Here is a 69182-nt window from a genome sequence, read left to right as displayed (position 1 = left end):
TCCTAAAGGAGATCAGTCCTGGGTGTTCATTGGAAGGACTGATGTTGAAGCTGAAACTCCAATACTTTGGCCACCTCATGCGAAGAGTTGACTCATTGGAAAAGTCCCTGATGCTGGGAAGGATGAGGGGCAGGAGGAGAAGGGGACGACAGAGGATGAGATGGCTGGATGGCATCAGCGACTCGATGGACATGTGTTTGGGTAGACTCCAGGAGTTGGTGATGGACAGGGAGGCCTGGTGTGCTGCGATTCATGGGGTCACAAAGAGTCAGACACGACTGAGCGACTGAACTGAACTGATGCTTAGATGTAGGTCTTTTGACAGTCTTCCTGTAAATTGCAGGAAGTAATTCCTGTGAGCTGTAGAGGACCTGTAACTAGGTTTTCTCGACATAAGATCACATGTATTTAAATCCTAAGAAAATGCCTTGAATTATTGCCTTGCCTCGGGGATTCTCTCCTTCCTTCGTATTCTGCTTTCATTCTGTAACTCACATTAAGCAGACAGTGAACTTGCATATCTGTCTCTTAACACTTCATTCATAGTTCTCATCTATTTCTTCTTTTGCACTGCATTCTGGGAGAATTCCTTGGCTTGATCTTCTGGTTTACTAACTCTTCAATCCATTCTGGTCTTCAACCTGTCTGTTGAGATGTTTACTTTTTAAAAAGTTATTATTTTTTTTAAAAAAATGAAATATTTTCATTTACAAAACTTTGGGGAGCTTTTAAAAAATTTAATGTGCTAGGCTTTTTCATGTGACCAAGATATTCGTGACACTTACTCTACAGCCTGGTTCTATGTGATCTCTTAACCCAGTTTTATCATTTATTAAACAAGAATAATAATACCTACCACTCGGTTTCATTGTGATGATTAGAGTTAATATAACGTGATGCCTGGCACGTAGTGAGCTAAATACCTGTTGGATGACTACACAGAGCAGAATAATAAATGTAAAATACCTGACACATATATAGTAGGCGCTCTTTAAATGGGAGCATATTATCATTATTATTATTACCGCTATTATTAGTATTCGCTGAGACAGTGACATTCAAGGATTTTACATTCTTGGTTGTTCTCAAGCAAGTGAGAACACCACCACCCCTCCCAGCCCCAGATCCACCACAGGGACAGCTTCATCCCTTTGCCGAGGCACGAACTTGAACTACAAATTGGCAGGCTGGTGAGTGGAAAGTGGGAATCTGTCCAGCATCTGTCTCCCAAAATGGCTTTATGTTTTTATTTAATATATGAAGCCAATTAATCCTCATCACCACCCAAAAGGCAGATGTCATTATCCCCATTTTATAGGATGAGAAACTCCAAGAAATTACAAGCTCTAGTTGCCAGGCAGAAGTTTAGGCATCTCGGGTCAGCAGTCAGACAGATGGAGTTCGTTCTGACTCAAGAAGTGGGTGCTCTGAACCTCAGTTTCTTCTTCTATAACACGGGCCTTACAGGGCCTGTGTCTAAGCTGTTGGAATACCACCCATCCCTCATCCTTCAACGCGAATGCAAAGGCACAGTGGCCACTTCCAGGGATCTGAACCGTTCAGCTGAACTCTCACCACCTCCCACTTCCTCTGTTCCTTCGTTCACCGGAGGCATCACCCTTTGCTGGGAATCAGCTAATTTGTGTGTTTGCATCTGTGCCCACCACTGGAGAGGGGGCAACCGAGAGAAATCTGAGGGCATCTTCGAAATAGGCTGCCCTCTGATAAGGAAGTGATAAGACAAGCCAAAACACGGGCTAGAGACATGCAGAACGTCCTCTGTTCAGCTATCAAGCTATTGCCTCTCAGCTCCAGACCCACCTTTCCATGCTCTGCTTGGTGATGCTGGCGCTGGGATTCTGGAAACGCTCTGCGGCCTTGCCAGCAGCCCCCTTCTAGTCTCTGCTAAGTGGGGAGGGTGTCCTGGCGGGAGCTGCAAGTCTGGAGGGGAAAAAGAACTGCTCTGCCCATGCTCTTTCGTGTGATTCCTGAGAGCATCAGCCCAGCATCCCAGGTTCACCTTGGCCGTGGCCGTTTCTTCCTCTCATCACATGGGGCTTTCCAGGTGGCTCTGGTGGTAAAAAAAAAAAAAAAAAAAATCTGCCCACCATTGCAGGAGACTCAAAAGACAGGGGTTCAATCCCTGGGTTGGGAAGATCATCTGGAGAAGGAAATGGCAACCCACTCCAGTATTCTTGCCTGGAAAATCCCATGGGTAGAGGAGCCTGGCCAGTTACAGCCCATGGGGTCCCAAAGAGTCAGACTAAGCACAGCACACACACCTACATTTCTTCCTGTAACACCAGTTGAATCCAGTTTGCAAGGTTTTTTTAACACTTGCAGAAACCTTTTTTTAAAAAACATATTTTTAGTTAGCGTTAGTCGCTCAGTCGTGTCCAACTCTTTGCGACCCCATGGACTGTAGCCCACCAGGCTCCTCTGTCCCTGGAATTCTCCAGGCAAGAAAACTGGAAAAGGTAGCCATTCCCTTCTCCAGGGGCTCTTCCCAACCCAGGGATGGAACCCGGGTCTCCTGCATTGCAGGTGGATTCTTTACTGTCTAGGCCACCCGGGAAGCCTAATATTATTGTTTTTGCTGTGCTGGGTCTTAGTTGCAACATTCAGGCTCTTTAGTTGCGGCATACCGGATCTAGCTCCCTGACCAGGGTACCTAGGCCCCCTGCATTGGAAGCACGAATCTTAACCACTGAACCACAAGGGAAGTCCAGCCACTGGGGAGTGGCTCCGCCTCAAAGGTCAGTGTCCCACCCTCAAGGTCCCTCTTTTGAGCTCAGACACCAGCACAAGCTGGCCAGGGACCCGTCCTCTGGCTTCTGAAACCACCTCTAGGTTTTAATAATGTCAGTGTCTTTCCTTTGTTCCTTGAGCCTTAGGGGTAATAGACATTTCCTGCTGTCACTGCCTCCCTGAGAACTTAAGAGTTCTTTTGATCCTTTTTTAGATGCCTACTTAACAACTTGATACCTCGTTAACGATTCTTTGTATCAATATATCTCTCTTAAATAACTGGTGTGGTTTCCGACTCCTGATTAGATCATGACCCACACCTCCCCTGGAAGTGGGGGGAGCATCCCCCGGGGTCAAAAGGTGACTGCCAAAATGAAGGCCTAAAACCTCCAAAGGGAGAGCTGCTGCTGCTAAGTCGCTTCAGTCGTGTCCGACTCTGTGCGACCCCATAGACGGCAGCCCACCAGGCTCCCCCGTCCCTGGGATCTCCAGGCAAGAACACTGGAGTGCGTTGCCATTTCCTTCTCCAATGCGTGAAAGTGAAGTCGCTCAGTCGTGTCCGACTCTTAGCGACCCCATGGACTGCAGCCTACCAGGCCCCTCCGTCCATGGGATTTTCCAGGCAAGAGTGCTGGAGAGGGTGAACTTCAAAAGAGGATTAGTCAGCCACTGAAGCCTGGACCAGCGAAAGCCAGCAGCACAAACCCAGCAGGACAGTCTCAGCAGTCACAAGAGGACACACCATTGTCATCTGTAGCCCGGATGACTGTAAAGACCTCCGATGGAGGATCAGACTACCACTCCGTATTGCAACCAGCTGAACTTATTGCTTCCTTGCATGTAGGAGCACTTGGTTGCTCAGCATAGTCTCATGAGCAAAGCAAACAGTTAATCCTACTTAGGTTTTGGGAAAAGTTTGCTTTGGGATTGCGTTGGTTCCAAAAGTGGGAGTAGGGTGATGCCAGCCTTAGAAGCTTGTTCATTTCAGTGAAGCTGCGGCAGGTTGGCTGGTTTTCAAAGCACAGACTGTCACTGGTTGGCTGATTTCAAAGGCAGAATCAGTGAGGTGAGTTGCCCTTGACCTGTTAGACAGGTTGAAGACCAGTTCTGGTGATTATTTATTCCTAGGGCTATAAGAAAAATCAGTCTTTTCCTAGGAGTCTGCAGGCTTTTAATATTCACATCACATTTAGTCCTCCTGCTTCCATCTTTGAACCCTACCAGCCATTCTCAACACAATCTGATCACAGCACCCAAGAGATCTTTTTGCAAAATTCAAATCAGATCTTGTCATTCCCCTGCTTCCAACCCTCTCGTGGATTTCCACTGCACATAGAACAAAACTGAAACTATTTACATCAGAGCTGACAAGACCTGCCCATCTCTTCTTTTTGTTTTATAGTCTAATGACCCAGTTCAAGTTGGGATCTCTCCTGCCTCCAGGACTTCCCACATTGCTGGCCCTTCTGCTAGGAACCCTCTCCCCTTCACCGGGAAAACTCCTATTCACTCATCAAGTCTCAGTATAATCATCACCTCCTCAGAGAGGACCTCCAAGACTGTGCAGTCCTCCTCTTTTCGTTGCTAAAATGTGGGGAAATGAGTGATCAATGCAAAGAAATAGAGGAAAACAATAGAATGGGAAAGACTAGAGATCTCTTCAAGAAAATTAGAGATACCAAGGGAACATTTCATGCAAAGATGGGCACAATGAAGAACAGAAATGGTATGGACCTAACAGAAGCAGAAGATATTAAGAAGAGGTGGTAAGAATACACAGAAGAACAGTACAAAAAAGATCTTCATGACCCAGATAACCATGATGGTGTGATCACTCACCTAGAGCCAGACATCCTGGAATGCGAAGTCAAGTGGACCTTACGAAGTATCACTACGAACAAAGCTAGTGGAGGTGACGGAATTCCAGTTGAACTATTTCAAATCCTAAAAGATAAAGCTGTTAAAGTGCTGCACTCAATGTCAGCAAATTTGGAAAATTCAAGAGTGGCCATAGGACTGGAAAAGGTCAGTTTTCATTCCAATCCCAAAGAAAGGCAATGCCAAAGAATGCTCAAACTACCATACAATTGCACTCATCTCACATGCTAGCAAAGTAATGCTCAAAATTCTCCAAGCCAGGTTTCAACAGTACATGAACTGTGAACTTCCAGATGTTCAAGCTGGATTTAGAAAAGCAGAGGAACAAGAGATCAAATTGCCAACATCCACTGGATCATCGCAAAAGCAAGAGTTCCAGAAAAACATTTACTTCTGCTTTATCGACTATGCCAAAGCCTTTGACTCTGTGGATCACAGCAAACTGGAAAATTCTTCAAGAGTTGGGAATACCAGACCACCTGACCTGCCTCCTGAGAAATCTGTATGCAGGTCAAGAAGCAACACGTTAGAACTGGACATGGAACAATAGACTGGTTCCAAATAGGAAAAGGAGTACATCAGGCTATATATTGTCACCCTGCTTATTTAACTTATATGCAGAGTACATCATGAGAAACGCTGGGCTGGAGGAAACACAAGCTGGAATCAAGATTGCTGGGAGAAATATCAATAACCTCAGATACGCAGATGACACCACCGTTATGGCAGAAAGCGAAGAAGAATAAAGAGCCTCTTGATGAAAGTAAAAGAGGAGAGTGAAAAAGTTGGCTTAAAGCTCACCATTCAGAAAAATAAGATCATGGCATCTGGTTCCATCACTTCATGGCAAATAGATGGGGAAACAGTGGAGACAGTGTCAGAGTTTATTTTCTTTGGCTCCAAAATCAGTGCAGATAGTGACTGCAGCCATGAAATTGAAAGACGCTTGCTCCTTGGAAGAAAAGCTATGATCAACCTAGACAGCATATTAAAAAGCAGAGACATTACTTTGCCAACAAAGGTCTGTTTAGTCAAGGCTATGGTTTTTCCAGTAGTCATGTATGGATGTGAGAGTTGGACTATAAGGAAAGCTGAGCACCAAAGAATTGATGCTTTCAAACTGTGGTGTTGGAGAAGACTCTTGAGAGTCCCTTGGACTGCAAGGAGATCCAACCAGTCTATCCTTAAGGAAATCAGTCCTGAATATTCATTTGAAGGATTGATGTTGAAGCTGAAAAACTCCAATACTTTGGCCACCTGATGCGAAGAACTGACTCATTGGAAAAGATCCTGGTGCTGGGAAAGATAGAAGGCAGGAGGAGAAGGGGATGGCAGAAGATGAGATAGTTGGATGACATCACCAACTCAATGGACATGAGTTTGAGCAAGCTCCGGGAGTTGGTGATGGACAGGGAAGCCTGGCGTCCTGCAGTCCATGGGGTTGCAAAGAGTCAGACATGACTCTTTGAGCAACTGAACTGAACCTAATCATTCTCCTAGAACATTTATCCCTGTTTATAATGTTTTTTAATTAATTAATTAATTTAGTTAGTTGCTTGTTTGTTTGCTATCTCCACCGCAGGACTGTGAATGCTCTGAGGGCAGGGACCACGTTAGTCTTGCTCACTCTATATAACCCGTGAACGGCATATACTGAGCACTTGACAAACATTTGTGTAAGGAACAGATAAACTCTACAATAAACAGGAGCCCCTCCAGCTGGGCTCCCCTAGGCAAACCCCTAAGGCCAGGTTCTCTGGCAAGGGTGGATTTTGCTTTGTTTTTTAAGTTTGTTGGCCATGCCAGGAGGCATACAGGCTACTGGATGCTGTAGCTCCCCAACCAGGGATCAGAGATTGAACCCATGACCCTTGCAGTAGAAGCACAGTCTTAACCACTGGATCGCCAGGGAAGTCGTGAGAATGGGTCTTCACTTCTATCATGGCCACTCCAGCTTCTCAACAACCAAGGAGCTGCTCCAGACAAACCAAGCCAGTTCAGGAACACTCATGGAGGTGTTTCCAGGAGCAAAAGAAGCATCAGCCAATAAAGGAACCCATGCCACACACCCAAGCTCTGATCTCCTGGGCTGGGCTCACACTTAAAGTGATGAAGGCAAGGGATGGTGAGACAAAGGGGCCCTGGGTCAACAAGGCTACCTCCCTCTCCTCGCACACCTAACAGACACACACACACACAACATCTGTCTAGCCATGAATAACAACCCTCATCGACTGAATGCCTACTCAGAGCTACAAGCAGGACCTTTACTTGGTTTCACCTCATATAACTCCCTCATCAGCCCCATGAGTCAATTTCCACTCTTATCCCTATTTTAGAGATGAGGATAATACATTTCAGAGAGGTCGAGCAACCAGCCTGAGGACTCACAGTAAAGATGGCATCACTCAGCCTGGGTAGCCATAGCAACCATTAAAGTAGTAAAATTCCCCCACATTAGTTGATAAATAGTAGATGCCTCAAACCCCTCAGCGTTTCCTCTACAGCCCAGCCTCCCTGTCTCACTCCACCTCTGACCCCTCCACTTCTGACCCCTCCACCTCCCACAGTCCAGTAACTAAAGGGTTTAAAGCAGCGTTGGCCATATGGGAAGGGGGGAGGGACAGAGCTCCTAGGAATCTTCTCCAGGAGCTGTCGGTTCTGGTCTGTCAGTCTTCATGCCTCACTGGTTGTTAAATATTTCACATTATTATTTAGGATTCTCTGCTTCTCTTGTAACTAAAATCTTCCTGGAGGAGAAGTGGATCCACCGGGCCAAGCTTAGCCCTGGCCAGGGGCTTATCTCCGGTTCAGAGGGATGCAGTGGGTTGTAAGACCAGTCCTCAGGAGAAACCTGCAACCTCCCCCGCCCCCGCTCGGGTCCAGAAAGCAGCAAATCCTAGCAGGCTCACCATCTTCCAAGAAATTGTTGAGCCATTACTGTGTGTCTGCCCTCAGTGAAGCTGTTTACAGGGGACTTGCCAGGGGGTGCTCGGGGCACAAAGAATGGCCACGTAGTGGTTTCCAGAACAGGGACACCAAGGCTGAGAGTCCGCTTGTTCAAGCCCCAGATTCGCCACTTAATAGCTATACAGCAAATGACTTAACCTCTCTGTGCTTCAGTTTCCTCTTGTGAAAAGTGGGGACAATAATAATCAGAATTCTGACTTCAGCAGGTTGGGGTGGAGGTTCAGTTAGATACAGTATGTAAAAGTCCCTAGGAGTAAATAAAATTAATGTAGCTTCCCTGGTGGCTCAGGCAGTAAAGAATCCGCCTGCAATGTGGGAGATCTGGGTTCCATCCGTGGGTCGGGAAGATCCCCTGGAGGAGGGCATGGCAACCCACTCCAGTATTCTTGCCTGGAGAATCCTGTGGGCAGAGGAACCTGTCGGGCTACAGTCCATGGGGTTGCAAAGAGTCGGAACGACAGCACAGCCCCAAATCTTTAAAACAGTGCCTATCCCTACCCTAATGTCACCCTGGTAAGTGGTAACTATCATTTTTATCTACTAGATGTGCTGGTCATTTTGCAAATCTCACTGAACATGTTCCCCTGATGCCCTCCTGCCCCCCCCACCCCCCCACACCCCCACACCCCCCCCCACACCCCCACACCCCCCCCACACACACACCCCCACACCCCCCCCACACACACACCCACACACACACACCCAGAGAGGTAGATGTTGGTAGATGATTTCCTGGGCCAGCAGAGGGCGCCAGTCTCACACAAGCGGCTGGAGTCGGTCCCTGCCGGGGCTGACAGCTGACGGCTCACCAGGGTCTTCACCTCCCACCCCTGGCTCCGCTTCCACTCACACAAATACAAGATAAGCCCCAGTTCCTGGAAGAGCGATCTTCGCAAATGAAGTTATCGTGAGTTATGTGAACCCCCAACCTTCAAGAGCTGAGGCTAGACTGGCTGTCTGCCTCCTGCCCTTTGCTTCCCACTTAAAAACCAAGTCATCATGAATTTTCTTAATGATGCTTTATTCGCCTGTTTTAGTCATTTTTCTCCTCTTTCTGAGGCAGAGAGTTGTCTTAAGGGAGATGGTACAATATTGCAGAAGAGATCCAGGCCTTGAAATTCGACTTGTATTTGAATACTGGCTTCACCACTCCACCAATTAACCCCAGACAAATGTCTAAACCTCTCTGTGCCTCAGTTTCTTCATTTATCTAATAAAGGTAATGAGTCTGTACCTCATGGGAATGTGAGGATCAAGTGAGATAAATCATGTAAAGACCTTGGCATGAAGTCTCTTTTCCATCCAGGCATAACAAGTGTTTGACAAAGAGTGAAATGCCCAGGTGTTTTCAGTGGTGAGAATAAAGGGAAGGTCATGTACTTTGAAGTCAGACTGACTTGGGTACCAAACAAGCTGTGCGGCAAGTTTCTTTGCATCTCTAAACCTCAGTCTTCCTCATCTGTAAAATGGGCACCCTAGTGCTTCATAGAAAGTTGGCCATTTTAAATGAGATCATGTGCATAACAGCCCCCAACATAAGCCTTGGCACATAGTAGACCCATAATAAATATGAATTCTATTTCTTTTAGCAGATACATGTTGGTTTTGATTATGAGCCGCCATGTGAGAAACCCTTCTGATATGGTGTCAGGAATCATATTTCAACAATGATTGTTGTGAGAAGGAACATGCTTAACTTCTGAGTGTTTAAGAAGATTCAAACATAGCATGAGTCAAGTTCATAGAGACCAGTTAACCATGATTTGTTTTTGTTTATTCGATGATGCAATACGTAAGATATTGACCGTGTATTATGTACTAGACATGTTCTAGGTGGGCTTCCCAGGTGGCGCTAGTGATAAAGAACTCATCTGCCAATGTAGGAGACATAAGAGATGTGGGTTCGATCCCTGGGTTGGGAAGATTCCCTGGAGAAAGGCACAGCAACCCACTCCAATATTCTTGCCTGGAGAATCCCGTGGACAGAAGAGGCTGGCCAGCTACAGACCATAGGGTCGACTGAGCGACTTAGCATCCACACACATGCTCTAGGTCCTGGGGAGACAGCCAGGAACGAGATTGTCAGTATCCCTGCTATCATGGAGTCTACAACCAAACTGAAAGTCATAAAACAAAACAGCAATATGACATCAAGTGCTATAAAAGAGATTGGAGCAGGATAAGGAAATATAGTGGGGTTGGAGGAGCTGGATTACAGATGATAGTGTGGTCAAGGAAGATTTGCCTGAGGAGGTATTAGAGTATGACCTCAATAAAGTAAAAAAGTAAGCCATGTGATGATGGGGGAAGAGCATTCCAGGAGAGGGAACAGCAAGTGCAAAGGCAGAGAGGTAGGAAAAAACTATGATCAAGGAATGGGAAATTTAGACCTGTGAGACTCAAGTAGAGTGAGCTAGGAGGAGAGTGGAAAGAAATCAAATGCCAGATCATCTGAGGTCTTGAAGATGATGGTGAAGATTTTGTCTAAACACCCCCAGCACTCTAGAGGTGGACCACAGTATGGCATAGGTGGATGCTGATGGGAATAACCAAAGCGTTGGTCTGCAAGGGAGAGGAGAGAACTACAGAAGTAACATTTCTGAGTCGGTGAGAGGAGATGAAACACACCCGCACCTCCAGGGTCGCCCTTACGGAGGATCCGAGAAGGATGCAGAGCATGCAGGCTCTGATGCAGGTGGGTGGATGGATTTTCAGGGAGAGATGAGGTTGTTTTCTTGTTGTTGTTTCTTTTCCTTTCTTTTTCTCTTGTGTCAGAGAGATAAGGTCATCAGTTAAGAATAAGGAACTGTCTCCTCTGGAGGGCTGATGTGAGGGTCTGTGTCTTTCTCTGGCCCCAGTCCATTGTTGGGCACAGGTGTGACATATGGTGATTTAGGTTGAAGGCAAACACAAGGGCATGATTATAGTGAAGACCAGGGGTAAGGCTGTGAGCTGGGTAAGGAGGAAAGTGAGGCCCCAAAGGGGATGACAGACTACACAAATGTGGGCAAAGGATTAGAGAACTGGGAGAAGTATTTCCAGATGCTCCAGTTTCAGATGTGACTTTAGAGGAACTAAAAGAATACAGTGAATACTTACTGAGGGCTTACTATAATTTTGAAGACTACATACAACTTAATGAGCACTTATTATGTGCCTGCTGTTGCTGGCACTCAGTCGTGTCTGACTCTTTGCAACCCCATGGACTCTATGTAGCCCGCCACGTTCCTCTGCCCACTGGATTCTCCAGGCAAGAATACTGGAGTGGGTTACCATTTCCTTCTTCATATTATGTGCCTGGCACCCTGCTAAGTGTTGGACATTTACTGTATTTCATTGAATTCTCATGACAATCCACCGAGATCAATACTGTTATTATCCCCATTGTACAGATGAGGAGACTGAGCCTCAGAAAGATCTAGTAACGTACCCAAGAACAGACAGCTTGGCCTCTATGGTTAGGCCATTCAAGATGGCTGCTCTCTTGCTCTCTGTACATCCCCCGCTCAACCTGGCCCGCTTCACTCATATGAATATTCAATTCTCTTAATTATAGGGCTTAATTAGACCCTAGTAACTAATGCTCCCACCTAGCACCAATTCCCCCTATAAACGGTTGCCTCCTCCTCCACCTAAGTAGTGAAGACTGCTACCATGCCCACCATCTGCCACACACAATAAGGTGTCGCTCCAGGACCGTTTGTGTAAAAGTTGTTGTTGTTTAGTTGCTAAGTCATGTCTGACTCTTTTGAGACCTCATGGACCATAGCCTGCCAGGCTCCTCTTGTCCCAGGCAAGAATACTGGAGTGGGTTGCCGTTTCCTTCTCCAGGAGATCTTTCAGGCCCAGGGATCAAACCCAAGTCTCCTGCTTGGCAGGTGGATTCTTTACCACTGAGCCACCAGGGAAGCCCTTGTGTAAGAGACAATAAACCATTGATGTCTCTGTCTCTGGGCTCTTTCTTTGGTCTTACAGGTCTGTGAGGTGCAGGCCAGCAGTTACAAAGGGCTCTTGTATAATTACAAGGCCCAGGGATCATAACTATCCTGCCGTATTTGCTGCCAGACATTGTGTTGGGTTCGTATAATGATGACATTCAGCTCCAGGTACTTCTCCTAGTTGACTTCAGCCTGAAAACAGGGCACCTGGTCTGAAATGCCGGGGTCTCAGCTGGGAGTGGAGGGGGAGGGATCTGGAGAATTCTTGCCTTGTGTAGTAGCCGTGGTGGAGCAGTCAATCAGGGTGCCTGCCTTCCTCAGCTCAGGGATGTTTCCTTAGCTGGGCATGTAACCTGAGCCCAGCCAGCTAGACTCTTGCTCCAGGGACCTTGACTCTGATCAAAGAAAGATCTGATCAAGAAAGGGGAGATGAGGGTGGAATGAATTCATTTTGGCTACCTAAATACCCAAAGCATCTCCAAGCTCTGTCTTTTTCTAAGCCTAGTCCTCCGGCTTCCTGTCACCTCTGTGAATTGCCGCTAGCCTGCCAAGAAACTCCTTTTCTGCTAAAGTTAGCCAGAGTTGGTTCCTGAGACTTGCAATTAAAGAACCTGTGCTCGGGGGTGGGAGGGTGAGGAGACGAAGTATTGTAAAGCTAAAGGGAATGACTCATTCCTTGGCTAAAAGTATACTGAACAGGGCTAAGACTAGGTTGAGGCAAGTGAGATACCCGGGGCACAAAATTTAAGGAAGCTTTCACTCTCAGGGTTGTGTGAGTACAGGGCTGTTTCTAGCAAACAGATACGTACCCTCCCACCTCAAAAACGTCAATGGCTTAAAGAACGAAGATTAATTCTCTTTCACATAAGAACATAAGGTGACCTAGAATTATTCCAGGTCTGCACGTAACTTTGTCTCCATGTGATCTATTCAAGGACCCCAGAACTTTCTATGTGGTGGTCCTTTCATCCCCCAGCATGTTATAATCATCACAAGGTCAAGACTGGACCCAGCTAGACAGAGAAGAAAGAGCAGGGAGGAGCCAGGCCCATTGACTACAGGCCTTCCCTGAAGTTTCATACATCACTTCCACCGGTAAAAACTTAGTTCCCCAGTCTTTTTTTGTTTTGTTTTTTAAAATTTATTTGGCCGCACCCGGTCATAGTTGAGTGGCATGTGGGATCTAGTTCCCTGACCAGAGATTAACCCTGGGCCCCCTGCATTGGAAGCAGGGAGTCTTAACCACTGGGCCACCTGGGAAGTCCCTACTCAGTCATTCTTAACTGTAAGTGAGGCTGGGAAGGGAGGCTTAGCTAGGTAGCCCTGTTACTGTGAAAGGCTAAGAGAAGGGGTTTTGGCAGACAACCAGCTAGCTGCTGCTGCTGCTGCTGCTAAGTCGCTTCAGTCGTGTCCGACTCTGTGCGACCCCATAGACGGCAGCCCACCAGGCTCCCCTGTCCCTGGGATTCTCCAGGCAAGAATACTGGAGTGGGTTGCCATTTCCTTCTCCAATGCATGAAAGGGAAAAGTGAAAGTGAAGTCGCTCAGTCGTGTCCGACTCTTAGCGACCCCATGGACTGTAGCCTACCAGGCTCCTCCATCCATGGGATTTTCCAGGCAAGAGTACTGGAGTGGGGTGCCATTGCCTTCTCCGCAACCAGCTAGCAGACTCCACCAAAGTCATTGCCCACATGGAGTCTATTTCTCAGCAGAGTCTATTCTCAGTAACAAAGGCTACTAGGGAAACAGACTTACAGACTTAGGGAACAAACTTACGGTTACCAGGGGGGGAGAGTGAGAGGGGGTGGTTAGGGAGTTTGGGATGGACATGTCCACACTGATATATTTAAATTTCATAACCAACAAGGACCTAAGGTATAGCACAGGGAACTCTGCTCAATGTTATGTAACAATCTAAATGGGAAAATAATTTGAAAAAGAATAGACATCGATACTCATTTGTATAACTGATCACTTTGATGTACACCTGAAACTAACATGACATTTTTAATTATCTATATTCCAATATAAAATTAAAAGTTTTTAAAAAGTGATAAAAATAAAAAACTGCTTGGTGTGAGCCCCTTCGGGGCTCAAGGAGGGAGAGGTGTTTCTGGGCTACAGTAAATGAATAAGGCAGGAAGAGGTGGGAGAATGTTCCTGAAGAAGGGAACTGCAGGAGTTATTACCGCTGGAGGCTGGGGAGGGAAAGTGAACTTGGCCTGTCAGCTTGCAATGGGGCAGGAAAAAGGTCTGCTAGACCAAAGAGATCCAACCAGTCAGTCCTAAAGGAAATCAGCCCTGAATAGTCATTGGAAGGACTGATGCTGAAGCTCCAATGCTTTGGCCACCTGATGCGAAGAACTGACTCACTGGGAAAAACCCTGATGCTGGGAAAGATTGAAGGCGGGAGGAGAAGGGGACCACGGAGGATAAGACGGCTGGATGGCATCACCGACTCAATGGACATGAGTTTGAGCAAACTCTGGGAGTTGGTGATGGACAGGGAAGCTGGTGTGCTGCAGTCAATGGGGTCGCAAAGAGTCAGACACGACTGAGTGACTGAACTGAACTGAGACCAAGGTGAAATTCTCATGTATTCCTCCAACCAGTTCTGTAGACAGAAGATGAAATTGGGAATGAGGAAGGCTGGACTTGAGTTCTAGTTCCTGAGTTGACCTCAGATATAATCCTTAACTTTGCTAAACCTTCGGTTTCTCTTATGTAAAATGAGGATGATGATAACGTCGTCAACAATAATTCATTAATAATTAAAAAGAACAACCTGAAAAATAAGTCTTCTGTGAAGATCCCACAAAACAATGGTCTACTAAAGGCTTTGGTAGGCAAGGGGTGGGCAAAGTACAGCCATAGATCAACACGTCTATTTGGTAAATAAAGTTGCATTGGAACACAGCCACCCTCACTGGTTTACATATTGTCTGTGGCTGCTTTCACAGTACAGTAGCACAGTTGAATAGTTTTGACAGAGGCTGTATAGCCAAAAGCATTTACTATCTGGATATTTATGGAAAGTTTGCTGATGACTTCTGCAAGGGGTGTAGCGACATTAGCTATTACTAAGCCACAACCTTCATGAGCATCATTGTATTCACCAGTAAAAGCAGACTAATAAAAGTCATCTTCAATTCCAAGATGTTTTGAGGATCAAATCAAACAACATATGTAAAACTGCTTTTCAGATGCTTTGCAGACTGTAAAGTGCTATATAAATGGGAGTCCTTATTTAGTCTCTTTGCTGAGTATCAGTTTTATTATTTTGCCTCTTCCTTGAGCACCTGTAAAAGGGACAACAAAATACCCACCCCTCAGGGGGTTGTAAGGATCTGTGAGACAAAACGGTTAAAGCATTGACTTTAGAATTAATCAGGCACAGGCCGGAGTCTTGCTCTGCCCATCACTAGCTGCATGGTCAGGGGACCCATTTAATACCCACATCGGAGTTGCTGTGCGTGTAAGAGGGAGGCGGCACGAGTGAGGCCCTGGCGCAGGGCCCGGCTCAGATCTGCAGGTGCAGTGACAAATACCACATCCCACGGGTCCTTACCAGCAGTACGGCTGAGCTGTACCCCTCTGCCTCTGCTCCGCGCCCACGGTCAGCCCTGGGTGCGGGTATAATTAGCTCCAGCTCGGTGGTGAGCAGCCGCGGCTGCTCATAGCCTCTGACACGACTGTCACCTCCCACTCAGTTCTCCAAACCACAGTTATCCCACTGCTGAGTGCGTTCCATGCCTGCTGGGCACCCGGCCGAGTGCCATCAGAGGACATCTGAGCCCTCAAAACCTCTGATTTATTACCAGGCACCCAGGCTGTGCCAAAAGAAAAGTTTCGGGGAGCAGGGGAATGTGGAGAGGAAATGCTGCCTCTTGCATTTGCGGGGTGGGGGGGACGGAATCCCATTTCTCCAAAATACATAGCCCGAGGCTGGAGAGACAGCCTGCGCCTTTAAGAGGCCTCCGCCAGCCGGGCGGGGACCTGCGGCTCCCTCTTCCCCGCCCCGGCAGTTAGGCCCGCCCTGTTTTGAGTGACAGGCAACCTGCCCAATTGAAGAAAGAGAGTTCAGCATGACGGCGAAACGGAGCAATAGGAGCCCGGGTCGGCGTGCGCGGGGCGGGGTCCCGAGAGGGCTGGGCAGGCGGGAGGCTAGCGGAGCGGCGGCTGGGGGACCTCGGCGCGGGAGCTGGGCCTCGGTCGGCGCCGTGGTGAGTGTGGGGCGCTCCTGGGGCCCAGGAGCATCGGGCAGCGGAGCGGGGCCTGGCCCGAGAGCCGGAGGGCAGAGGGGCCGGGCCGGGGAGCAGGCGGAGGGCTGCGGCCTGCTTCTGCCCAGGGGCCTGAGGGCTGGAGAGGGCGGGCCTGGGCCGCCCCTTGCTGGCTCGACGAGCCCCGAAAGGGTCAGCAGGCCCCAGATGGGCCCGGAGGGCACCGGGTCCGCAAGCCGGAAGGGCCGGCTGGTGGGGAAGAGGGCGGACCAGGCCTTGAGGAGCGACAGCTAGGCCGGGTAGGGGACGCGGGGCCGGGAAGGAGGAGGGTGGGAGGATGGAACTCGGGGACGAGAAGAGATGCTGGGGGCGGGGAGGGGGGGACCGGAGGGGGAGCGGCTGGCTGAGGACTCGATCGGAGCCCGGGAGTGTGTGGGGCTGGGTGGCACCCGTCGGAAGCCTGGGAGTCTCCCTTGACATCGCCGCCCTCTCCTGCACAAACAGACCCTGCTCTTCACCCCGCCCCGGCTACCGGGCCGGCCCTGTAGTCCTCCAAACCGTTTATTTACTTGCATCTGTGCCGCTTCCCCCTCAGTGCAGACCTTTTTCGCCTCTCACCTGGACTGATGCAGTGTTCTAACCCATCTGCCCACACAGGCGCTGGGGCCTCTGTCCAGTGGGCCTCGCACCGTGGCCCGAGGGATCTTCAAAATTCCGTCCAGATCCGTTCGCTGGCTTACTTTGTAACTGGCCGGCTTCCACCTCTTTGCAGGACCACCCTCAGATCCTCACCCAAGCTCTAGAGATGGGATGCCACCCACCTCTCCTCCCTACTCTCGGTCTACTAACCCTTCTTGCTCAATACTCGTCACACTGGCGTTTTCTTGTTCCTTCTACATACCGAGTCCTGGGCCAGATCAGGGTCTGCACCCTTAACCTTCCTTCCTACTCCCCAGGAAGTACCTTCCCCTCCTGCCTTCTTCCAGTCAAGTCCTCTTTATCGTGCAAATCTCCACTCAAGTATCAGTTCCTCTAGAGGCATCCCTGGTCCCCGACTCCCCCAGCAAGTGAATTCCCCACTTTCGTCACCCTCTGTACTTCTTCACACCACTGGAACAGCAGCAGTTTGACATATATTATGAACGTATTCATGTCTGTCTACCCACCCCCGTAATAAGGTCCACAAGGGAAAAGAAAGGGTCCGCCCTTGCTCCTTGTATTTCCTGCATCTTGCCCAGGGCCAGGCACTGTGAATATATACTAAACATATAAATGGAGGACTTGGCCTTGGCCAGAGGAACAGGGTGTGAGTCGTGTCTCTGATGCCCTCCACAAACTGTGCCAGGCTCTGTGCTCAAGCATGGCTGTCCAGTGGAAATATAATGCAATATTTGTGGTTAAAAAAATTTTAATAGCCATATTAAAAAAGCAAATGACTTCCGTGGTGATTCAGTGGCTGAGGTTCTGCACTCCCAGTGTCGGGGGGGGGGCCTGGGTTGGATCCCAGGGAATTGGTCAGGGAATTAGAGATCCTGCCTGCTGCATCTAAGTCCCAGAGCAGCCAAAAAAAAAAAAGAAAAAAGGAAAAAAGTGAAATTACTTCTTGTCATTTGAACCTAGTAGATTCTCAAATAATATTCTTTTGACATATAATCAATAGAAAAACATTGCTAGTGAGGTATTAACATTTTTGTGTGTTATTAAGCCTGTGAAAGGCTTCCCCGGTGGCTCACTGGTAAAGAATGCACCAGCTAATGCAGGAGACAGGAGTTGTATCCTTGGGTCAGCAGGATCCCCTGGGGAAGGAAATGGCAACTGCTCCGGTATTCTTCCTGGGAAATCCCATGGACAGCAGAGCCTGGTAGGCTACAGTCCATGGAGTCGCAAAATAATTGGATATAACTTAGAGACTAAACAACAACAATAAGCCTTTGAAATCTGATGTGTGTTTTATACCTAGGGCCCATCTCAGCTTGTGATAACCACAAATCAGCTGCTCAATAGCCACTCGTAGGGGTGTGCAGTGCTAGAAGCTTTATATACCTGTGGCATTTAATCGCCTTAAACTGTTTGAGGTAATTATTACATGCATTTCACTAATAAACATAATGAAGCTCCTGGAAGTCATGTTGCCTGCCAGCAATCATCCTAAAGTTTGTGAGCGGAGGAAGCAAGATGGGGCCCAGGACCCCAATCTATTCTTCTGTAGTTTGGTCCTTCTATATCCTGTGCCACCTCCAGGAGGTGCCAGGGGAGTTTGGGGGTGCCGGAAGTGGGGGCTAAACTTCTTCCCCCAAAAAATGGCACCTGTGGGTCTATACTTATTCTGCCTTGTCCATGCAGAGTCAGTGTGTCTGGGTGCAGCAGTACCACCTATGTAGGTGGCTCAGGAACAAGTAGGTTTGATGCAGTTGGAAAAACCTGCAAAACCAGTGCTTCTGGGTCCAGTCACCACAGCTCAGCACCTACACCAACTCAGCCTGGCCCTTGGGTCGAAAAATGTACCCAGCCCACAGCATCTTGTACAAGGCGCCAATTAACAGTCCGGCTGTTCAGTTCAACAGCTGCTCGCTGAGTGAGGTCCCCATCACTGTGAGACCAGCATGTGGGGTAACTGGGGAGTGTGGGTCACAGCCCTTATCTTTAGGATGCCAGCTGGGTACGCGGAAAGACAAGGCCAGATCACGGAATGATTAGATGAGCGGCCGGATACTGTGCAGTGTAATGGAGGACCAGAAACTGGTGCGCAGAGGCTGCAGCGGCTGCATAATGTGTTTCAGGTGCTGGGTTTGAATTCCTCTAGGCTGTGGCGGGGGGTCCTTCACAGGTTCCTACAGTTCCCACGTAGATGCCACCTGGCTTAAGCAGCCAGAATTTATAAACCCATTAGACACACTAGTTTTAACTGAGCCAGTAGAAAAGTTTGTTGAGCACCTGCTTTGTGCTAGGCATTGTATTGGCCACTGCTCTGGAACTCTGAAGCTCTCCAAGGTTCTTCTGCTAGGAAAGGAATATTAAGTATTATATATCACATAATCATTATACTGTATTATATAATTGTTACAACATTTATTATCTGATTATTATATTTATTGTCATTATTATATTTTCCCTCCCTGATTGCCTTAACATATGTTCTCTCATTCTGTCATTAGTATGTTAAAGCCCAGCAGGTAGGGCTTTGTCATGCCAGGGAAACACAGTTACTGTGTTTTTGCAACTTCGTCAAGTTCACACTGTTGGAATTCCACTTACTGTGGGTCAGGTACTATGCTTAAATGATTTACATGTATTATCCCGCACCTGTATTCCCAACAACTTTATAGGGTAGGGTTGGTTGGTTCGAATCCCCATTTTACAGATAAATTCTTAGAGCTGGGATCCAAGTCCAAGTCTGTCCCACCCCAGAACGCACACTCCTAACCTCAGTAAGTTACTCTGCTGTGCTAGAAGGTCAAGCCTAGAAGGGACCTCACTTACATCTAGTCCAGCCTCCTCGTGTCCATCAGGACCTAAGGCCCAGAGAGGCTCGGGCTCGTGGCAGAGCTGTCGGCCAGGCCTCCTGTGCTGCAGGGGGAGGACTGACCCAGAAGTGAGGGGCGAGGCCTTCTCTTGTTCCTGACTGGTGGTGGGGCCTTGCCAGCTTCTCTGGACCTCAGTTCCTGTATTTATAAAATGAGAGGCTTGGCCCAGCTTTCCAGCTAGAGCAATGCGGTGTTGCTGGGGTCAGGATTGAAGGAGTCGGGCCCCCAGTCCGGGAGTTCAGTCATCCCCAGGGCTTCTCAGCCCAGCACACCTGCTCCCTACACAGGCTCTGCCTCTCTGCTGCAGCACCACAGTCCCATGAAGGCCGGCAGTACTTCTGATTCATCCTTCTTTTCCACTTCAGTGTCTGTGTCATTTCCGGAAACTGAGGCAAGTGATCTGGAAGCACTGACCCCTTCTGCTGCTGCTGCTGCTAAGTCGCTTCAGTCATGTCCGACTCTGTGCGACCCCATGGACCACAGCCCACCAGGCTCCTCCGTCCATGGGACTTTACAGGCGAGAGGACTGGAGTGGGTTGCCGTTGCCTTCTCCAGTGACTCCTTCTACGTCCACCTCAATGACTCTAGGGATTTGCAGAGCTCTAGGCAACGGCTAGTCCTCTGTCATTAGAGTTTTTGTTTCTCTTTTAAAGGTAGTCAGGTCCAGGGGCATCCTCGAGGGTATTTTTGGCATGCAATTCTGTGGGCACAGCTGTGTGCCAGGCCCTGTGCCTCCAGCTTTAGGGAAAGGTGGGCAGGAGAGTAGATGTGGACTTGATGAGTCCCTGCCCTCAGCTGGCAGCCTGGAGCTGTGGTTCCCGGCCCTGGCCACCCATCACAGTCACCTGCTAGGGGTGGGGAGGTAGGTGTTGCGGCCACCTGGGGTGGGCCTGGACGAGGCACAACCAGAGCAGAGAACCACCGGTCTCGAGTCTGGCTTCTCAGACTGTCACATGCATGCCAACTAGCGGGGGATCTTGTTTGAAGGCAGCTTCTGGTTCAGCGAGTCAGGGCTGGAGTGGGTGATTCTGCGTTATCCTGGGCTCCCTGGCTACGTCGGTGGTGCTGGAGGGCAGGTCACAGTCTGAAGAGCAAGAGAAAAGGCTGCACACGCAGTTGTGAATCAGCTGGATCGTGACCGTGTGTAAAAGATGGGAACGCAAACGAGAGCACAGTTCACTTTGCCTGAAGTCAGAGCACCAGGAAGGCCACACAGAAGAGGGACTGTTGGGTCTCAAAGCTCGAGGAGAAGTTTGGCAGCCAGACCAGATGGAGGCGGTAATGGCTGAGACCGAAGTACGACTTGGAAGCATCTGGCGGTCGGGGGAACAGGGTGGTCCGCTGGGACATACGCCTTAGTATCCACGAGGAGGGTCCATGGTGGGACTGGAAGGAGCCGGGTGCCCTGCTGAGGAGTCTAAGCTCGATTCTGCAGCACGGGGCACTGCAGAAGTTTTCTAAGCCAGAGTCCTGGGTGGCTCTTAGAGCAGGTGTTATGTGAGAAGAAGCCCAGTTACCACACCCTTCCTCACCGCGCGGGTGGCTCTAAGTCAGTGGCTTTTAACTAAGCGTTTGGATGAGTTTGGTGTCCGACAAAAAACCGAGGAGAAACCTCAGCTGCCATTGACGCGATGGTCCTTCTAGGCGTTTCTAGCAGTAATTGGCAGAGCCCGCGCCTGCAAACCCAGCTTCCCTCCCTGTACCCCGAGTCTCGCCGTCACTCGTCACTCGGGGTCTGACCCAAGGGAAGCTGAGTCACTCGTCACTTGAGAAGTTGTCCGAGGGAGAAGCCTCTGCGGAGATCGTGCTGTCGATTAGAAGGAGGGTGTGACCTCTGGTCCCCTTTCTGGTGCGGTGGGTTCTGTCACAGGAAACAGAAACCATCCTCCCTCGTTGCTCTCCCACTGAAGCAAAAGCAGAAGGGAACAAAAAGCGCAGTCAGCCCTGATCCTTAAAGGAATGAGGGGGCGGGGGGAGAGCTGGGGCCTTCTGGCCTTGCTTCTTCAATCTGAATTCCTTACTAATGGCCAGGGACCGGCCTTCACTTCCTTTCTGCTGGGCACTCAGCATCCCGCTCCCAGGAGCGGTGCTCCCCCCTACGCAGGCGGGGTTAACTGATGAAGCTCCGTGGGGCCTTTTGTAACTGTGCTGATTTTATAAGCACACCTTCCAGAAGCCACTTAAAGAAGGCTCACTTGAGACACGGAAGGTCCTGTTTTCCTCTTGTTTTCCCCGGCTTCGCCTTTGAAAACCTGGGCTTTCATTCTCGCGCCTTAGAGTAGAATTGTCTTCCACACAGCGCTGTGCATCTCCTCTTTGGTGATGTTTAGAGTTTCCCCAGTCATCTTTGTGCCTGTAGTACTTGAAAGGGGGCGGGGTGGCGTGGGGTGGAGAATCATTTAATTCAAAGAGGTTGATGATTTCTTTGCCCTCTGGTCCTGGATGTGGACCCAAAGCTCCCTCATCCTGGCTGTTTGCTGTTGAACTCTGTGGGACTGCCGAGCGGGGTAGAGCAAGAGGCTATTTATAACCCTGAGAATTTTGCAATGTTATTGAATTGCTACAACCTAATTTTCACTTCGGAGAAGGCAATGGCAACCCACTACAGTACTCTCGCCTGGAAAATCCCATGGACGGAGGAGCCTAGTAGGCTGCAGTCCATGGGGTCGCTAAGAGTCTGACACGACTGAGCGACTTCACTTTCACTTTTCACTTTCCTGCACTGAAGAAGGAAATGGCAACCCACTCCAGTGTTCTTGCCTGGAGAGTCCCAGGGATGGGGGAGCCTGGTGGGCTGCCGTCTGTGGGGTCACACAGAGTCGGCCACGACTGAAGCGACTTAGCAGCAGCAGCAACAGCAATTTTCACTTCCTTTCTAAAGTGAAAATGAAAAAAGTAAGCAAAGGAGCGCTGAAAGGGTTCCCCGCAAGGAGATCCTTTATCCTCGGGCTGTTTGTTATTGTTGTTGAGTCACAAAGTCAGGTCTGACTCTTTGTGACCCACGGACTGTAGCCCTCCAGGCTCCTCTGTCCACGGGGCTGTTACCTGGAGAATATTACTCTTCTAGTCTCCTGTCGCCTAATGTTTCCAAGGGAGAACAGCAGAGGGATGTTTTCCCTCCGTCTTTTAACTGGAGTCAAATGTGCTAAATCTGATTCTCCAGTGAGACGCATCCTGATGTTAGATGTGAAAACACTGGAAATGCAGCAGAGTTGGAAGGTGCTGGGTCGTGGAGGGAACACACAGCCAGAGCACCCAGTGCCCGCCCGCTTCCGTGTGGCGCCGGCCTTGGCTTGTGGGAGTTGAGGAAGTCGGAGCTGTTGGATTTGAGCAGATAACAGATGCTCACAGTGCCGTGCTAGGTGACGAAGCTGCAGGGCTGGACCTGCCCCCAGGAGGAGAGAGTGAAGAGAGCTGTCTGAATATAAAGCTATAATGGGGTAGCCCAGGAGCCTTCACAGAGGTGTGGACAGAAAGCCGTGAGAACACGGGGTCCCGTCCTATTTCACTTTGCCAAGACTGGTGCAGAGAGGAAATGACATTTGAGCAGGGCTCTGAAGCTTGCATACGAGCTCTCCTGACAGTCCAACGAAGGAAGGAAATGTGCAAAGACACAGAGGAGGAGGAGGAACGTGCCCTGCCTTGTGGAAATAACAAGTAGTCCAGGAAGGTCCGGCTGGACCGTGAGGGCTGAGCCCCATGCAGGAGAGTGGAGGTCACCTTCTTTAGACAGTGGACTCCATTGTCTGTCACCGTGGGGAGCTCTTGTTGGTGCAGCCTCGGCATTCTTCAGCTTCAGGTCCAGCAAGCCCACACCCTCTCCTGGGGACCTGCTGTGGGTACAGTGCCCCCTGCTTTCCTGTGGCTTTCAAACAGCCAGACTGGCTGGGGTCAGATGCTGGCGGTGCTGCTTGCTAGGTGCATGAGACTGAGCACGGAACTTACTTTTTCTGTGCCTCTATTTCTTGTCCGTAAAATGGAGTAACATCACACAGGACCGCTACAGAAGAGAACCAACTGTGAAGTACCAAGGCCCAGTCTTGTTTTTTTTTGGCTGCTCTGGGTCTCCACTGTGGCTTGAGAACGTAGTTGCCCCGAGGCGTGTAGGATCTTAGTTCCCGACCAGGAATCGAACCCACATCCCTTACATTGGAAGTTGAACTCCTAACCACTGGACCACCAGGGAAGGTTCCCCTAAGAGCCGGTCTTGAGATCCAGTCTGATGTGGTTTGTTTGTTTTTTTTGGTGGAGAAGAGATGGGAAGGAGGCATGTGGAAGACCCTTTTCTCATCCCATGTGAACTTCGGTTGCCTCATCTGTCTAATGGGGATGGTATTCAGGGTTGAGGTGAGCATCAGCGGTAGTAACACCACAGACGTATGTGATGAAGTGTACAGAGGCCGTCTGCACATTACTGTTACCCACAGGATGACTGCCATGAAGCCACCATGTAACTGAACTGCTGTAAACAAACTAGACTTGTCTAAGCAGGTTTTGCTCTTCAGTATCTCGGCCAGTGTTCCTTAAGGGCCTGCTCTGTGCCTTCATCCTGTGCATGTCAGGCTGCATCTGCTCATCTCCTTCCTCTGTAAGGCTCGTGGTTTTTGCATCTCCGTATCTTTGGCCTGCCTTGCTCCCCACTCTAAAGCAGACTGGCCTTCTGCTCCAGAGCCCGTCAACACCCATTTCCCTTAGCCTGTGTCTTAAGCTCAAGAGAGCGGATTGGATTAGTCTGCTGAGGGTGGGTGCTCATCTTGGTCCCATAGGCCGTGGTGTGGGTGGAGAGAGTGCCAACACACACGGGCCTCCTGGGCATTTGGGGAAAGGGCAGAATCGCAGAGAACAGGGGCTTCTTACAGTGTCTCTGGAATAGTCCTGGTGGCTGCAAACCCCTGTGCTTTCACATCGATGTGAATTTTTGGAACAATCACTCAGGGCTGACTTTAATAAAGAGATAATCAACACAGGAAATGCCATATGGGGTCAAAGTGAAGTGTGACTGTAAAATACAGTAATGAGCGTTTGCTTTGTTTAGGAATTCCAAAGTATATGATTTGTTTCTTAGCACTACCACTGAAGTAAGGGTGAAGCTTCTTATGCAGAGGACTTTGAAATGGGCAGTCTTCATTTGGAATTTTAAACTCTAGTTTAGAATCTTAGACTTAAAAGACAGATTACATGTGTTTTAGTTCCACAGTCTCTGAGAAGAAAACTGAGACTTGGGTGAAAGGGACACTGCTCATCACCCAGACACTCGGTGACCGAGCTGTGACTAGGTCCCGAGTCCTAACCCAGGCGCTTTCCTCAGCAGGGACAGGCATCCCAGCCACGTGCTCTTCCTCTTGCACCTACATGGCCTACTGATTTTAAAAAGAAGAAGAAACCAGGGGCGTCCCTGGAGGTCCAGTGGTTAAGACTCCGTGCTTCCACTGAAGGTGACGTGGGTTCGATCCCTGGTCCGGGAACTAAGATCCCACATGCCGCACTCTGTGGCCAAAAAGTTAATGAAGAAGAAGAAGAAAAAGAACCTAAACTAAATAACAAATGGTCTTAGAGGCCATGTTACGCATTTCCACATATATGAAGTATTTTATTAATATAAAAGCCAGCAGGACAAATCCATGGTGATAGAAGTCAGAAAGAAGTTGCCTCTTGGAGGGCTGGTGGGTGAGGGCCTGACCAGAAAGAGGTAGGAGGGAAATTTGGGGGGTGTGAAATGTTTAGTGTCTTGTTTGGGGTGGGTGGTTACAGGAAGGGGGGTGTGTGTGTGTGTTTCTGTTTTGTGTATATATATGTATATACACATTTACATATGTATACACACACATACACATAAGCTCTGCATTTTATTATATGTAATTCGTATCTAAATTCAAATGATATGACAAGGATACCCTTAGAAAAGGATAAGGGTGTCCCGGGCATCCAGAGATTCACAGTACAGTGCCTGCTTTGCTCTGTCACTGGAGCAGAGGATCTCCACCAGGACTTGGGCCTGTTTCTTTTCAGAGATTTGTTGTGTGTCTAGGCACACAGAAATCACACATGAGAAGTTCTGCCTGGAGTTGCAGAAGCTGTGAAAGCTCTCAGGGCCATGAGGCCAGCCCACTTCACCTTTAGGCCTGATTTAGTTGCAGCGAGCAGAGATTCAGGCCAGCTCAATGTGGGGTGGGGGCGCAGGGGGCGCGCTGGCCAAAGTCAGCTCCACGTCTGTCCCCTTCACTGCTTTTATGCTGGGTGAACTCGGGTAGCTTAACCCACTGAGCTTCAGTTTTGTCACCTTCAAATGGAGATGTCTTCAAATAATCCTGTTCTGCCTACTTCATAAGGCTGCTGGCAGAACTCAACGAAGTAAGTGATAGCACGTCGAAAACAATCTCTTCTGCACTGCCGTGTTCTGACAGTGCTGGTAATATAAATATACCATATGTGTGTGTGTGTTTTTTTTTTTTTTGGCCGTGCTAGGTCTTTGTTCGCCGGCTTTCTCTAGTCGTGGCGAGCAGAGGCTGCTCCTGTCGTGGAGCCCGAGCTCCTTTTGTGGTGGAGCATGGGTTCTGGGGTTCTGGGGTGCGTGGGCTTCAGTACTTGCAGCTCTCGGGCTTGGTTGCCCGTGGCATGTGGGATATGCCCGGGCCAGGGATCAAACATGTGTCCCCTGCATCCGCAGGCGGATTCTTAACCCCTGGGCTACCAGGGAAGCCCAAGTGCTGGTATTTTTGACAGTCGGCTTCTGAAGCAACCCACCTGGGTCAGGAAAGGGTCAGGAAAGCTTCCCTCTGTCTGAGAAGCGTGTGGGTTGGTAGGGTAAGGGACTTGTACATCCCAAGTCGCTTCAGTTGTGTCTGACTCTTTGCGACTCCAATGAACTGTGCTCCTTTGTGCATGGGATTCTCCAGGCAGGAGTGCTGGAGTAGGTTGCCATGCCCTCCTCCAGGGCATCTTCCCAAACCAGGGATCGAACTCACGTCTCGAAGTCTCCTGCATTGGTAGGTGGGTTCTTTACCAGTAGCGTCACCTGGGAAGTCCAAGGGACTTGCACCCCGTCACCAAAGAGGTTTGTACTTACAAGTACTGTGAGAACTGACATCTGTGCTTGGGCTGAAAAAATGATGGCATCCATGAATACCAGCTTAGCATCAGCTATGCTGCATGTTCCAGGAGAGGCAGGCAGTCTCCATTCAGAAGCAGAAATTGCGAGCGAGTGGTTAAACCTGGAGGATACAGGAAAAAGGTCTTTTTCATGAAGAGTGAGGCCTCTCCTGAAGCTGCAGGCATGGAGTGTAAACACACATTGAAATCATCCATCAGTGGGGCGACTTCCCTCATCGGACCTTGGAGAGAGAACGCTTTAGCTGCTGCCTGGAAGGCACTAAGCTCTCAGTTGCCTAGGAGACTGGTCACATGGGCCCATCTTCCAGACTTGTTCAAAATGATTTATTTTCCTTTATGTTGTAGGGCAGTGGGGGAGTGGGGTCAGAGGTACTTCTGAAGCCTTGTCCTCCAATAGTGGGGCCTTTGTGGGGGTGTCCTCACCTCCCTCCACCTCTCTTTCGGCAGCCCTTGCCCTGGGCAATTGGGATGAAAATGCATTTCCTGTCCCGCTTCTCTTCCCCATTTTCTGAACCCTGTGTCATCCCACACGGGGGAGGCTTGAGGGGGAGGAGTGGCAGCAATAAGCGGGAGGAAGCCCTGCTGACTCTGGGATCTTCCCGGCTGACCGCAGAGCTGGCGGGGCTCCTTTAACCACTCAGCCAGGAACAGCCTGTGTCTGTTCTTACTGGTCTTCGGGCATATGTTTCTCCCTCTCAGGGTCCCAGGACAGGCTTTGCAGTCAATATGTTCATTTACGACAGGGCCCTCCTGGCCCTCCAGCTGAAGCGTCACATTGCAGATCTTGCTGCTGGCTTGTCTGCAGTGGATAGATAGGTTTGTCCCTTTTCTACTAGCCGATCTAATCTAAAGAGACAAAAGGCCCAAGGAAAGGTTGTTGTGTGATCTCGAAAAGCTCAAAGCAAGTAGTCCTATATGTTTCTTTGGACACTACCTTCCGATTTTTCAAAATATGTAACAGAAGTGAAAAATGAAGGCAAACTGACTTTTCCGCTCTTTCTGATTCTTTCTCCCCAGGCAGCTGTGTCTGTGTGTCTGTCTTGGAGAGGCAGGCCCCGCTGGGAACGATGCCACCACCATCAGACATCGTCAAAGTGGCCATTGAGTGGCCAGGTGCTAATGCACAGCTCCTTGAAATTGACCAGGTAAGCTCTGGAAGTGAGGGGTCAGGGAGTGTGGGGCAGGGGGCATCTTTCGAGGTGGGGACCACTGGCATCAGGAGTAGGAGTCAGCCAAGGCCTGTCCCCCACTCTGGAAAGCTGGTCACCATGGCCTGCAAGAGGCTTCCTCTTCGAGAAAAGCTCTCAGAGAAGAAGTCCGTGCTCAGGCGCCAGGCTGAGCCTGGCTGGCAGACCCTCTCATCCGGACACTGGCACTAGCAGGATGTGGCAGCTGGTGAAGGATCTCTCCCCCCATCCCCACCTACCCCTCTCTTTCAGAAACGGCCCCTGGCGTCCATCATCAAGGAAGTTTGTGACGGGTAAGTTGAAATTGCCCTCTGTTTTTTATGGTGACAGGCTAAAGACAGAGGGGCACTGCCAGACCTTGAAAGGAATCCTGCCTGAGAATCTGCAGTTAGGCGGATCCCCAGTCTGGGCTCATGTGGATTGTCGTCCACAACGGAAGGCTTGCTGGTGGGGATGTCCCAAGACCTACTGTCAGTCTGTAGGAGTGCCCCACCTGAGGTCCTGGTGGGGTCTGAGACCTGCGCCGAATTATATGTGCCACCTTTGTGGTGCCAGTCTCTGCAGAAGGCAGAGGAGGTTACTGTTGAATATCTCAACCCAAAGCTTTGTTTTCTCCCTGCTGTACATCACACCGACCACCCAATCCCTTCAGCAGCTCTACGGAAAGTTCTTTATTTGCAGCTTCTAGACAGGCCCCCAGGTATGTATGGCCAAAGAGGCTGTACTGTTTTTCTCTTGCATAGGTGGTCATTGCCAAACCCGGAGTATTACACCCTCCGTTACGCAGATGGCCCCCAGCTCTACATCACCGAACAGGTTAGTACAGGGACTCGCTCTCAGGTGAAGCGCCCGAGGTGGTGATGCCTTTGGCCCTCAGGGAGCTCCCACTTACTGGGGTGAGAGCCGCTCTCTGGGCAGGTCAAGGCGTGTCAGCCCTTACTCTCCTCTAGTGGCTGGAAAATGTGGCTTCTGTTTCCTGAGAGGTACTCAAAAAGCATCTTAGAAATTCATGGCCAAGAAACAAGCAGGAGAAGAGGGCCTGACTAAAGAGTGTCAGTTACAACTCCTTTAAAAATGACAGAAAGTTCTTGTTGATTCAGCAACTTGCCCAATTTTAATATTTTATCTTAGCTGCTCTTTGTTTCTCTTTGCCGCCCAGACTCGCAGCGACATTAAGAATGGGACAATCTTACAGCTGGCTATCTCCCCGGTAGGTATTCTGCTTTCCTTGGGAATTCCTTTATCTGTCAAGTGTACGTGAGTCCCTGCCGTGGGCCGGACTCTGTTATAGAAAGTAAGACTTGGAGGTGAAAATTGCCTGTCTTTGCTCTCACAGCCTAGTTGGGGGTAAACAAATATAGTATAACGCCTCCCTCCAGGATCTGGAGAGAAAGTTGCTTAGGGAGCTGTGAGAACTCAGAAACGAGCCCACCTGACTCAGCCTGAGGAGTCTCAGAAAGCCCTTCCGGAGGAGAGGACCAGGGCTCCGGTGTTGGAGGGTAAGCAAGAATCAGCTGAAGAAAGAGGAAAAGGAAATGTACTCCAAGCCCAGAGATGTGCTTTGTTTAGGGGGGCGGGAGTGCTGGGTGGCCCGGGGGCCTGTGGCGATCAGTCAGAAGCCAGCGGAAGGTTCCTCGGTGGCCTTCTTGTAGGTTGGACTTTACCCAGAAGGGAATGTGGGGGACACTGAAAGATTTTAAGCGGGAAGCAATATTTTATTTAGATTCATATTTTAGAAAGATGACTTTAGTGACAGTATGGAAGATGGCGGAAGGCATCATCAAGAAGCTAATGAGCAGTGTTAATAGCTCATGAAGACAGTGGCCGTGGAGGTGAAAGGGTGGGCAGGAAAAGTGGAGGTGAGCTTGGCAAAGAAGCTGGAAGAGCAAGAGAGTCCACACTGGCCCCCTGATGTCTGCCAGGGCAGCCCTTCCGGGTAGCTGAGGAGGCATCCAGAGGGTAAGAAGGAAGCAGGAGCGTGAAGTGGCTTAGGAGCCGGGGGCAGTGGGGGCATCAGGTTGGAGGGTGGCGTGGTCCACAGTGAGCAGAGAGAAGGAGAACTGAGGACGGAGGAGCTGTCTGTGGATCTGGGAGACCGTCAATGGCCGGTGGCAGCCAGGTGGCAATGCGTCGACTTTCCGAGGTGAGGCCCCTGCGCTCACTGCATTATCAGGAGGCTGAGTTTAAGAGGAAGTAGATAGAGAAGGTACCAGCTCGGGGATACGGAGTTGAAAAGATATACTTTCTTAAAAAGAGGTGAAACATTCGTGTATTTTAAAATCAAAAAGGTTTGACAGAGATCCAGCGAAAGGTCTCCCTGCCACTCTCGTCTCCTCCGCCTAGCTCCCCACCTCCTCCAACCCGTCGGGGTTGTTACCTTCTGTGGCGGTTTTTCTGTGTCCTTGAGAATGTATTCAGATGGAAGAGAGGGAGGTTGCCAGTGCGGGAAAGAGGGGGCGAGCAACGGGGCAGGCAGGACCTTGCTGCCCACAGGACAGGAGGGACCCACTGCCCAGCGAGGGCTTCGCCCTGACTGCTTGGCCGGAGCGGGACCAGTGACATGGGGGTGGCCTAGGCGCCTCTGCAGCTTCTGTGGCAGCTTTTCGTGTGTCCTGTTATGGACACGTAATGGAGGGCATTGCCAGTCCCCTTTCCCTTGGTAACGTGAGAGACTGCTCCGTCCGCACAGTACCAGCAGCTGCTTTTTACTGAATGCCTGGGTTTAGCTGAATCCTTTCACATATGGTATCACTTCATCTCGACAAACCCCATGAGATGAGGACTCTTGATAGCCCCATTTTTCAGACCAGGAAACCGAGACTCAGGTTCAACAACTCGCTAGTTGTCGACCGCTCAGGACAGGTCAGAGCTGCCTCTCGGACCCAGGTCCGGGAGCCTCGGGGCCAGCGTTGGCGGCACCTCCGCCTCCCGCTTCCCTCCCTCAGCTCTTCTCATCCTAAGGACCCCATCTCTGCCCCCAGACGCTCTGGCAGTTTAACGTGACAGCCCGGGACCTGTGTCCTTCACACAAGTGCCCAAGCGTTTTCCGGGCCCCTGTGCAAAGCAGGTGACTTTCCCTGGAGCAGGAACTGTGGGAGGCGGCCACCCAGAAACGCCGTCTCAGGAGGAAAGTGAACATTTGGGGTTGGAAGGTTCTAAGTGTGATGCAGGCCAGTGCTTTTCAAATTGTTCTGTCCTGTAGCCCTTTCTCCTGCGCCCATGTTCTCCACTGTGGCGGTAACGGAGGATTTCTATGTCTCAAGAGCCGTGTGCGGTTGGAAGGGCGAGACATGGGCAGCCTGACTCCTTGACAGCAGGAGAACAGGGGCTCTAGTCACTTGCTTTAGCACTGTAGGAAAAATTAAGACCCCGAGAGCGGGTTTGATCTCCAGACTCTTCCATTCCAACCGAGACCATGAAATTAACACAAAAAAAATAGAGTGATGAAACAGTAAGATGGGAGGCATTGGCTGTAAAGTTAAGAAGTTCAGCAACAGGAAGGACCCGTGAACACGAGAGGAGGGGTCGCAGCCGTGTTTGCAGGAAGGAGGCAGATGCTCCGAGAGGGAAAGGGTCACGTGCTCAGGGGCGGCTCTGGCACCAGCCGTCCTTTTCTAAAAGCTGTCTCGAAATTAACTGCTGCCTGGTATTCGTCAAGTTTCTCCAGGGCTAGCACTTTGAGGAACAACAATAGGGACTTGTGAGAGAAAGTGAAAATATATATATGTATCGGGCTTACCAGTTTCAGATTGAAAAAGAGACCTTAGAGGTCATCAGATTGAATTCTCCACCCAACGCAGGAATCCCTCCGATAGCACTTTTGACAGATGTCATCCAGATTTTCCTTGATTGCTTCCAGTGACCAAGAGCCCAGTACTTCAAGAGACAACCTCTTCCACTGTCTGATGGCTTTAGTTAATAGAGAACTCTTACGAGTACCAAATGGGGAAGGGGTGGGGGAGGGGTAAATCAGGAATCTGGGATTAGCAGGTACAAACTACCTTATATAAAACAGGTAAACAACAAGGTCTGCTGCGTAGCACAGGGAACTAGATCCAGTATCCTGTAATAAACCATAATGGAAAAGAAGATGGAAAAGAATGTATGTATAGGAAACATGTAACACTTCCGCCTGCACTAGAAACTAACACGACATTCTGAATCAACTAAAAGTCAATTTAAAAAAAAGAGAAACTCTCCAATATTGATTGAACCATTATCTGTTGATTCATTGGGAAAAACCCTGATGCTGGGAAAGATTGAAGGCAAAAGGAGAAGGGGATGGCAGAGGATGAGATGGTTTGATAGCATCACTGGATCAATGGACATGAATTTGAGTAAATTCCAAGAGAGAGTGAAGGACAAGGAAGCCTGGCGTGCTGCAGTTCATGGGGTCACAGAGTTGGACACGACTTAGCAACTTAACAACAGCATTAGTCTGTCTCTTTGTGACTTGCCGTAGGTAGTAGACTGTCATCTCCCAGATCTCATACATTCCCTCTGTGGGAATCTTTTTAATACATAAAACAGAGTGATACAGAAAGGATACATTTGGCTACAGATCTGTCTTGACCTACTGGTGATTCCCTGATGGATCCAATAAACATTTATTTAGCAATATTAAGCAGTGTGAAAAACTTTCTGCCTTGGGCTTGAGAGTCCACAGGGGCCCCTGTGAGTTATTCGCAGAGCAGCAACCCACCATGGGGAGCAGATGTCCTGTATCTTGTCCTTGGTCCCTTAGTCCCGGGCCGCACGCCAGCTGATGGAGAGGACCCAGTCCTCCAGCATGGAGACCCGGCTGGACGCCATGAAGGAGCTGGCCAAGCTCTCTGCTGATGTGACCTTTGCCACCGAGTTCATCAACATGGATGGCATCGTTGTGCTGACACGGCTCGTGGAAAGCGGAACCAAGCTCTTATCCCAGTGAGTGTTTCCGAGGTCTCGATAGGGCGCTCTCAGAGATCTACGACACTCCGTGGGGCATCCCAGTCTCTTTTCCACTGAGTCAGATGCACTTATTGAGCTCCGTCTGCACATGGAGCAGCGTGCCAAGCACTGAGGTCCACACAGAGGGGTATAACTTGTTGTGGCCCTAAGTCTCCTAGTCTGGTTGGGGTCTCACAAATTCAGAGATGGGACAAAGCAGCTCTGTGCTAAGTGAGAAGTAAAACTCAAGGCTGAGGCTGTTGGGAAGAGAGAGGTCAGCTTGCAGCTGCAATCATTTCTGGAAAGTAGATGTGACGTGATGGAGGTTAGTGAGCGGGCTGTCCGTTATCAACTAGAATAGATATTGTCTGTCTATTCTTAACCACGTCCCACCTCCCTCCCTCTCCAGTCACCCCCCCCCATACACAAGCTCCTTATACACAGACATGCGTGGCCCTCCTCTGTAATAGCTCTCCCTTGCCCCTTCACTGTCTCCCTGTCACCCTTTTCACAGTGGGTGGGGTTGGGGGGTGCATCCAGAACTTTGTGATGCACCGGAAATGTCTTTGTGATACTCCAGTGCCAAGGTGAACGTGGCGGGAAACTGCCCTGTTGATATCAGCAGTGAATAAACATGTTTAGTTCGTCTTCTAAGCCCATGAAACCTAAGCCAGCAGCAGAGAGGGAGTCAGAAATCTTCTTTCAGCTGATGGATCAGCTACTGAAGTTTCTTAGCCAAACTGAGCAACTCATCTTGGGTATTTGTTTTAAGCCGTGGATCCTCCGGCTGCACAGAAATCCTGAAGCCTGTGGCTGCCATCAGCACTGACCTGGGCATTGCCAGTCTCCCAGGAGTGCAGGGTTAGACTGGCCTCGGTTCCCTCCTCTTTAAAATGGAGGTGATACCCACCTGGCTGTCCTTTCCTGAGGAGGCTTATGGGTCAGAACATGTTTTGTAAACGGAAACTTGATCTGTATGGCCACGACCGAAGGGACTGAGCCCGCACACGCACGTCCGGGTGTGTAGCGGACGCAGTGTATGCCGAACAGAGAAGGGGGAGAAAGCATTGCAGTCCTTCCTCTCCGCCAGCACTCTGCTCAGGTCTCTCCTGCCTTACCACCCTGTCCTCACCACGACCCTGTGAGGTTAGCACTGCGAGAGGAACTCCGCTTTACAGAGAAAGAAACAGAAGTCTGAAAATTTTAGAAATCTAAAATTTGCACAGCCAGTAAGTGGTCGGACAGGAGCTGAAACCACAGACCAAAGTTCACCTTCTTTCTCCTGCGTTCTGCTGCCCCCTGACCTAAAGGCGGACCTGGGACACAAGCTCCCTTGGGCACCCCCACCAGGTGGTGCGGTTTGAGGGGGTGTGGTGGACGGGAGATGGCCGAGGGACTGTTTCCCTGAGATGAGGAAGCCTGGTCGCCCAGCCGCCTTCCCCTTGGTGATACTAGAGATCCGGGGAGGAATCTGCTTCCCGCCTGGCGTAGGCGTCAGCCGGGTGCCGGCCCCAGTGGCATCTGCGGATTTCTTGCATGGTGCTTACGCTGAAACTCTGGCCTGCTGTAGCTCCCTTCACGCCTGTGTTCCCCAGTTCTGAATCTTCGTATTGTTTTGTGTGTGTTTTGCACATGTCTCAGCTACAGTGAGATGCTGGCATTCACCCTGACTGCCTTCTTAGAGCTCATGGACCATGGCATTGTCTCCTGGGACATGGTTTCAATCACCTTTATTAAGCAGGTGAGGCTTCCAACCTTCTGTCTCTCCTCCCTCAGTCACCAGCTGTTCTCTAGGCTCGAGGGGAGATGCAGGCAACACAGCTGCTCCAGGGAGGGTCGGCCTTCTATCTCCAAGGCCAGGTTTTTCATCCTCAGGCTCTGGCCTTCCTGTAGCTCCTGGAAGATGTACCGAGACTTTGTTATACTCACAGGGCCTGCGCTGAGAAGGTGGGACTAGGCTCCCAGAACCCAGTGTGGCCAAAGTGGGATTGGATTGTCAGTGAGACCTGCGGTAGCGCCAACCAGCCCACCAGCCCCGTCCCTAAGTCTCTTGACTGCTTCCTGAGCCCTCCCTCCTCTTGGGATTAAAAAAAAAAAATGTTCATTTCATTTGCCTTATATTCTCTTACATTTACTAGTGTGCCTTCTGTTTACGAATCTGCAGGCGAGCCTATTTGTCAGATGAACTCAGTGTGGGGAGGAGAGACTTCTAGTTTTGTCCTTCTTCTAGAAGAAGAGGCAGTGTCACCTCCAAAATCTGAACTGAAAACCAATAAATGATATCTCAGCTGATCTAGATTGCACCTGTCATTGGCTTGGGACATTGAGAACTTCCTGATGCTGGAGACACTTAGGCACAAGTCCAATGACCGTGTGTCAAGGATATTCTCATGGGGACTGAGCAGAGAGATTAGATTACGAGACTCTGAGGTCCTTTCTGTGTCCCTGAGTCTCTGCGTGTGTACAGGGACAAAGTGTATGTCGGGAACAGCACGTGGCGAGCACACGAGGTCCCAGGATCAGGAAGACCCTCTGCTCCTCACACTCAGCCCTTCCATGCCCAAACCCTTGTTTTTAAAGACAAGGGATTAAGCCCCTCGGTTTAAGGAAACACAGTTGAGTGGGTACTGTCATTTGAAATTGAATTATGCATTATCGATGCCCGGGGACTCCCTGGTACCCTGGCCAATGCAGCAGACACCACTGTCCCCTGGGGGCAACTGTCCAGACGTGGGCAGCACAGCTAAGGGAAGAGTCCTGGGCAGGGGGCGGGCATCTGAAACCTAAGCCTTCAGCCCTCACGGGCTTCGTGACCACCTCGCCCTCTCTGGCTCTAGATCGCGGGGTACGTGAGCCAGCCCCTGGTGGACGTGTCCATCCTGCAGAGGTCCCTGGCCATCCTGGAGAGCATGGTCTTGAACAGTCAGAGCCTGTACCAGAAGGTCGCGGAGGAGATCACTGTGGGGCAGCTCATCTCACACCTGCAGGTGTAAGTACGGCCCCGGCGTGCCTCCCTCCCCGCCCGTCCCCCCCGCCCCCCGCCCTGCTTCTGCCGCACCCGCACCCATATTCCCAGATGCTGGTCCGCTTGTCATTCATCACCTCTTCCCTACTACTCACTGCCGGAACTCCTCCCATAGTTCAGACCTGGTCATGTCACACTCCCGCCTGAAACCCTCTGTAACTCTCTTCACCTCTTAGGATAGCACAAAACTGTTCCCAATCCCTCTCTGTATCACCATGGTGCCAGACAGAATTAGATGCTTTCTCCTCTCTGAGCCCAATAGTCCCTGTTTGTACCTATGAGAGTCATATTTATATGAAATACTGTATTTTTTATTGTCTGTCTCCCGTTTTAAACGTTGAGTTGGGAACAGGGACCAGTTTTGTATCCCTTGTTTTAAGTAGAAGCTCCACTAGTATTTGTTGAATGAACTCTTGCTGAACTAACAGCGTACGGTTGAGGGTAGCAGGAAGTGTCTTGCAGAGCATGAGTCCCAGTTCAGGCTCCACTGCAGACAAGGTCTCTGCCCTCGGCAAGCTACCTCGTCTCTTCTGGCTTCAGTTTCTGCACCTCTGCACTGGGGTGAATCCCTCCCACCTCTCAGGCTTGTGAGGATCAAAGGAGAGAAAAGTTCTAGTGTAGGGACCCACACAGGATAGGTATTCATTCAGGACAGGTTTTTTTGTTGTTGTTGGTCATTGTTTTTTTTGGTTTTGTTTGTTTTTTAAGAAGCTTATCCCATCCTAAGACATTTAACAGATAGTAAACAAAAGCTAAAGACAGATGAACCCTTTGGAGCCTGTTCTCCCCTCCCCGTCCTTTTTTCTTCCCTTCCAACCATTCCACGCAATTTAAGGGGCCTGGACTTTCCAAAAGCAAGGATGGTGATACTGCTGACACCTTCCTACCTCCTGCCCCCTTCCAGCCTGTGGATTGTTGACTGACTACCCCGCTGGTTCCCGGGGAAGCCAGAATTCCCAGACTTGGTTGTTTTTAGCAGCCATTTCTTCACTCAGCTATGCTCTCAGCCCAAACCTTCCCACGAGCCCAGGTGAAAAAAAAGCACAAGGAAATTTGCAAATCTGATTTCTTTCTCCTTGTCACTTCTCTAGGGGATTCTTCAGCCTCTGTTTTCATGCCCCAAAAGCCAAAAAGGTTGATTGAAGTGAGGGGACATGATCAACCCCAGATGGAGAGTTCTGATTCTCCTGACCTCAGAGTTACCTCTGTTTCTTTGTTTCTGAATTGGAATGACCCAGTCATCTCCTTAGGGAGGAGAGAGGAGCTAGGCGTTTCTTAGGGGTCAGTCTGTGAATATTTTCAACCCATTGCTGTCCGCAGAAGTCATATCCACTGCTGCTGAGCTGAGGGACACCCAGTGCCCTCAATTAGACTTCCAAGATGCCCCTGCCTGACCTGGGAGCCCAGCAGCCCCTCTGGAAAGAGCCCCAGAATGCAGCTGTGACACAGCAGGTGGAGAGTTCTCATCAATCTCTGGGAGTATGAGATTCCAGAGAAGAGTGGTAGCTACCGTTTGTTTAAAATAAAATATGTTCACAGTTGAAGACTTCGAAAAAACAGAGAAGCACAATAAGGAAATCATTTGCCCATTATCCCACCTCCGGACATAACCACTACTAACTTTTTTTTTTGCCACCCCACCCCTTGAGGCATGTGAGATCTTAGTTCCCTGACCAGGGATCAAACCCACGCCTCCTGCATTGGAAGTGCAGAGTCTTAACCACTGGACTGTCAGGGAAGTCCCTAACATTAAACTGACTGTCTCACTGGTCTTTTTTTTTTTCTATGCATACTTGAAAAAAGTTGGAATCTTACTATACATACTTTGTGTGCCTTGACTTTTGTTTTTTTAACAGAATAATAGCTCTTGAACATTTCCCATGTCAAAGAACGTTCTAAAAGGGTAGTTCTTAATCTTTTTGCATCCAAGATGCCTTTAAAAAAAATCCAGTAATGGTTATGGACTCTCACCTCCCTGAAAAACTGTCACATAGTCAACTGGATAAATGGAATAATAGCTATGGCGTTTCTAGGGTAACCCTGAGCCCATCTCTAACCCCGAATGAAGAACCTTTATGCTAAAACAATGACTGCTTTTTATATATTTTAATATACATGAACAGAGTTGCTCCTGTGGACATTTGCATTATTTCCTATTCTTCTTTTTAATAGTACTTTGGTGAAACACTTTGTCCATAACTCGCACACAGCTCTCTGATGGCTGTCTTTGGATAAATTCCTCCTAGTTGAATTGCTGGGTCAGGGGCTCTGCCCTGTTTTAAGGCTTTTGATCCTTGGCCTCCGATTATTGTATGACAGTCTGCGAGTGATTGTTGTAAACCATCTCTTGCTGGTCAGTCTGCTAATCTCCCTCTGCCTTTTTTCTCCATTGACACAGCTCCAACCAGGAGATTCAGACCTACGCCATTGCACTGATTAACGCACTTTTTCTGAAGGCCCCTGAGGACAAGCGACAGGTCTGTGGCAGCCTTTTCAAGCTTTTCATCTGGGCTTTTGCAAGAGAAGACTTCTCACCCAGCCAGCCAGGGACTCTTGGGAGAGTCCTTCGTCCTGTCCCTCTGTAGCCAGAGCCCATCAGAGTGGCTTTGCTAATAAGGAAGACCCCGGGAAGACCAAGAGGGGAAACCATCCGGGTCCTAGGTCAGGGCAGGGACCTGCAGACTATTTCCCCTCAAGGCCGAATAAATATTTTTCCTTGATGGGCCTTGTGGTCTACGTGGCAGCTCTTTAGCCTTCCCGCTATAGCCAAAGGCAGCCTCAGACAGTAGACAGCAGGTGGGTGTGGTGACTGTCTTTCCGTAAGACCGTGACATCTCGTTTGGCCTTAGTGTGGCTACCCCTGGGTTAGAGGATCAAGAAGCAGGGAGAGGAGACTCTCCAGGCAGCCCTGCCGGGTCCGAGGAGACAGAAACAGACGCCATCCTTGCTGAAGGAAGCAGCAGTGGAGAGATTTAGCTCGAAGTTTCATGTATAAAGATCCTCTCATCCAGGTTCTGAACTTTTCCCTGTTAGTTAGCTGTGACATGATGCAAATTGCTCTACTTCCCTGAGCCCCGGTTTCCTCACCTATAACATGGGAGCAGCATCTGCCCCATTCATTCATAAGGATGTCATGAGAAAAAGGCAGACCCCTGTTTTCCTAGAGAGGAGACTAGGGATGAGCGGAGCGGCGGAGCAAACACTGACCTAAGAGGCCAGAGCCCCAGGGCCGAGTGTTTTTCCCACCGCTGCTGGGCAAGTGCTCTGACCCCTCTGGGTCTCCACTCTGTTTCTGTAAAATGCAAGGGCCAGATTAAAGAATCTGTAAGGGCCCTTCCAACACTACCGTTCTCGATTTCTCTGGTCAAAGCCCAAGAGAGATACACAAGAAAGGGTTTGTAATTCTCGGTCAATGCCCTGGGCTCAGTAAGTTGTAATTCCCGTGGAATCATGTACCGAGTTCTTGGAAGGTTCTGGTGGGAGGACCTGGAGCATCTGTGGTTCTGTCTGTCCTTGTCTTTCTTGGATGGCTTGCTCTGTTCATCTCTTCCTCCCTAGTCTTGTGAATGTAAGCTGAAAGCTCATTCTTCCATCTGCTTCTCTCTGTGCTTTTTGCTTTCTGCCGGCAGGACAAGCACCTTAATCCTCTAGACCTGCCTGTCACTGTAAGTAGCACTGCCACGTGGAAAGGGCCCCGCTCTCTTCCAGGTGGGGAGGTCAAAGCCAGGCGAAAATCTCCTGATCTGATCAGGCTGTTCAGGGTGCTCCAAGACACAGGAAAAGGTTGTGTGCTGTAAATCTCATTTGTCAGGACACTGAGGGAAGCACCGCGAATCAGAGTCACCTCAAGGATTAAGGGGCTGCCTGCCCCGAGGAACGTGGCCCAGTCTGTCCTTTGTAACCTGCCTTCCCGTGGGTCTGTGGTTCAGCTGGAGAAGATCAGATTCAGAAATAGCCTGTGACTTTCATCTAGATGATGCCAGATGCATTGCCTTCCTGCTTGCTGTAGCAGTAATAAGGGAAAATATGTGCCCTTCTGGATGCTTACTAGACCATAGGAATTGGAGAAGCTTTCGACAGTTCACAGAGGAAGTTTTGATGCTTGTTTCTTGGTTAGAGGGAGCTCAGAGAGGTCAGCTCTACAAGGATATGAAAGAGAGTGAGTGCTTTCTCCCCTCCCTCCCCTGCCAGCACCGCAGAGAAGTCTGGTCGAAGGCCTTTATACTCCAGTAGCAGACCACTGGCAATTACCACTCTGTGAGTTGTCGACAGCAAGGTTTAAGCTCCATAACCAGCCTCCCAGAGATACTGAAGAAGTTTCTAGTCCACCTTCTTCCTCTGCCAGCCAGTGTGTGCTTGGGGGACACAAAGTAAAACTTAATGTTCCTGGCAGCGTCAGCCATTCGGAATGTGGCCAGAAATCTAGAAGCGCGAGAGAGAGAGGCCTTGCAACTCTGAGAAAAATGATTATCTGTGAAATTAAATGAAGGCAGTTTAGAAAGTGAAGTCATACAAATTAACATTATAAGAAGTGATGGCTGACACTGGAAGGAGGAGACAGAAGAATTATGAAAAGCGGTCCAAAAAATTAAAAGCATAGTAATCTAGACGCATTTTGTTTAGGGGAAAATAGCTTCACATTTCAGAAGCCCCTTAACAGTGTCATAACACAGAGTAACAACTGATGTGGGTTTTACTGATGGAACCAAATCCTTGGCAGTGATTAAATTACAATCATTATACTCTCTTCAGAAATAAAGAAGTGTATATATTTTGAGAAGATTAGCACAAGAATGGTCAAAATAATGGTTCTGAGAGGACCCTCAAGGCTTCATTCCCTGGAAGATTCACTTAACTTAGGACACTGTATTTCCTGAGTGTACTAAATAGTTACTGTCAAAATCTGAACCCAATATAATAAAAAAGGTGACCCTGTCATGAAAAACTACCCCAAACCACACAACAGATTGTTCTCTAAAACCGGTCAGAAGTGAGTCATGGACCACTTACTGTTTCAGAGCATCCCGGCCGAGCTCCTGCTGGCATGGTGCTGGGGGCTGGAGGGGATGCTGGGGCCAAGTCCTTTCCCTGGTTTGGAGTCAGCGTTTCATCAGAGCCCCTTGCAGCCTTGACAGTGGTTCCAGCCGGGGACAGTGCATGTGGCCTGGGAACCATCACGCCGCTCTGTGCCCTGTGCTCATTGTCCGTTGCCCAGCGTCCTTGTAATGTCTCGTCCTAAAGCAGTCTTTGTCCCTCTCTGAAGATGACTCAGTTGATTGTGCCATTGAGAAAGGAAGCCCTGTTTGCCTTCATTTGTACTCTGGAAAGAAAATGTGCGGGAATTTTTCAGAGTATAAAATACATAGTTGAAGGTCTGTGAATTTTTAGCCCATGTGCCCACTTTTCATTTGAAAAAAAGACAAGAATCAAGGGAAGAAGCCCGAGAGCTGTGACATCCCTTCCTTTGGATCGTTGTCACAGCTGCGTGCCTGCCACCCGGCTCACGTTTGCCTCTCCTTCTCAACAGGACATGGCCAGCGCATTTGCACAGAAGCATCTTCGGTCCATAATCCTCAATGTAAGTCCCCAGACAGGCTATATTTCGTTACTGTTGTTTTGTTACGGTTAACTGCAACTATTCTTGTTTTCTTTTTTTAAGTAATTTTATGTAGTTTTGGCTGTGCTGGGTCTTTGCGGCGCGGGCTTGTGGTGAGCGGGGGCCTCTCCCTAGTTGCGCTGTGCAGATGCGTCCTTGCAGTGGCTTCTCTGGTCGTGGAGCACCGGCTCTAGGGTGTACGGGCTTCAGTAGCTGCAGCACGTGAGCTCAGTAGTTGTGGCTCCCGGGCTCTAGAGCACAGGCCTAGTAGCTGTGCCGCAGCACGTGGGATCCTCCCAGGTCAGGGACCGAACCTCTGTCTCCTGCATCAGCAGGTGGATTCTTTACCACCGAGCCATCAGGGAAGCCCGTACAATTCTTACAGTTGTACTATTATTAGTGAAATTACTCTGGAGCAAGGTGGGCACTCAGGAAACTTACTGGTAGGCTCTTAACCCCTCCTCAGTTGGAAAGCTGTGTTCTGTGATCCTGTAAGCAGGGTTGTCTCGAGGAAGCTGGCCCACCAGGAACTGCAGAGCCTCCAGAGAGGTCCTTAGCCAGCTAATACGGTTTGTTGCCCCACAATTCCAAAAAAAGTTTATCCAGAAGGACTGTGTTAAAGTAGACACAGAAAGAGCAATTCATTCAACTGACGCCAGTCATAACCCTGAATTGTGTGGGGCCCTGGGAGGGATGCCTGGCCTGTGGGTTCCAGGGGAGGACCGGGCAGCCCCGCCGTGAAGGGGGGGTGTAGGAGGCTGTAGGTGAGGCTGAGGATAAGCGAGCAGAGCAATCAGAAAAGGGATTCCTGCGTGGGGAAGGGGAGGAGCTCCTAGGATTCCTGCCTAGGAGGAGTGAGTGGGCCTGTAAAGGGTGGAGCAAGGGTGTGTGCTCTGCTGGTGTGCTCTGCTTAGTCACTCAGTCGTGTCCGACTCTGTGCGAGCCCATGGACTGTAGCTTTCCAGGCTCCTCTGTCCATGGGATTCTCTAGGCAAGAACACTGGAGTGGGTTGCCATGCCCTCCTCCAGGGGATTTTCCCGACCCAGGGATTAAACCCAGGTCTTCCGCGTTGCAGGTGGGTTATTTACCATCTGAGCCACCAGGGAAGCCCGTGACCAGCTGGAGAGGTAGCAAAGAGGTCCTTGGGTTTTTTTTCGAAAAGCAGTGGAGGGGCTTTAATCAGGATCTTGAAATAACCAGGCTGGCCTTTTAGAGAGATCACACTGCAAGGTCTGTGTTTCCTGAGGGGCAGCAGTGGGGAGAGAGCTGAAGCTGGAGGTGAGGGCAGAGGAAGAGAGCCAAGGAGCTCGGTTAAAAGGAGGCCATTGTATCAGTTGTCAAAAACAAGGCAAAACTGAGAGACTGCAGTGAAAGCAACAAAATGAGAAATCAGAGTCAAGTGTGAAGCCTTCAGAATTCTGAACATGAACTTTGGAGTCAGCAGCCCCCCCCACCCCCCCACTATTAACCGGTCTTTGATCTTGAGCCATCTACTTGCCTTCTGTGGGCTTCGGTTTGCTCACCCGGATGTGAGGACCAAATGAGCTACTGTACACACACAGGGCTTAGCGGGGGGCCTGGCGCTCAGTGAGCACTCTGCTCACTGGGGCAGTTCCTTCACCGTGAACAAGACGCACAGGGGGGACAATTCGAGATGTCCCCGTGGGCGCCTGAGAAGTGGGTCAGCTGCTCTGAATAGGCAGAGCCGGACATCACCCCGCAGAACCAGCCCTCGCCTTGGGGCTGTCTCCTTGCTCAGAGGCCCCCTGCCCACCCAGCAGGACAGACAGGAGCAGACACTGCTACCCCCGCCTGCCACACCGGGGCCCGTCCACGTGCCTGGGCAGCCGTGTCGAGCGCCGTCCTCTGCGTGTCTGGGAGTGGGTGCCCTTCCGAGACAACTTGAATGAATTCCGGGGCTTGTTCTTTGCCTGAATGGGTTTAGAAGTTCAGCTCATTCCTGGACAAACCTGGCGAACAAGCAAGGCTTCCGTCCGCTAGAGAAGACAGTTCGGCGTCAGGACTTGGGACCCAAACGGTCCGCTTGGAAAAGGTTAATGCACGCTCACTTCAGTCTGGATTTAGCGGAGTCCAGTCAGAGAGCGGAGGCCTCGAGGTACTTGACAGTCGAATGAGACTCCATCAGACCGTAGCTGTACCTCCTTAAGCCTCTGAGGGCTGCAGTAACCACCCTCCCCCGGCTCTGGGCTCTGACGTCTCTCAGTTTGAGGAAGGGGGATTATACTAAAGGAAAACCAGGCTCTCTTCAGAGTGCCTTCATGAATTATGCAGTGAGGCGAGGAGGGAGGCACAGGGACAGACAGACAGGGAGAAACCAGAGTGGCAGCGGGACCCGGAGAAAGGAAGCGACTCGGGGCGAAGCAGAGGGGGCTGAAGCAGCCAAGGCGGAGAGACTGGGTGGGGGCAGACCGTGAAAAGGAAGCTCGAGAGACAGACAGACACCCAGACCCACGGCGGAGGCGGCCCAAGAGGGCTGGGGTAGGAGATGAGGGCGGGGCACGCACACCACGGGCAAGCAGGGGTGGCACAGGGCCACGGCCCGCGCCACGGGTGGCCATGGAGCACTTGAGATGTGCCCGGTGCACCTGGAGAGCTGAGCTTGTTGTTCTCGACAGTATCAGTTTAAATGTCAGTGCCTGCCTGTGGCTTGTGGATCCTGTGTTGGGCCTTGCAGTCCAGGGAAAGGAAGAGAAAGGAAGCGCTCTGGAGTCGCAGATGGGGAGAGGAAGCCCAGAGAAATGCCGGCCCGTGGGAATACGATGCAAGCCACTGGTTTCATCGGCACTGTTCCAGTAGCAGCATCAAACAAAAAAGGGAGGAAAATTAATTCATTTGATGAGAAAAGACCCGAGAGCAACGGGGCCTCAGGATGATGGGTGAGACGGAGGGAGCAAGGAGTGCAGGGAGCAGGCAGGAAAGGGCAGGAGGCTGCCGCGGGCGGGAGGCAGGGCATACCGGCGTGCGGGGCGATGTAGCACAGGGCAGATACGGAGCATGGGCAGTGGAGGAGCCCCGAGGAGCTGGGGCGAGCGGGCGTCAGGAGGAGGCCGTGAGCTCGGGGCAGGGGGGATAGTCAGAGAAGAGAAACTGGGGTGGGGACACAGGGAGGGGGCTGTTCCCAGAGTGAGCAGGGGGAAGAGGAGAGAGAAGGGGTGAGTGGGGGCCCTACCGGGAGCATTAGATGCCCCCCCACCTTGGTGTACCTGTCTCGAGACAACTGAAAGAAAATGATCTTTTCGAAACCTGTCTCCTCGATGAGGCCATCCTGAACGTTTTCCTAAGACAAAAGCGTGCCATCCAGTTCTGCCAGTGACTCTTGACACACACTCTCTGTTGTCAGGATCGACTAGAATGAAGCCCAGCCGCCCACCTCCCACATCATAACCTTACCCTTTGTCCCACTTCCCTGCCCAGGGCCGGGCAGAAAAAAAGATGGTGCTCTTGGGGCTTGCAGTGCATCATCCCCACCTAAGTCAGCCCCGTTCATGTTCCCTCCCCTTCTGGAGCGTGCAGGCGCTGTGTAGGGGAGGAAACCCTGTCCCCTGCCCAGCATTCTGTCTTTTTCACCAGCATGGATATGACCCTTCCGTAGAAATCACTTCAACCCTCTGCCCTTGCTCTTGCCAGCATGTGATCCGAGGGAACCGCCCAATCAAAACCGAGATGGCCCATCAGCTGTATGTCCTGCAAGTCCTGACCTTTAACCTTCTGGAAGAGAGGATGATGACCAAGATGGACCCCAACGACCAGGTAGGCTCTCAGTGGGACCGGGCTCTCCTGGCTGGCATCAAGAGCCGTGTGATGCAGTGCATTGTGCCCTGTGTTTGGAGCACCTGCTGTGTGCCAGGCACCGTGCTTCGTTGTGTCTGCAGAAATGGTTTTGTCAGCTCTGAGCCTCACCGTGATCCCTTCCTGCTGGTGATTCTGGGCCAAGCCCATCTGTGTCCTTCTGTGTGATGCCTCCTCAGGGATTGATCGGGGCCAGGGTTCTGCCCGGAAAAGCTCGACCCACTCTTTTCTTTTCCTTGCTTCCTTTGATCAGCTGACTCATCTGCTGACAGTCTGTTTCACCTCCCAGGCTCAAAGAGACATTATATTTGAACTGAGGAGGATTGCATTTGATGCAGAATCTGACCCCAGCAACGCCCCCGGGAGTGGGACCGAGAAACGCAAAGCCATGTACACCAAGGACTACAAAATGCTGGGGTTCACTGTAAGTTTCCCAGAGCACTAACACTGTAGACCTTCTCCCCTGACAGGGAGTGAGAGGGCCCCCCCCAGACAGAACCCTGACAGCCCTGCCTCGTAACATCTCATAATGTCATGGGAGCCTTGGAACCAGAGACACTGAGAAGCTGGAGAGCCCTTGCCACTTGGTCCACTTTGGCCATGGCAGGTTCACAAGTTTATGTGCAACATTTGGCCCCTTGAAACAAACCCATCTGTAGGAGGGCCCAGGAAGTGGGCCAGATGAGTGGAGAGGGGACCGCTCAACAAAGCAGCTGGTTCCATGAAAAGCTGGAGTGTGTATTGTGATAGGAGACAGCTTGAGGATGGAGTTAATTAAATACTTACTGGGCATCTACTCAGCAACCAGCAGTATTCTAGGCCCTGGGGATGCCAGACAAGTCAGCCACAGTCCAGTGGCCAGGAGCTCAAGCCCTCATAGTAGAGATGGCACGTGACAAGAGCTTCGGCAGGGAGGTGTGGTGTGTCGGCAGCACGTAGTGGAGGGGCGATCGGACTTACCCTCAAGTGAGCCCCCACACGGGGAGACCGTCAGGTCTCAAGTCAGGTGTCTTTATTTCCCCAGAACCACATCAACCCCGCGATGGACTTCACCCAGACTCCGCCCGGGATGCTGGCCTTGGACAACATGCTGTACTTGGCCAAAGTCCATCAGGACACCTACATCCGGGTAAAGGCTAGAACCACCTGCCCCCCGCAGATGCCCCGTTGCCTGCCTCCCCTCTCCCTCCCTTACCCCCTCTCCTCCCCCCGCAGATCGTCCTGGAGAACAGTAGCCGAGAAGACAAGCACGAGTGCCCCTTCGGCCGCAGCGCCATCGAGCTCACCAAGATGCTGTGTGAGATCCTGCAGGTTGGGGAACTGCGTAAGTGTGCAGCTTCCCTCCACGCCCGTTCCCTGTGCTCGGGAGCCCGGTGAGACTCGAGGGTGCAGGGTTAGGTGTCCGTGCGACTGGACAGCCTTCTTGGGCTTTCTTTTTTTTTTCTCATCACTGAGTGGGCTGTAATCCGTCTACCCTTGTTTACGGGAGTCGTGGCCGTGGCTTGTTTGAGCTGGTGATTTGAGCACGTTCAGCAGCTCCGCCACCACCCACTTACCCCCTCGGTCCTCAGTCTGCTTCCGTCCCTCCGGACTGCAGAGGAGCCCAGGTTTCTGGACGTGGGCTCCCAGCGTCATCCTTTGCCCACTTCTCCTTCCACAGCGAACGAAGGGCGCAACGACTACCACCCGATGTTCTTCACCCACGACCGCGCGTTCGAGGAGCTCTTTGGCATCTGCATCCAGCTGCTGAACAAGACCTGGAAGGAGATGAGGGCGACAGCCGAGGACTTCAACAAGGTCAGGGTCGCAGAGCTCCGAGGCCTGGGCAAGGCCACCCCAGGGCATCCTGGGGCAGCTGGCCCGAGCCTGGCCATCCCTGAGCTGGAAGACGGCATGGTTGGCAGCGCTGAGTCACAGGACAGAGGCGTTGAGGGCGTCCGTCCCCCCGGAACCCTGAGCAGGTGTCGCCCCGCTGGACCCGTTTTGCCCGTTGGACCGGTACCAGCCCCTCCTGCCTTCCTTTGGGGACAGGAAGAAAGCATGGCAGTGACAGCCGTGGGTTCCTGAGCACTTACACCGCGCAGGCACCGAGGCAGTTGCATGAACTACAGGTGTTAGAGGTCCGAGTGGACCAGCGTGAATTCAGGCCAGCGGTACCTAGCAGGAGTCCATTCCTCGATGCTTTCTGAGTACCTACCTCTCTGATGGCACTGCTAGGCCCTCAAAAGCTGATAATCTAGGAGTTGGCCCTTTTGAAGCTGCTCATCTCGTTGTAAAAACTTTGTAAAATATAAAGAAGGGGAATATCTGCAATTCCCCTACCCAGTGACCACGAGCCTGTTTATGTTTCCCTCTAGTATTTTTTTTCTGTTTATTTTTCCTTCATTGGTGGGGAGCTGATGGGATGTCCAGATGGTGTCCTGCTTTTTACTTTAGCTGTTATTCTAAGGGAACTAACAGGTACTTTGCACACACAACAGTGGGCCGGGCACGGCGCATCCAGAGACTGGGGGTCTCCTATTCCTCATGGCAGCCTCCGTCGAAGATGTGTCTTCCTTTCTCTCGCTTGAAAGACGAGTAGGTGGGGCCTGAGGGTGTTGATTGAGTTGCTTGAGGAACAGATTAAGGTGCACAGTCAGGCCCTGAACCCCTGTCTCTCTGGTCCAGCCACCTCCTCTCACTCTCCCCCACCGCTGACCTGTTGAGAGGTATGAGAAATGAAGCGTTTGTCAGCATCGTGGTCCTCCGTAACCGTCTAAGGCAGTGTGCCTCAAGAGCCAGTGTTCTTCCTCGCCCAGCGGATGCCCGTGGTGCCTGCTCTGCCCAGCACTGGAGGGCAGAGCCCGGTGTTCGTTTCCCAGGGTAGCGCTGAGGCCGCGCCTCCTTCTCTCAGGTCATGCAGGTGGTCCGAGAGCAGATCACTCGAGCTTTGCCCTCCAAACCCAACTCTCTGGATCAGTTCAAGAGCAAACTGCGGAGCCTGAGCTATTCCGAGATCCTGCGGCTGCGCCAGTCAGAGAGGATGAGTCAGGATGACTTCCAGTCCCCGCCGATCGTGTAAGTGCTGGGACGGGGGGGCGCTGGGGGTGCTGCCAGCGCCGCCTCCCTTCCGAAGCTCCCCCGTCCCCGGGACCTCCCCTTACTCCAGTGCTCGTCCACCCCAGGGAGCTGAGGGAGAAGATCCAGCCCGAGATCCTGGAGCTGATCAAGCAGCAGCGGCTGAACCGGCTCTGTGAGGGGAGCAGCTTCCGAAAGATTGGGAACCGCCGGAGGCAAGGTGACCTGAGGGCGCGGTCCCTGGGCATCTGTCCCTCCTGCCCAGAGCCGCCGCCCTCGGGGCTGCGGCGTCCCTGTGGGGAGTGGGCAGGGAGTGAGTCCTCTCTTGGCCCCATGTGTGCCCGGGCCTTTCCTAAAACTGTCCTCGTTCACCTGCCTGGCTTCCCGTGTGTTCCAGAGCGTTTCTGGTACTGCCGCTTGGCCCTGAACCACAAAGTCCTGCACTACGGGGACTTGGATGACAACCCTCAAGGGGAGGTGACGTTCGAATCCCTGCAGGAGAAGAGTAAGTTCAGGTCCCTGTTGGGCTGTCGTGTAGCCGGCCTCCCTGTCAGCAGATCTGAGTTCTGCTCCTGGCTGCTTCAAATCGGTTATCTGGCCTCAGGCCAGTTATTGCATCTGAACCTGTTTCCCTGTCGGTCGGTGGTCATCTCTACCTGGCCGACATCAAGGAGCTGTTTGGAGAATTCAGTAAGATCACAGACAGGAATGGGTTTTGCAGATTGGAAAGGATGATGCAATACTGAGTTGAAAGGTAGTGGTTAAGAACAGAAGTTCTGAAGCCTGACTGCCTGGATTCAGATCCTGGCTTTGCTGTTAATTCTAATTAATTACAAGTTACTTCTCCTCTCCGCTTTAGATTCTTCTATAAAATGGGTATAATAGCCACATTGTCCCCTTCAGAGGAGTGAATGAGTCCTATCTGTAAAGCACTCAGAACAGTGGCTGGCAGGGAGGAAGAGTCATTATTAGCTGCCAGTTGCTATGGCCAACGTTGTCATCCTTATTACCGTGAAGTGGAAGTGAGGTGTCTGAGGCCCCGTTCCTTAGGGAGACCATGCAGAGGTCCTGCGCTGACCCCAGTTAGATTTGACACGGCCCAGCAGGCCAGAGTCCAGGCCAAGTGGCCACAGAGGAGGGAATGACATAGGCCCCCCCTCCCTGAGCTCGTACAGCCCTGTGGGGCGGGGGGCTAGGGTGTCCCTTTCAGCACTAGGTTGGACGCAGGGACCAACCTACAGCATAAAGCTTCCGGAAACGAATGCTCTTCATTTTTCAGTTCCTGTTGCAGACATTAAGGCCATTGTCACTGGGAAGGATTGTCCCCACATGAAAGAGAAAAGTGCTCTAAAACAGAACAAGGTGAGTGGAGAGGCGCCTTGAGTCTGAGCTGCTGTCCCAGTGATCCTGGGCGTAGTTGGTTGTGGCTGCTTTCTGGATGCACGGCCTCCCATTCTCTCTCTCTTTAAACTGACCCTGAATGTTTTATTAAGAACAATCTGAACAGACACCAAAATAGATAGAACCCTCATATAGGCCTTGCCCAGCCTCATCCACCATGGCAATGTCCACATCCACTTGTCCCTCTTCCCTTATTACTTTGAAGAAAATCTCAAGTGTTATTTCATCTTACCTGTAAACATTTAGATTGTATCTCTGAATTATAAGGACTCTATTTAACATGATCACAATACCGTTTTCACATCTAAAAGGAAATAAGAAGTTATTTAGAATCAAATATTCCACTGATACTTGATTTTTCCACTAACTGTCTTAAAAACATCCCAGTTTCTCTACATAAAAATACGTAAATGTTTATAAGCATTTGCACGCACATACACACACACTCAAACCCAGTTTGTCTGCCAAATCAGGATCCAGATAGGGTCTACACATTGTGATGGGGCTTCCCTGGTGGCTCAGCAGTAAAGAGTCTGCCTGCAATGCAGGAGATGCAGAAGATGCGGGTTTGATCCCTGGATCGGGGAGATCCCCTGAAGGAGCAAATGGCAACAAAATCCAATATTCTTGTCTGGAAAATTCCATGGACAGAGGAGCCTGGCGGGCTACCATCCATGGGGTCGCAAAGAATCAGACACGACCGAGTGTGGGAGAGGCACAGACACACATTGTGATTAGTCTTTTAAGGTTTTTTTTTTTTTAATTTTTAAAAATTCTTTAAAAAATGTTTTTAAAGAATTCTATTTATTATTTATTTGTGGGATCTTAGTTTCCTGACCAGGGATTGAACCCAGGCCCTCAGCAGTGAAAACACAAAGTCCTGACCACTGGACTGCCAGAGAATCCCCTCTTTTAATTTCTTAATTCATAAGTTCCCCCTCCATCTTTTTCTCCCCCTTCTCTTTGCAGTTCATTAGTTTAGGAAACCAGGTTGCTTGTTTGGTAGTTTTCCAGAGTCTAAAATCTGCTGATTGTCTCCCCATGGTATAGCTGAGTCCACTCCTCTGTCCCAGATTGTAAATTGGTATCGAGACCTTGAGGCTTGATCCAGCCCAGGCCTGACCTTTTTTATTGTGGCCAGACTCCTTCCTAGATGGTATTATATTCTATCAATAGGCACATAATGTCTGCTTGTCTCTCTCTTTGTGTTGTTAGCAGACTCTGGATGCTCAGTGCCTTGTTTCATTAGTAAATTAAGGTTTGCAAGCTAGTGATAGTCCAGTGCAGTCATCCCTTTCCACGTATTAACTGAACTACTTCTCTAGAGAGAAACTTGCCGTCATTGACTGTGGTTTCCCAGTGGTACGGTTTATGTAAGAAGGGAGGATAAACGCTCGATTCTTTCCTTTTATGTACCTACTTTTAAAACAAGGAGTTAGGTCTCTGGTATCGTCCGACAGTGACCTATTTTGTGCATGTGTTCTGTTTTTTAGGATTATTATAAGCTCATGGATTTAAGCCTGTTATGTTTCTTCCATTACAGTTGTGTTGTTGATGCTCAGGTTGTCCCATCTGTGGCCACAATTTGTTTTTGTTGTGGTGGTTTTTTTTTAAACTGTTAAAGACTTTCAGTTTAATTACCCAGATATGTATATATATATTTGAGATAATACACAGTCATGGACTCTGACATTCAAAGGTTCATGGTATTGAGAGATGATGTCTCTATAACCTTAAAAGTATCATCACATCCTAGGCATGACTTGTGTGGGGAGTGGGTAAGTGAAGGTTGATGACCGCTGGCCTCATCTCCAGCCCCACTTGTGCATGAGCCCTAGGACCTTGATGCCATCACATCTGAATCAGCACATTTGGTGATGGTGCCAAGTTGCTAGGACTCTGACCAAGATCTCGGTGTGTAGCGCTCAGGCCATTCCATTGCTCCAGATAACTGGAACCCTTTCTCCTTTAGGAGGTGCTGGAATTGGCTTTCTCCATCCTGTACGACCCTGATGAGACCTTAAACTTCATTGCACCTAATAAGTACGAGGTGAGCATTGTGGCCCTGCCTTGGACAGCCGAGCCTTCTCTGTGACTCTGCAGCTGGAGGGGAGGAGTGGGCAGAACAGGCACGTCTTTCTAAAGGGAGGGGCCTCCAGAGTGTCTCGAAGGCTGTGACACCAAAGATCTGCCATGCCGGGAGCCCTTCCAGGTTACTCTTAGCAGCAGTAGGTTGTCTTTAGAAGGACAAGGTCCACTGCTGCTGCTGCTGCTAAGTCACTTCAGCCGTGTCTGACTCTGTGCGACCCCATAGACGGCAGCCCACCAGGCTCCTCCGTCCCTGGGATTCTCCAGGCAAGAATACTGGAGTGGGTTGCCATTTCCTTCTCCAGTGCGTGAAAGTGAAAAGTGAAAGTGAAGTCGCTCAGTAGTGTCCGACTGTTCGCGACCCCATGGGCTGCAGCCTACCAGGCTCCTCCGTCCATGGGGTTTCCCAGGCAAGAGTACTGCTAGGGGTAAGTTATCTGCCTGGAACTAGGAAAAGTCTCCTCTTTTCAGTTTCTGCATGGCCGGCCACCCACCCAAGAGAACCTGACGAATTTTCCCTCCTTGGGTTTCTGGGGCACATGTTGTAGTGGATCTGACCTGGGCTTTGAAGCCAGGTGGATCGGCGCTCCTGACACGGGGCCTGCAGTCTCATCTGTAACACCGGAAGATGCTAGACATTAAAGAGGAACAGTGGTTAAGAGCACACGTGTCTGGTGAGCTCTGGGAGCCACTGGAGGGAACTGGAGGTGGGGCTTCTGGAAGAGGAGACGCTAAGGCAGGGCCTGAGCTGCCAGTGCAGTTTATTGGGAAGAAGTGAAGAACTTGCAGGTGGGAGACAGGTGAGCAAAGGTATGAAAAAGAGGGAACAAGAGGAGTTAGGGAGGAACGGGTTAGAATTTTCTGTTGTTCCCTCTTATCCTGAAACCCTCAAGTTCAGCTTTTCTAGTACTTATTGTTAACATTTATTGACTTTTCTTGAAACGAAGTTGATTTTTACAAGGATTCCTTTCCTGCCTTTTTCACCTAATGTGTATTTCTTCCCCACCATTACAGATTTGGGGGCAATCTCAGGTAGTTGATGTCCCTGTTCTTAGATACCGTTTTGCTGTTTTCCTTAGTAGTATTTTTTTTAAGAACTCACACTTCATATTATCTTAGGGAGTTTAAATGTAAATACCTCATAAAAATCAGAAGGTCTTTTGAGCAAGTGAATGATCACCTCCCAGCTTACCTTCGTTGTTATCTCCGATCGGTCCTGCCTGTCCTGCAGGGGGCCCAAAGCGACTCTGTGAGCCCTCTCAGCAAAGGGACCTCAGCAGGCCCTCCCGCTGACCAGGGGCCCCTGGGTGACATTTGCAACTTGCTTCCCACAGTACTGCATCTGGATCGATGGCCTCAGCGCCCTCCTGGGCAAGGACATGTCCAGCGAGCTGACCAAGAGTGACCTGGACACCCTGCTGAGCATGGAGATGAAGCTGCGGCTGCTGGACCTGGAGAACATTCAGATCCCCGAGGCCCCACCGCCGGTGCCCAAGGAACCCAGCAGCTACGACTTCGTCTATCACTACGGCTGAGCCCAGAGCCGGAGCGGATAGTACCCTGCAAGGGACTTGGGGCCCAGGAGGAACACTCCCAGTCTGGTGCCTTGTCTTTGCTTGTACAGAATCTGGAGTGACTGTGGGGGCCGGTCAGTGCCAGTCACACCTCAGACTCACCTCAGACCACCCCGAGCTTCCTCTCGGTCCCCATCCACTCCAAGTCTTGAAGGCAGGGTGCTCTGCCCTCGCCATCACCGTGGAGCCTAGGGGCGGGCCGTGAGGGACGAACAGCAGACACCCTTGCCTTCCAGGCCAAGAAACTGCTCCTGGAGCCGGAGTCAACCACAGCCACTCACCTTTTCTCCCTGAGCCTGCTCACCAGTCACCTGGATCCCCAAGGGGGCAAGAGCTGGCCCAGGAAAGGCTACCCGCAGAGGACAGACGTGCTGGGCATCTTGAGAGCCTGTGTCTCAGATCTAAGTGGAAGCCTCGGCCTTTGCTCAGTAGATGCCTTGCCCTTGCTTTTGCCGTCTTCGTGAGGGCTCACCCGGCCTTGCCCAGGGCCAACATGCTGCTGCTGCTGTGACATCTCTGATCTTCAGGGCCACCAGGTCCTCTTGCCCACACATTTGCCTGGACAGAGGGACATGTCTCCCTGCAAGCTCGCAGTCTCTCATCCTGGCAAGTCAGAGACAACGCAGGCCAGGTCCCACCCTCTTAGCCTCGAGGCAGAGCCAAGAGGAGGCCTGGGCCTAGACTGTGGTGCGGTCACTAGAGTCCACTCCTCTCCCCTCCACACTTATATCATGTCCTTGCTTGGGGAGAAAACTCCCACCTAACCTGAACAGCCCCCCTTCCAGTTTGCGCTCCTTCGGCCTTCCAGACCTCGGGAGGTTTGCCTCCCCTGCCCCCCTCCCCCAGCGCTGTGGTCTCTGCCATTGGCCATGATTTCAGGGAGCTGGCTGGGGCCCACGGAGGCCCCCGCTGTGCCCATGAGGCTTCCCTGGTGCTGCAGCACTCGTAAACCACACGCGCGGGCACCGTGGCATTCAGTATTGGTAGCCTAGCATGGTGGGGACTGCCTAATGAAGAGTGTACTGTATATTTTCTTTACTATAGGCCATACTTCTACAGACATGTATATATATTTATATAAGATCTACCTACCCTAGGGTGGAATGTTGGAGAGAAAATAAAATGGGAGGCCAAAAAAACCCAAAACAAACCAAAAGTCAACACTTGCAGTTGCAAGCCAAGATTGTAACCTGAGAGTGGCCAGGAGCTTCCTGTCAGTAACCATGTTTTCAATAAATACTCTTTCATGTACACACCGGTTCCCATTAACAGCTGTTTCTCTGTACTTGCTCCCTGCCCCGGGGAGCTTTCTCCTTGACAAGCCTTCATTTCATTGTGTCTGGGAGACGCTGGAGAGCTCCAGCTGGAACCCTCAGCCACGTTCCCAGAGCCGCCGCCGCCTCTTCAGCCGCTCTGCCCCAGCACACGCAGGACTGCACACACACTCACACGCAGACCTGCCTCCCGGCCAAGGACGCTCACAGACTCTCCCGCCAGGACAAAGTGCTTTCTGCTCAGGCCTGCCAGGTACAGCAGGAAAGGCATCCTGTACACCCCTGAGGACATGACCTCCCTCTTCTCCCTGCCAGGGACACAGCCAGGAAACAGCTCGAGTACTTGTGCCTTACAAGGAAGACATGTTCTTCACCCTGTGTGTTGCCGGCGCTCAGTTCCCAGCCTGCCAGCTGGTGTTCCATACTGTCCTCCAAACCTCAGCCTTGGTAGCCCAGAGGCTTGAATGAGGGCCGTGATAAAATAGATACTTCATCTTGCTTCTGTGGAAGCAGTGGGTGAGGACAAGTGCTTTCAAAAGGCACAGAAAGTGTATGCAGCCTTGACTGAATAACGCCAAGAGCCTCGGTGCCATTGTAGGTGTTGGTGTAAGTGCTGAATGAACAAATGCCTGGTGATGCCAGCTGGCGGGGACAGGGCAGCAGTGGTTTGCATAATGAACTGCTTACACTCTGGCCTTGAGTCTTCTGTTCAGAGAGGCCAGGGAGCCCAGCTGGGTCACTTGCAAGGACTCCTGTTTGCAGCCAGCCTGTGAGCCATCCAGGAGCAGCAGGAGAGGGAGAGCAAAAAGTTCCCAACTGAACCCCACTATGTACCCTAGCCAGTTCTGGCTTCCAAATGGGTCTCTTGGCATGATCTTAACGCTTTTCCTGAATCCTGAAAAGTGGGTAAGATCTCAGCTCCCCAGTTGGCATTTTGGGGCCTACTGCAACCTACCTTTTGCCTACTTTTCCAACGCATGGTTTTTGTCAACTCCTTATAAACAAGTGGGCTCCAAGCCAGACTCCAGCCTTCTCCTCGCCTTCCGATTTCTCCTGCCTGGGATGTTCTCTGCTTACTCAACTTCCTAAAGTTGAGACCATGCTCATAAAATTATCAGGCACTCAAAATGTTTCACCAATGTTTACTATTTATTCCCTCCCACGGATCTTCTAAGTCTTGTAACCTGATGCCTCCGACATCACTCCCTAGCTGGCTTGAGCTCCGATAGGAAAAAGCCCGGGAGAGATCTCCATGGTTGCCCAGCACTGGGTTGGAATAAGGTAAATACTTCAATTTGTAAGTAGGTGACCTTTTCCTGGCTGCCAGCGGTGCGCAGGGCTCTTGCAGCAGGCACCGGGGCTCCAGAGCAGGACCTTGGCCGATCACAGGCAGGGCTCTTGCAGCAGGCACCGAGGCTCCAGACCAGGACCTTGGCTGATCACAGGAGACACAACCAAGGGGGATGCTCAGGCGGGGCTCCTGGGGAGCCGACGCGCGCAGCACGCGGTTCGCAGACCTCACGGGAAGACCAGCCCCCTTCCGACCCCGCCCCGCCCCGCCCCGCCCCGCCCCGCCCCGCCCCGCCCCGCCCCGCCCCTGGCCCCGCCCCGCCCCTGGCCCCCGCCCCGCCCCTGGCCCCCGCCCCGCCCCGCCCCTGGCCCCCGCCCCGCCCCGCCCCTGGCCCCCGCCCCGCCCCGCCCCTGGCTCCCGCCCCGCCCCGCCCCTGGCCCCCGCCCCGCCCCGCCCCTGGCCCCAGCCCCGCCCCGCCCCGCCCCTGGTCTCCGCCCCGCCCCAGACGCGCTCCGCCCCTGGCCTGGCCCCGCCCCCAGCGGCTTCCGGCAGAAGCGCCCCCCAGTGGCGGCGGTAGGCCTCGCACTTCCGTCAGGAGGATCCGGGCCTGCAGCGCCGGCGGGGAGAGGTGAGTGGGCGCGCGGCGGGCCTTCCGCGCGCTCCCGGGGCTGGAGGGGCACCCAGGCGGGGCTGCGAGCTGGGTCTAGGCTCGGCGCCGCGCGCCGCGGCCGCGGGGCCCGCTGGGTTCCTGCTTCTCCCGGGCCTCGGTATCGCGGTCGTGGAGAGGCCCGGGCCTCCGCGCTCGCTCCCCGCGGCGTGACTCAGGCGGGCATCGTGCGGACCCGGCCCTGCACTTGGAGAGGCCGTATCCCGCCGTGGGGTGGGAGTCGGGGGTGGGTGGTAAACACGTGGACAAACAAGGAAACGTCAGGTAGTGGGAGATGCCACCAGGATTAGACGCCCCCCCATCCCCACACACCCCTACCCCGCCCCAGGCCCCAAGATGTTCAGCCAAGCAAAGATCTGCGGCCGCGAATACAAAGAAGGACACAGGCCTGATGTGTTGGACAAATGGCCAGGGGCCAGCGTGGCGGGTGGGGAGTGGGGAGGGGAAGATGAGGTTGCAGAAGCTGGCAGAGGCCAGAGGCTGGGAGGCCTTCCCCTCGGGTCTGCCGAGGAGTTGGGATTAACCCTGTGAAGACCTGGTGTGCTTTCTGTGCTCAGACCACCTCTGCGGCTGGATGGCGGCCTCCAGGCTGTAGGAGGAATTGGCAGCAGGGACACCAGTGAGGAGCCTCATTAACTTTCGAAAAGGTGCTCCCTGTGGGCTGGGGTCCTCGTGGGGACTTCCCAAAGGTGGCGGGCATGGTCTGGCTCCTTGAAAGAAGAGCAGGATTTGAACAGTGGAGGGAGCGCGTGCATGGCAGTGTTGGAGCCGGAACCACACCAGAAGCCAGAAGATGCACGAAGTCCATTCCCAGCAGGGTGCAGGCTGCCCTGGGTGGGAGCCCGGGGCGAACCGTGGAGAGGGAGTGCCAAGAGATAGCTCGCCTAGTGCCAGTGGGCCCCACAGTTGCCTGTGGGACTTAGCAGTCAGTCTCAAGGGGAAGCAGTTTTGCCCCCCCCACCCCTGCCCACCCACGTTAACAGTTGGCAACATCTGGAGACATTTTTGGTCATCCCAACTTGAGGGAAGGGATGCTCCAGGCCCCTAGTGCACAACGACCAGGGATGCAGCTAAACATCCTCCCATGCACAGACAGGGCTTCTCCCAGCAAAGAATTATCTGGCCCCAGATAGCACTAATGCCACAGTTGGGAAGCCTTGGTATAGAGGAAGGAGTGTGGACCTGGAGTTCTGTCAGAGGTGGGTTTGGTGCCCACACACTGCACTGTCTGGCCATGTGAAGGAGTCTGATGTGGGGAGCACAGGTGTCCAGAATTTCCCGAAGAGAACCACAGCCTCGGGTGTCCTTCGGGCCAGGCCTTGGGCCAGCTCCCACAAGGGGGAGGGGACACGGCAAGCCAGGTTCCAGAGTACAGAACTGAGTGCTTTCCTTTTAGAGAGGACTGGGTGTGGGGATATGTCTGATCGGAAGGCTTCTAGAAGGAGCTGGCATTTCAGCAGGGAGGAGCGTGGGGAAGGAGACACACACAGATGGGGCGGCAGGTGGGTCACACTGGACCCGGGTCCGCCTGGTCCCCCCCCACCCCAACCTGCATGCTGTGGACGCTCATTGGGCTTGGCTGGATTGATAAGGAGGCAGGGCTTGGTTTCATTGGTTTTCTTTGACTGAGACTTGAAGGCAGGCACTGCCTGTTTGGAAGTGGTTGTTAGAGGCCAAGGCATAGGAGGCATTAGTTTTCTGGTTCATTTTCAATGCCTCGAAGACCAGATCGCCCCCTGAAAATCACTTGCCCTCTCTCATCGAACCGTATAGGGAACACAGGGTGCCAGGTGGCCATAAGCTGTCGTGAACACCTCGCCTCCTGTGTGCCCGACGACGGGGCACACAGCCGGCTCTCAGGGGGTCCGTGGGGGCAGCACTCCCCTAGGAAGAGCCATCCGAGCTGATGATCAATAGGACCCGCAGAGGAGGGGATGCAGGGCGTGTAGAGCCTGCGGCTCCCTGGGGCAGCAGGGAAGAGCCAGACGTGTCTGGGGAAAAGAAGGCCCTGGGTGAGACAGGGCACCCAGAGCCCAGCCACAAGGCAGGCCTCCTTATCCAGGGGAGGGTCTTGGTCTTGCTGTAAGAGCCCTAGCAGCTGCTGAAGGGCGGCAGCTGCTCTGACATGATCACATTTGCATTTTTAAAAGGTCACTTTGGTGGGAGTTCATGGAGAAGAGCTGGACAGGAGAGTGGAGGGAGTCCCGCAGCCCGGTCAACCCTGCTCCCTGCGGGCCAGGGCCGGGGTGGCCTCGTCAGGTCACCCGCCCCCTGCCCCAGCCAACTGGCACGGCCCTTTTCCTCTTTCTAGTCTCAGCTCTGGAGTCCGGCGAGCCACATCCACTGTTGATCATGGAGAGGGTCGGCCCGGGCCACCAGCCCCGGAGGTGAGGACGGCGCCCAGGCCTCTGCGGATGATTCCAGATCATGGAAGCGGCAGCCGGGAGGCGTGCTTGCTGAAAGTCGCAGGCCCAGCGCGACCGGCCCTTCCCACGGGGCGTCCTCCTGAGAGGCCGTTGCAGCCCCTGCCGGCCAACGTACGCGGATGGGGAGGTGCGCCCCCGACGTGGCCTTCGTGTGGAGGGCGGTGCTGACCCTGGGGCTTGTGCTGCTCTACTACTGTTTCTCCATCGGCATCACCTTCTACAACAAGTGGCTGACCAAGGTAAGTGAGGGGCCGCGGCACCCCTAATCCTTAGCAGCAGGGAGGCATGACCAAGGTAAGCGAGGGGCCGCGGCACCCCTAATCCTCAGCAGCAGGGAGGCACAGGGAGGCACAGGCTTCAGCCAGCCAGCCTGGGAGCCACTCACACCAGTGGTGGGACAGGGCCTCGCCCGGGATTCCCCTGAAATACCGGGACGGAGGGGCATCAGGAAAGGGGGAGGCTGGGGAGTGAGCCGGGGCAAACTTGGGGGTCAGAGGGCCCCTCAAACACTGCAGAGCCCCCAGAGGCCCCTGAACCTGCAGCCAGCCACCAGGAAGGAGGGGGGCCGGGGGTCAGGGGTGGGCGATCACGGAGGCGGCCGCTCTGTGCTTGGGCTCCCCAGAGCTTCCACTTCCCTCTCTTCATGACGATGCTGCACTTGGCCGTGATCTTCCTGTTCTCCGCCCTGTCCAGGGCCCTGGTTCAGTGCTCCAGCCACAGGGCCCGCGTGGTGCTGAGCTGGCCTGACTACCTCAGAAGAGTGGCTCCCACAGGTATGTGCCTGCCTGTGGGCCAGAGGGACGGGGCAGCTCAGAGGGGAAGGAAGGTGTGAAGCTGAGCCCATCCGAGGTCCCTCCTCTCCACATCCTCCCCCACCCCCACTGCTGCCTCCTGCGGGGTGGGCAGGGATGGGGGGTGCAGTGGCTCGGCCTTCCCACACCCTTGAACACGTGCATCACGGTCAGAGGGTGCATCTCTGCCGGCCCTGAGACCAGGCGCGGGAACCCAGGGGAGGGGACCAGCTGGCGGCACGGGAGGGCTTCCGGGAGCGGGAGGGCTTCCGGGAGCGGGAGGGCTTCCGGGAGCGGGATCTGTGGGCTGAGACCTGGAGAGGACGTGAGTCCCTTCGGAGGGGAGGCCCCTGTGTCCCTGGGAGAGGCTTGGTGCGTGGGCAGGTCTGTGAGGGAACTGAAAGTGTCTCCGGAAGCTTCGTTGTTGGGAGAGGAAGCGGAACTGAGAAGGCAGCCGGCTCAGATCCTGGAGGACCAAGTCCTGGGGGCGGGGGTGGGGGACAGTGTGTTTCATCCCGAGGGAGGCAGGAGCCAGTCTGCAGAGTTTCCAGTAGGGGGGTCCTCAGGATCAGATGAACACTCCTCCCTCATGGGGGGACGCGGCGTTCCTAATATCCAACAAGTGGGAAGCAGTGAGATAGGTTAGACAGTGGACTGTTGCCCTAATGCTGGAGCAGCCGCCTCCCCTTTAGGGGCGTGGGGCAAGGAGTTAACCCTTGAGTTCCTGGGTGGAAAAGAAAGCTCCAGGAGGGCTCCTGCCCGGGCGGGGTGTCCCACGGGTGCCCCGTGTCTCCGCAGCGCTGGCCACGGCGCTGGATGTGGGTTTGTCCAACTGGAGCTTCCTCTACATCACCGTCTCGCTGTGAGTACTGAGCCCTCTGGCCGTCTGTCCAGCAGGCTGGGGTGGGGGGCAGGGGCTGCACCTCCTTGCCAGGTCCCTGCCAGGCAGCAGGGAAGGGGGCACGGAGGGCAGAGGGAGCAGCTCTTGCTTATCTCAGATTCTACGCTTCAGCGAGCCCCATGTGGCTGCCTGCTCTTTCTCCATTTCTCTCTTCCCTCCTTAATCCTGATTTCTGCTAAAGGGCAGGTAAATCACAGGACTCGGGAAGCTCAGTTTTTTTTTCCCCTGGTGATAATCAGAGGTTTCAGAGTCAGAGATTCCTTGCGATTAAAGGTCGTGTGTAAACCCAGACGACTCGGGCTGCCTTCCTTTGGTCTTTCGTATCCCGCCGGGCCTGTGACCCTCAGGGAGGTCAGGGGTCTCCCCTGGCCTCCTCCCGCCCACTGATGGCCCCGCATGGGCTCCTTTCCTGGCAGTAAGTGGGCGTCGCCGCTCCAGCAGTGCGTCACAGGGACGTTTCCCTTGCAGGTACACGATGACCAAGTCCTCGGCCGTCCTCTTCATCCTCATCTTCTCTCTGATCTTCAAGCTGGAGGAGCTGGTGAGGCCCCAGCTTTCCTCGTGTCCTGCCAGCCCCCACCGATGCCAAGAGTAGAAAGAGGGAGCTGCGCAGTGGCTTGTCCCTGCCTGTGACCAAGGAGGCAAGCCCAGCTCAGTGGCGCTCCGCCCTGGGGACAGACCCAGGGCACTGCTGGAGAAGATTTAGGAACCAATGTGGCAGGAGCAGTGACTGCGGGAGACGGGGTTCAAGGACACGGGGCTGGGGCAGTGGGTCCTGGGGGCTCCCTGCTGTGCAGCTGGAGCCCTTCGTTTGCTGAGTCCAGGGGGGAGGTGGGGCCACGTGGGGACCTAGGACAGCACTGCCATGTTTCAGGGTCTTGGGTCCGTGCCAGCCGGATGTCAGCCCTGGTAACCCCAAGGGGAAGGGACCAGCCAGGGCCCCAGGGTGGGGAAGGTAAAAGGATTCCTTGCCCCAGGGGCAGCCAAGATGGTCACTGACCCCCAACTCCCAGGGGTGATGAACTCGAGACCCGCCCCTCCCCCCCGAGTTGATTGCAGCTGCTCCCCCGCCCTGTCCTTTCAGCGCGCGGCGCTAGTCTTGGTGGTCCTCCTCATCGCCGGGGGCCTCTTCATGTTCACCTACAAGTCCACGCAGTTCAACATCGAGGGCTTCGCCTTGGTGCTGGGTGCCTCGTTCATCGGCGGCATTCGCTGGACCCTCACCCAGATGCTCCTGCAGAAGGCAGACCTTGGTGAGCGAGGGCCCAGGGCACCAGGCAGGGTGGAGGCAGGCCGGGCCGGGCCGGCAGCTCACCCATGTCACTCGGTGCAGGACTCCAGAATCCCATCGACACCATGTTCCACCTGCAGCCGCTCATGTTCCTGGGGCTCTTCCCTCTCTTTGCCGTGTTTGAAGGTACGTGGGGCCATCCACCTCGGGCGGACCTCGGCACAGAGCTCTGACCTCTGCTAGGAGCCCTTCACTGATAGCTGCGGAGGTTCTGGAGATCAGTGATGGTGGTCCCGACCCTGGCAGTGCCTGGTTTGGGGGCTGGACAGACACTTAAACCAAGGGGCTAGAATCTTGCAGGATAAATGCTGCTGAGAAATCACACGTAAAACACACCAGACGGTAATGATGGTGAATGCACACAGCCTTAAAGGTGTACCAGGGCTGTTCTGATGTTTTAAAACATATTAACTCCTTTAATACTCCCCAAAAACCCCACATGCCAGTACTAGGACTGCCTCAGCTTGCAGATAAAAGAAACTGCGGCAGAGAGAAGTAAAGACAGCCTTGCCCAAGGTCCCATAGCTCATATACAAGCCAGCCCCGGCTCTGGAGTCCCTCTCTTAACCACAACGCCCTTTCTCTTAGTTGGAGCAGAGTCATGGATGACTCCAGGATAGGGGGGCAGAAAGCCAAGTTGAGGCTTCCCAGGCAGTGCATTTTTCGAGAATGAATGGGATTTTGACCCCCTGATGGGGGTGGGCGCCCCAGGAAGTGGGACCAGGATGTTCAGATGTGGAGAGGTGTGTGGGATTGGCCTTGGCTGTTTTTCGGTCAGGCAGGCAGTGGGGGAGTGAGGAAGGGGCGGGTGGGCATTTCCTTCCACCTCTCAGGGAAGAGTTAGAAGGATGTGTCTAGTGGGGCGGGGGCGGGGTGGGGGCGGGGACCATGCTCCTCTCTCTGACGTTTTGGAATTGGTCTTCGTCCCCTGTCTCTTGATCCTTCCTCCCAGGGTCCCCTCTGTCCTCGGGGTCATTACAGAGAATTCTGTCCCACATCCATTTAAGTTTCAAGCAGTGAAGCGTCTCAAACCTCTCGGGGAAGATGATCCTGCAGCCCCGTTGTCCAGGAAACTTGTGTTCTGCAGCCTCATCCCCCCCTTTTAAAATCTCTCTCCATTCCTTCCTTATGCCCCTCACCAAGCGCCACACTCTCCCTCCCTTCCTGGGTGTTTACACCATTTCCCCATCTCGGCAAACCCTCACCCGAGAGCCCCTGGTAGTCATCACTTAGCAAAGCTGCATGGATTTAGCTTCTTTAATCTTTTCTGGTAAATTAATCCCCCAAGCGCCTTCATTACTTATGTTGCTCTTCCCCGAATTCCCTTCAATTTGCCGACGCCTTTGCAGTGCTGCCGAGCCCAGCACCAGACAAGATGTCCTGCGTCGGAAGGCTGTGTGCCCCGGGGGCTCCAACATCCTGCTTCTCCTCAGTGCTGCCCTCCAAAACCCTCACAGGGCTCGGCCAGGCTCCCGCTCCCACAAGTGTCCATTTGCCGAGTCTGGGGCTCACCTTCCCACCGGCTTCTACCTCCGGGAGCCTTTCCTATTTTCTCGGATGGGCAGTGCTGGAGGGCCAAGGGTCCTCTGAAAGTCTGGGCACAGCTTGGTGTGTGGAGGCCTGTGTGGGTGTCTCTGGAACAAGGGCCCATAGTTTTGTCGTGTCTTTGAACGTGTGTGTGTTTACTTTTTGAGAACTGTTCATCAAACTATACTGTCCGGTCTAGTCCCTTTCATTTTATCAGTGGGGAAACGAGGGTCCAGAAAAGGGCGTGTGTCTCGGCCACACCCCACAGCCCTGTAGTTAGATGGAGAAGGTTTGTATGGATGGAGTTTTGTCCCTGGACCCACCTGAAATGCAGGGCCTCCTCCAGTGGCCCAGGGCACTGACAATCCTCATGTAGCGGGGGCACCATCTTTCTTTGGCCCATGGGGTCTCACAGCTGCCAAGGCCACAGGAAGTCACCCCCCCGCCCCCCACCACCACCTCCTCCCCAAAGGCGGGTGGTACACAGGGTGTGAAGGAGCAAGGCGCTTCTGCCCAGTGGCCCCTGCGGTGCCAGCCCTCCGCTCTAGTCCAGAGGCTCAGAAGCCTCCATCACTCCCTGTTAGGATCCCTGGCTTGTATCGCCCCCGGGCTCCTTGGCAGCCAGCCCTGCTTTCCCGTTTCCCCAAGTCCCCGGCCATCTGTGTGGAATTCTCTGACGCCTCCCGTCCTGGGACTCGGGGCCTCAGACAGGCGGTGTGTGCAGGGAAGGTGGGGTGCAGCTGTGGCAAATCACACCCGATGGTCGGGTGGGGTGAGGCCGCCCAGGCAGGCACACCCAAGACGTGGACCCCCGCTCTCTCCCCCCGTTGCTTCCAGGTCTCCATTTGTCCACATCTGAGAAAATCTTCCGTTTCCAGGACACAGGGCTGCTCCTGCGGGTGCTTGGGAGCCTCTTCCTTGGCGGGATTCTCGCCTTTGGTTTGGGCTTCTCTGAGTTCCTCCTTGTCTCCAGGACCTCCAGCCTCACTCTCTCCATTGCCGGCATTTTTAAGGTACAGTCTTGGAGGCGCCCCCAGTCCTGTCTTAGAGGGGAGCCCCCCTCCGGCGGGTGTCCCAGCTTCTGCTTCCCAGAGCCCTGCGGGGAAGAGACGGAAGTGCCTGTGTCACGTGGCAGTCCGTCCATCATCACCACAGCCCGGGGGGGGGGGTGCGGGGGGGGAGGGACGGGGGCCAGCCCTGCTTCACAGATGGGGAAACAGACATGGAGAGGTGCCCTTAGCCAGGGATATATAGCTAGCAGGTGGCCAAGCTGACTCCACTAGGCCTGGGACATGTTTACATTTTACCAAGAAAGCCAACTCGGGTCATTAGGCAGCGGCCTGGAGTCAGGATTGAGAAGCCCTCAGTCAGACTCATCAGCATAGGGTCCTGTGATTGGTAGTGATTGATTGACAGTGTCTGCCACGGTTCATGGATTGGCAGTGTCTGCCAGGAGCACAGTAAGGGATGGTTCTATCACGAGGTCCCTGCGGCTGCTGATCCTGCCTTTACCGCTGTCCAGGAGCCCCTAGCCATCTCCTTGCATCACTTCTCCCCTCCCTCCCCTCATCATCACTCACTGCTTCCTGCTTGGGGCCATGGACAGGCAGACCCTGATCCTGGAGCGGTGTTCCCTGAAACCAGCAGGACAGGGCTCCCCGAGGGTCTCGCTGACCCAGTGATGACGCGTGAGCCATGTTTCTCAGAATGAGTCATCTGATCAGTCCCCTATGCAGCCAGTGCTTACGAAGAACCCCATGACCAGTGTGTCCTGTAGAGCCCAGTGTGACTGCACCCCACCCCCGCCCCATGGTGGCAGAGGTGCTCCGTGCACAGGTGCTTCTGGAACGGCAGCTGTCCTTCCTGCCTGTGGACTTGGCCATGGACTCGCTACCCTGAGTCCCAGCCTGGATTTGATCTGCCTCTTTCAGTCTGGATGGAATTCTGTGAAAAGCACCTTCCCTCCACAGTAACACAGAGAGGGGGAGGCCTCAGGCTGGTCCCCGAGCTCGGGGAGGCTTCCCCCTTTGCATTGCAGGGAGTTTGGGCAGGTCTGGCTCTCCCCTGCCGTGTGACGGCGCCCCCAGGCCCCACCTTCCTTGCCAAGGAGCGTCCCCCCCCCCAGCCCCAGTCCTGAGCATGCCCCTCCCTGCCTCTCTTCCCACAGGAAGTCTGCACTTTGCTGTTGGCAGCGCATCTGCTGGGCGACCAGATCAGCCTCCTGAACTGGCTGGGCTTCGCCCTCTGCCTCTCAGGAATATCTCTGCACATTGCCCTCAAAGCCCTGCACGCCAGAGGTACCCGGAGCCCCCTTTCGGAGGCCTGTCTCCTGGGGACCCTCTCCCCCAGGATTTCCCCTGTGCCCATCCCTGCCGGGAGGAGGCAGGTAGCTCTTGACACCCCCAGGACGCTTGCAGTCCGGTCTGCTCAGTTCAGCTGCCCCTGCCCTGGCCGTCCCTCTAATTCAGTGAGTTCGCCTGGTGATTCGGCCACCGCCGCTCCCCCGAGGAGTCGCGGGGGTCATCTCCAGGGAGCGGGCGGGGGCCTGGGTCCCTCGGCAGGCGCTCCCATCAGGCCGCAGCAGGCAGACCCTTGCTGGGTGTGTGACACGGCTATCCCTGTCCCTAGGTGACGGTGCCCCTAAGCCCCTGAAGGGGCTGGGCTCTAACCCCGACCTGGAGCTGCTGCTCCGGAGCGGCCAGCCAGAGGATGAGGACAACGAGGAGGAGGAATACTTCGTGGCCCAGGGGCAGCAGTGAGCAGCCAGGGGACCAGCCAGGAAGCAGGCCGCTCCCCGACCTTCATGCCAGTCGGCGGCTCAGGGACCCGGGTGGTTCCTCCCAGCCGCCGGGCAACAGCGGGTCCAGCGTCTCCCGGGCCGGGCCTCAGAGGGCACGCGACCAGTGCTGGGGCTGGGGCAGAGAGCTGGTGCGCCAGGTGAGCACCAGGCCAGCCTTGGGCCTGGCCGGAGCGGGGGCCAGTGGCACTGGTGTCTTGGCAGGAGCCGGGGGTGGGCTGTCGCAGCCGCTTGCCAAGCTCTGAGAGCCAGGATGGTGATTTTAGAAAGAAGACAGTTTTCCGGGGCGCTGGGCTTGGACTGCAGTGCAGTTAGGAACCGGAGGGGGGGACGCTGGGGCCCCCGTCACCTGGAGAGCGTCCTTTCTCTGCAAGCAGACCTATTTATAGCTTGGAAATAAAGGGTTTCCGGTCCACTGGCCACCTTGTGTTGCCTGGAGGTGTGGGGGCGGGAGGGCCCGGCCTCTCCCCTTCGCCTCCTTCTGTGGACTCGCCCTATTCCAGGCCGCCCATGTCTCTCGTCTCCCGTCAGAGCCCCAGGGCCCTCTCTTGGGGCCCCACCATACCTGCAGGCAGCAAAGAACAGGTACTGAGTTTCATATTCTGGGGACTCCGGTGTTTTCACAGCCTGATTTGAATATTGACTCGCATCATTCACTGTGTGACCTTAAACAAATTACCTAACCTCTCTGAACCGCAGTTTTTTCATCTGTGGAATGGGGATAATGGTTATCTCGGAGTTGTTCTGAGGACTGAGTCAATGTTGGTAGCAGATCAAATGTTATATACGCACATATTCTGAAAGTCTTTTGACAAGCATGGAGTCAAGACCCTAAGTGAGCAGCTATGCTAAAATTCACGGCCAGGTCTGTGTGTCTACGTGCGTGTCTATGGGACATGTATGGAAGAGTTATGGGCCTCTGGGACCTGGGCCTTCTGCCTGCCTGCCACTAGTCTGCAATCTTCTTTATAAAATGGAGAGGGAGGAGATGAGATGCAGCCTCTCCTCTGTGTGGCTGCCCTGCCTGGGAGCGGGCAGGCAGGTGGTCCTTATGGGCCCCAGTGTGCCCAGCACTCACAGCAGGTGGCGCCATCGCAGCATGCTTCGGCTCTGGAAACCGCCCGTCGCTGGGCACCATCCAAACCCAGGCAGAGTCCTGGGAGGAGAACCCATCCTGGTGCCTTCAGGTAGAGGGGCTTGTTATGAGTTGGTCTAATTAGATCAGAGCCACGACAGCCCAGCCCATCAAGCCCAGGAGGACGTTAATATTTTAGAAACGGGTCAACAGACTTTCTCCGTGAAGGACCAGATAGTAAATATTTTCTGTTCGGGGGCCATATGGTCCCTGTCGCAGCTCCTCAAGTCTGCCTTTGTGGCAGGAAAGCCGCCACAGACAGAGATACAGAAGCGAAAGGGCAGGGCCATGTTCCAGAGAACGCTTCCTGCAAAACCAGGATTCTACCTGCATGCTGGAGTTTGCCAACCCCTGCTGTAGAAGAAGCCTTAAGAACAACTTGAGTCCCCTGCTCAGTCTTAACGACTAGGGAAACAGGCCCAGGAGGGGGCAGTGAGTAGACTGAGGCCCCCAGAGCTTCTGGGCCCAAGAGGAATTAGAATCGAGGTCTCCTGCGGCCAGCTCAGCCTCACAATGCAGACTTCTCCCGCAGATGGAGGTGTGACACCCAGGGCTCCCCTGAGGTGCTGTCTTATCTGGTTCCTGCACCTCCACCCCTGCCCCTGGATTCTGTAGGCTCAGAGAGTAGGGTTAAAAGAAGCTTGTGCTCCACACCGCTGACGTGGGGAGAGCCAGCAGACAGGAGGGGCCGGGGCCTCCGACTCTGCCAGAGAACCTGCTGGGGATGCAGGATGCCTGGGCTGTGGGGAGGGGCTGCCAGAGCCCCGCTGGCTCAGGTGGGTGAGAGCTTCCTGTCTGCTCCCCGCTCCTCCCTCTCCCCATACAGGGAGCAAGTGCTGTCTGGTGCAGTAATTACAGGGTGCGGAGCTGGGGGGCCCCACTACCAGCACGTTGGGTTCAGTGGCAGCCCCTCACTTAGCGGCAATTACCAGCCAAGCCTAGAGGAGGGCTCCCCTCTCCTCCTCCCCCACCGGGCCCACCCAATTGCCTGGCCTCCCAGGTCAGACAGCGTCCCCCTCAGCTTTGAGCCCTGGGAGCACCCATGCTGTCTGCAGCCATTGCATCTCAGGGCTGCAGTGTCGCCATGGCAACTCTGTTGCGCGCACAGGTTGAAGGAAGCTGAGGATGTGACTTGTCTCCAAGGCTGTGGCGTCTGTCCCCACGAAGCCTCCAGCTCCAGCTCCAGCGCTTCTGCTGAGGAGGGGGGAGGGGAGGAGGGCTGACCCACAGGTTCGAGTTTTAAGTGCTTACATGCCCACCGCCTCTCCAGGGGCCTACAGTGGGAGGAAGGTTAATGCCCCCAATATATGAACATGTCTGCAGTTGGGGGTGTGATGAGGACGAGAACAAGCTGGAGTTGCCTGTGGGAGAAAGCTGAGACATCAGGCTGGACCGGGAATACCCTCATCTTCCTTCTGGTACCTTCTCGGCCAGGAGGGCTCAGGGGATCACGTCTTACCTGTTAACACTCCATTCTGCTGAGAAAAACCTAGAAGTTCCAGTGGCTTGACAGTAGGGTTCCACAGCCCCAAGAGAATTGTCTTCGTGGAACTTGCCACAGCTCGCTGCATCACAGACTAATGGACTGAGTGGGATCCCAGATTTGCAACCAGAGAGCTGAGGGTGGGGACCCCCGGATCATCCACTGGGGCCGACAGCATTTGGTGAGCGCTAGCCACGTGCTGGACACTGCTGGACCTGGGACAGAGACGAGTGTCCTTGGAGAGACGGCAGATGGGGCCATCATTCCTCCCGCCCAGGGAAGCGTTGAGGCGCAAGGGACAAAGGAAATGGGGAGGAGAACACAGTGGACATTCACCAGGCACCTTCTAAGCCTCTCACATCAGTCATTTAATCGCTAACAACCCCAATACAGTCAAAATCGATTGTGCCTATTTTCATTGCTGTGGAAACTAAGCTCATAGACATTGAGCATAATAGTGCCTAAGAAGGCAGCCTCGGGACTCCACCAGACCGGGGTTCACATCTCCCCTTGGCCCTGGGATCAGCTGTATGTCTCGGGCAT

General features: G+C 52.7%; 2 protein-coding genes across 16 annotated transcripts; both read left to right on the top strand.

Moving 5' to 3' along the window:
* The first annotated feature begins 15688 nt into the window (after positions 1–15688).
* Positions 15689–54309, top strand: ELMO2 (engulfment and cell motility 2). Of its 14 annotated transcripts, none has more exons than XM_081559212.1 (22): positions 15689–15757; positions 27410–27533; positions 27828–27868; positions 28319–28391; positions 28735–28785; positions 32320–32501; positions 34146–34245; positions 35342–35493; positions 37928–38006; positions 39159–39194; positions 41057–41107; positions 44775–44897; positions 45226–45360; positions 45961–46065; positions 46152–46260; positions 46597–46733; positions 47830–47993; positions 48101–48213; positions 48391–48498; positions 49273–49355; positions 51367–51444; positions 52817–54309. In XM_081559212.1, exons 2-22 carry the CDS (start codon positions 27456–27458, stop codon positions 53015–53017), a joined length of 2199 nt encoding a protein of 732 aa, XP_081415338.1. In that variant the 5' UTR covers positions 15689–15757; positions 27410–27455; the 3' UTR covers positions 53018–54309. The 14 variants fall into 14 exon arrangements, with proteins under 14 accessions (XP_081415338.1, XP_081415349.1, XP_081415337.1 ...); XM_081559223.1 differs by lacking the exon at positions 39159–39194 and adding an exon at positions 28955–29074; XM_081559211.1 differs by having other exon boundaries at positions 27406–27533.
* A 1905-nt stretch (positions 54310–56214) lies between these two features.
* SLC35H1 (solute carrier family 35 member H1) lies at positions 56215–66441 on the top strand. Of its 2 annotated transcripts, XM_081561093.1 has the most exons (10): positions 56215–56249; positions 58600–58953; positions 59337–59487; positions 60304–60367; positions 60875–60947; positions 61491–61659; positions 61740–61823; positions 64062–64237; positions 65392–65521; positions 65853–66441. In XM_081561093.1, exons 2-10 carry the CDS (start codon positions 58834–58836, stop codon positions 65981–65983), a joined length of 1098 nt encoding a protein of 365 aa, XP_081417219.1. In that variant the 5' UTR covers positions 56215–56249; positions 58600–58833; the 3' UTR covers positions 65984–66441. The 2 variants fall into 2 exon arrangements, with proteins under 2 accessions (XP_081417219.1, XP_081417220.1); XM_081561094.1 differs by lacking the exons at positions 56215–56249; positions 58600–58953; positions 59337–59487 and adding an exon at positions 59801–59830.
* The last annotated feature ends 2741 nt before the right edge of the window (positions 66442–69182 follow it).

This window comes from Giraffa tippelskirchi, chromosome 13 (genome assembly GCF_054371585.1).
Source record: "Giraffa tippelskirchi isolate mGirTip1 chromosome 13, T2T-mGirTip1v1.2.pri, whole genome shotgun sequence".
Classification (NCBI taxonomy): domain Eukaryota; kingdom Metazoa; phylum Chordata; class Mammalia; order Artiodactyla; family Giraffidae; genus Giraffa; species Giraffa tippelskirchi.
The sequence above is the reverse complement of the archived record's forward strand: the minus strand, read 5'-3'. Positions and strand labels throughout refer to the sequence as shown.

Bases quoted from the DNA above. Each gene is read 5' to 3' on its own strand.
- ELMO2 (XM_081559212.1), top strand. From the start codon at position 27,456: ATGCCACCACCATCAGACATCGTCAAAGTGGCCATTGAGTGGCCAGGT. The intron at 27,534-27,827 runs GTAAGCTCTGGA...CCTCTCTTTCAG, and splicing joins AGCTCCTTGAAATTGACCAG to AAACGGCCCCTGGCGTCCAT. The intron at 28,786-32,319 runs GTAGGTATTCTG...TTGGTCCCTTAG, and splicing joins TACAGCTGGCTATCTCCCCG to TCCCGGGCCGCACGCCAGCT.
- SLC35H1 (XM_081561093.1), top strand. From the start codon at position 58,834: ATGGGGAGGTGCGCCCCCGACGTGGCCTTCGTGTGGAGGGCGGTGCTG. The intron at 59,488-60,303 runs GTATGTGCCTGC...GTGTCTCCGCAG, and splicing joins CAGAAGAGTGGCTCCCACAG to CGCTGGCCACGGCGCTGGAT. The intron at 61,824-64,061 runs GTACGTGGGGCC...CGTTGCTTCCAG, and splicing joins TCTCTTTGCCGTGTTTGAAG to GTCTCCATTTGTCCACATCT.